The sequence below is a fragment of the Thermobia domestica genome, chromosome 11 (assembly GCF_964235325.1).
Source record: "Thermobia domestica chromosome 11, izTheDome1.hap1.1, whole genome shotgun sequence".
In the NCBI taxonomy this organism is placed as follows: domain Eukaryota; kingdom Metazoa; phylum Arthropoda; class Insecta; order Zygentoma; family Lepismatidae; genus Thermobia; species Thermobia domestica.
The window spans coordinates 229,559,699-229,620,292 of record NC_137464.1 but is presented as its reverse complement, the minus strand read 5'-3'; the positions used below and the strand labels follow the sequence as shown (position 1 = coordinate 229,620,292).

At 35.7% G+C, this 60,594-nt stretch overlaps 1 protein-coding gene across 1 annotated transcript; it reads right to left on the bottom strand.

Annotated features, from left to right (window-relative positions):
* Nucleotides 1-8,899: 8,899 nt before the first annotated feature.
* Nucleotides 8,900-37,142, bottom strand: RpL38 (ribosomal protein L38). The gene is made up of 5 exons (XM_081731750.1): nucleotides 37,044-37,142; nucleotides 36,853-36,902; nucleotides 16,927-16,987; nucleotides 13,870-13,992; nucleotides 8,900-8,966 (listed from the first exon to the last, which is right to left on the bottom strand). The coding sequence occupies exons 2-5, from the start codon at nucleotides 36,853-36,855 to the stop codon at nucleotides 8,941-8,943; spliced, it is 213 nt and encodes a 70-aa protein (XP_081587876.1). The 5' UTR covers nucleotides 36,856-36,902; nucleotides 37,044-37,142; the 3' UTR covers nucleotides 8,900-8,940.
* Between the last annotated feature and the right edge of the window lie 23,452 nt (nucleotides 37,143-60,594).

Here is a 60,594-nt window from a genome sequence, read left to right as displayed (position 1 = left end):
TGTGACTCGAGTCGGCCGTAGTCAATAACACCAAAGCTAAGGAAGCATATATCTTAATATAGGCCCTAATCATCATACTGTTCACAAGGAGCGGTTTTTTTTTAAGTTATTAAATTAGTTATGAAAAATTGTCATAATAAAATGTTGTATGTTGTTTAATAAAATATAGTGTAATAATAACCTTCTATTGTTTATAACTGATTTATTCTTTGATTATTTCATTCAAATTTTACTTTTTTTTTTAAGACATTTCCTTATCGCGGGATCTGTAGTATTTAATTTTAAACGATAGGTTACTTATTTTTCTCAAATGTGCCGCCACCGTATTTCACAACTCCCCCTGCGAATTTTCTTCATGATAATAAAGTTATTATTTTACCTTTCAGTTATTTCTGCCCCTCCCCACTCTTACAATTTTTTCATTCCTCATTCCTGGAAGTGTCACTATACAAATATTAAAGGAAGGAAAATGAACTTTATTAAAATTTGTCGGCAGCCAAAAGGAAAAATATGATTATTCATGTGTTAGGCATTAGCGCCCCCCTGCTGAAACAAAAACCTAAATACGCCACTGCCCACATCGCTAACGAGCATGTTCGCTACGGATGCACCCTGGCTAAAGCCCTCCAGCTTACCTTGGCATAAACCGTAAAGGATTCAAATTTGTAGAGCACCTTCCAAAATTGGTGCATGGTTTTGAGACACAGCTTTCATTGTACAGGGTAACCCAAAAATAGGTATACAGTCCCGTACTGATCAACTCATTGCGCTTTATATAATTTCTTATTGTTATCCATCAGATAGACTTACTTTATTATTTGTTGTTAATGTCTTTTTACTTATATTTTAAGCTCGGAACAGCGAAGCAAATAAACATATAAGCTAGAATGTTATACTTGATCAATGCAGCGGTGTGCACCTACTTTTGGGCCACCCTATATATTGCTAAGTATACATATACAGGGTGATTCAGGAGGAATGTCACAATTTGTGAGGTGATTCTACATATGAAAAAAAACGAAAAAGTCCTATAAACATGTGTCCGATTTTCGATCGTTACGGAACTGGAGCGGGTTGAAGGCTACACACATCCATGAATGATTATGAAGACAAGTGTAAATATTACTTACCGAAATGCTGTATAGGCGCTGGGGTGGACAGATGACCGATCCATCCTACAAGACGTGTGGGGGTTCAACAGATGGCAGCACTGTGACGTTGCACCGAGGCAACAGCTGCAAACGTACCCAGTGTGCAACCGTGGGTTGGATCAGTGAGCAAGTCCATTGTGTTCGTGAATACCAACATGTCACATACGTTCACCCATGCACACTAGGCTGACATCTTGTTTGTGTACGGGTACTGTAATGGCAGTGCCTGTGCGGGTGTGACAAACCAGAGACGTTTCCCTGATCGACGATGTGCCAGGATATTTCCCAGGGTTTTTCAAACACTACATGAATCCGGAACACTACACAGTGCACACGTAACATCAGAACGTGAGGCCGTCCAGTCAGTTGAAGAAAGAGACATTATTGCAATGGTACTACGAGGCACACGGCGCATTAACCATCACCCGTCAGCTCGATACTTCACAAACGCGAGTGTGGCTTACGTTACATTCCGAGGACTTGTACCCATTCCATGTGCAGCCCGTGCAACATTTACATCCAGGTGTTACAGTAAGCAGACAACAATTTTGTGAATGGTTGGCTGTACACAGGCATCGTGCCATACACTTTATTTACAGATGAGGCTACATTTCCACGCAATGGTATGAGAACACCTGCAATTCTCATACATGAACAATGAAGTACCCACATGACACTAGGGAAACAAGATTCAAAGCTAGGTTCACAGTGAACGTCTGGTGTGGGATGATTGATGATCTTGTGATAGGGCCTGTGTTCCTACCAACTCGCATGGCAACCGCAGCATACGCACATTTCCTGATAGAAGACCTACCTGCACTTTTGGAAGACGTGACATTAGAGCAACGACGGCAAATGTACTTGCAACATGATGGAGCCCCGATTCACTGTATCAGACAAGTATCCGAGTATGTGAATAACACATTTCCTCAACGGTGTGGCTGTGACGGATCCATTAACTGGCCTCCCAGATCACCCGACCTAACCCCAGTGGACTTCTATTTACGGGGCTGGTTAAAGGAGGTGTATGCTACGAAGATGGATACACATGAATAACTTCTCGCTCGCATCACCGACGCTGTTGCCCGCCGAGATAATGTTAGATGTGCAACGCAACACACCCTCCAACTCGTTGACAAGTGCATTGAGATGGGTGGGGGACTTTTTGAGCACATCTTGTAGGATGGATCAGCCATCTGTACCATTATTCTGTCCACCACAGCGCCTACACAGTATTTCAGTAAGCAATATTCACATTTGTCTTCATAATCATTCATGGATATGTGTACTTTTCAATCCACTCCAGTTCCGTAACGATCGAAAAAGCGGACACATGCTCATAGGACTTTTTCGGTTAATTTTCACATGTAGAATACCTCACAAATTGTGACATTCCTCCTGAATCACATTGTATATTATAAACTTGTACACAATTAGCTAACAGCACTCTAAAAATAGGCGGATAACAGTTTTCACCACAGGTTTGCTAACGACATAACTTCACTATTTCTTTTTGCGAGATTTTACCTGAAAGTGAATTCTAAAAAACTGTATTCCTCCTCTTTAACGTTTATTTTTCCGCTACATTTTTGTATTTCAACAACGTCGTAACAATTTATTTCGTTTTACATCTTATTTTCGTAGTTGCTGCGTGTATGTTAATGCTTTATTCGAGTAGAACTGAGCTTCGAAGAGTTGCCTTGAACTTTTAACATTTTAGCCCCGCGCGAGGTATAGTTGGGCCAACCAGCACTTAAGGTTAACTGTACCTTAGGGATCACTTTGGAAATTACGTGCAACGTACAGTGAAATAGAAGGTTATGATATTCCAAAAGTACGGTTCGCCTAGGAGTCCATTTCGGGATCAGCTATGCATATAGCTCTTAATTTCCGAATCGTATATAAATCTTGGTTTTATTATAAGGATAACAAAACCTATGACTGACATTTCTGCAATCAAAATACTATATTACACATTTTTACGTAGTAAATTAGAATATGCTTGTAAAATCTGGAGTCCTTATTTTCAAATTCACATTGACGACATAGAACGTATAGGTCACATAGATACCTTAGTACACTATTTTTATAGACAGATCAAATACAGTTCAACATCAACATTCTTCAGCAATTTATGTTATCTTCACAATCAGTTAACTGCTAAAGGGATAAAGATTGATTTTTCATTGCCATATATTTTTGTATTTTATTTCTTTGTATTGCAATTTACCTGTTAATTGGCACTTGTTAAATGGAGCATATAGCTCTGTCCAAGATACTGATATAAATAAATTTGCATAAAGTTAAAATTAACAATTAGTTACATAATTTGTTGCTGTAAACAGAACAAGGCAAGACACTGAAACATTAAAAGTGTCTCTTATTTATTTGCATTAAAACGTAAAGGGTGCATCCGTTGTTCACTGACAATGGAGAAAAGACAAGTGGCCTCTCAAACAAATATGTGTAAGTCATTAATCAAGAGTTAAAAGAGGAGCAAAAATATGGCCATGTCTTTGGAAACACATTAACTTAAAGTGTCATCAGCAAGAGACGACGACTGTTCGGTCACTTCCGAGGATCACATATTGTGGCAATCATGATGTCGCCACTATACTAGAATCTTCCATAGTTTAACAATGCCTTGAACTCCCTGTTCAAGGTTAGTTTCGGTGAAATACAACCGAACGTCTACTATATATTTTGTAATTACTTCATTCATGAATAAAAGCAGTATTCTAACCCAGTTTTATTCCACCTAACTCGTTCACTCTGCCCTGTTTACGAAACATCAACTGCTGCGTCATACATCAGCCAGATGTTTACGAATTTTCCTAATTTCGAAGCTTATGTGGTCAGCTCTTTCTCTGGCACCTTTACTTCCCTAGATTGTCGGAAGTATTAATTTTAAAGCATCTGGGTGAGCCTCAGAGTCGCATTGGAACGAAGATAGTTCAAAAACATTCCAATACTAGGATTGACTCGGATCCCCTAGTTGTTAGGCAGATGCATTACTGACTTCGCTATTACAGTATACCTCTTTTCAGAAAGCAAAACGTGTTTTATCTTAGTAGTTTTAAGAATTATACTACTGTTCGCTGGAATGGCAACTGTAAGGCAAGGTGAACGCCGAATTTTAATAAAATACCCTATTAATAACATCACATTATTGATGTGGTGCTTCATTCTCGATTTCCACTCCAGTGACATTGAGCGCACATTGTAAATATATCTTCATTTTAAAGACGAAGTGGCATTGGACATCGATGAACAATCTATAAATACAGTGTCTTGTTCTGTATTCACGATTGCAATGGGCTTTTCGTAATCAGAACAGAGCGAACCATTTACACAAAGAGGAGAAAATGAATTAGGTGGAATTGAATAAATCTGGTGTGCCTGAAAAACGTGATAACCTACAAGAAACAAATTATTAGATATGGGCGTTTGTAAAGTGCAAAATCGCATTTTCTGACCACTTATTCGAGTTTATGGGCGTTTGTAAAGTGCAAAATCGCATTTTCTGACCACTTATTCGAGTTTCCCTTAATTTAATTCAGAGATTTTCTGTTTCTAATAATTATGACGATGATTGATTTTGTCTGAGAAAAATAAATCAGTAAATAAAGTACAACAAAGTTATGAAATTTTCCAAGCATATGCCTCAATTTGTCTTCAATTAGCCACATAGACCCTAATATTATAATGTGAGGGATCTTTCGCACATCTGTGACTCCACAAATTGAATTCATGTATTCTAAGATCTCATGTAACTATAGTTACAAGAAATTGTGATAATTTCGAAATGGCATGTTTTACAGGAGCAGGTAAGGTTACCTTCTTGCCCAGGTAGTAAAGAAAGAAAAAAACTGGCCATTTTGCAGCATTAATGGTGTTCAACAGCCGAATAAAATCTGTTTTGTAAAAAAGATCAGAACCAATTCTGAATTTGCTTAAGACTTAACAGGATGTGTATCAAAAAAAAAAAAAAAAAAAAAAAAAATGTACACTCAGGTAGGCATATAATTAACACAAATTTCAACGAGCAATTCTCATTGAGTGATTAACGTCGGAGCGCGATCTTCAAGAAAACACGTTTCCTTATAACATATTTTGATAGTTTTTCCACTGTAGAATGAATGTTGATGGTTCTTAAATCACTGCTCTTAATTCGATTATTCTTACCGGTTCTTCATTACAATATGGAATTGTGAAGAAAATCTTGTACAAATATGTAATTTACACCATTAATTAAACTACAAAATTAGAAATACGCGAAATGAGAGCACTACGGGTTAACGAGGATATTTAACAGGAGTAATTCAAGAACTATTCTTTCGACGATGGGAAGAAACTTATCAAAACATATAGTTTTACAAGCAACGTCATTTCTCAAGGAACGCACACTAAGGATGATACGAGGGTCACTACGAAAGTTTTGAGATACGTATTGTTGTGGCATAGTATTTGAATTCCTACAATTGCGTTCGGTAGTGATATCCAGAGCGAAGAAAGTTTCAACTCGCCTCGCTTATCGGCGCGGCCGTATCGCCTTCACTTGTTTGTTGATGTGAGGAGTATTCGGCTGTCTAGAATGGAGCTCGAAAGGGAACATTTTCGGGCAATGATCCTTTACGATTTCAAAAGTGGCTTGAACGAGATACAAAGCCTTGACCGTTTGCAGGGGGCATTTGGGACCTTGCTCCTTCCCGTGCTACAATTTTTCGGTGGTTTGGTGAATTCAGAAGAGGCCGGACATAGCTTAAAGATGAAGAGAGAGCTGGACGTCCGGCAACAACTGTGTCAAATGAAAACATTGCCGCTGTGGAACAAATGATTCGAGAAAATCCTCGAACAACTTTCAAGGACATTGAATCTACAGTAAACATTGGATCACCAGCAGTAACAAAAATTCTTCATGATCATCTTCGACTCAGGAAGGTTTCATCTCGTTCGGTGCCTCACACTTTGAACAGCAAAAGCACATGCGTGTGGAATGGTGTGAAGAAATGCTTGCAAGATTTGATGGAGGCAATTCTCGACGCGTCTCTGACACTGTTACTGGTGACGAGACTTGGATCTATCAATTTGACTCTTCTTAAACAAACGCCAGTCTACAGTTTGGATATTTCCAGACGAAAATCCACCCACGAAAGTGAAGCGACCGCGAAGTGTGGGGAAGATGGTCGTAACTTTCTTCTCCAAATCTGGCCATGTTGCAACTGTTCCACTTGAAGAACAACGGATTGTTACTGCTGAGTGGTACACCACTGTTTGCCTAACAAAAGTGTTCCAGAAGCTTCGGAAACGGCGTCCAAGAGTTGGATTGCGTGATATCCTGCTTCATCATGACAATGCGTCCGCACACACGGCCAACATCACAATTCAGTTTTTAGAATCTACGGAGATCAAACTTATGACTCATCCACCGCATAGCCCTGACCTGACCCTGGGTAATTTTTTTCCTGTTCCCCAGGATGAAAGATCGCATGCGTGGGAAGAGATTTTGTAGCTCTGAGGAAGCTGTAGAGGTTTACGAGAATGAACTTTCAACACTTGAAGAAAAAGACTGGCAACACTGCTTCCAAAAGTGGTTTTCGAGAATGCAAAAGTATGTACAGTGTAATGGTGAATATTTTGAGAAAATGTAAGTGTTAAATTGTTATTCCACATCTCAAAACTTTCGTAGTGACCCTCGTAAATGGTCGGTAAAGGGTTTGCGTTGAGAATGTCGGTGCTTAGGTTTAGTACTTTTCTGAACAACTGATTTTTAACCCTCAGACTACCAACGGGGAGGGATCTTCGTGCCACCCACAGTACTCAAAATTTTTGTAACTCTTCTTCTAATCTTTAAAATTGAAAAAAAAAAAAAGTTATTGCTCAACATGTTTAGCTAACGGCCGCGTGCACCAACGAAGTTCAGCTGTTCAACGAGGGTCATAACCAAGCTCGGTGAAAATGTCTGTTGCACCAACAACGTTCAAGTCTCGGTCAAATGGTGGATAAACTTAGGTTTTAATTTGAACGGCCGAATTTGGGGGTTTAAACTTCGTTGGTCCAAGTCAGTCTGTTTACATTCAACAATGTCTTTGTATTTTTCCACTAATGAAATTGCAATACATTTCTCGTGTTAGGAAATTTTGCTCGTAGTTTCATTATTTTTTCCATCACAAATACGATAACTGAAATTAGACTTGTCATAACTCTATGCACACAATCTCGAAAGTCGAAAAGCCCGGCACAATATATGCTTTCTTACTTTGTTACTTTGTTAAACGAAGATTAGAGACAAAACACGACAACCAATCAGAGTCGATTTTACAAATTGCCCGAAGTTTACTAAAAATGAGATGAACTGAACTTCGACTTTCAATGGTGCAACAAAAGTCCTCAAGGTGTCTACTGAGTTTCATTTTTAAAATTCCAGTATATTCAGTATAATATCAGCAAAATTCCAGTGCCTAATATAATACCTTGATTATTTCAAGTTTGTAGTTGTTTTACTACCAAAAGAATAGTTCTTTAATAAATTTAATTAGCCTTGATTTTTTTAAAATACAATGATCTTTTAACATTTTTAAAAGGACCTCCCAACTCCCCTCACAGCCCTCCACTCCACCCATTGCTTTAATGTCTAATTACAAAATGTATACAATTCGCTTTGAAAAAATTTACAATCTCAAAACAATTAAAAAAAAAAAAAAAAAAGAGAGAGAGAGAAAATTGTTGACAAATTACCAGTTTCATGATTTTTCTAGTATGTGGATCAATTCCAGTATAATTTAAGTATTTCCAGTATCAGTAGACACCCTGGTCCTGGAACCACGTTTAAACTGGAAAGTTTAATGTTGTTGAATGTGTTTGAGTGACCGCTCGTTTAAACTTCGTTGATGCACAGGGCTATTAAGCGAATATCTTAACGGTGGTTCAAATAGAACGTTAGTATCTCTCATAAAATTTGCTATTTTGAGTTGCAAAATAGCAAATTTTGGGTGCCTACAAAGTACCCACCGGTGGTAGGAGATGTGACTGACATTTAGAAGTATCACTCCTCGATGGCAGCATAATAAATAACTTAGTCTTATCATGTGTACTGTTCACTTCAGTCTCTGTAGATTTTTGTAAAAGTTTCTAATTTGTTTCTTTTCCGATATATACGGTGGCCCAAAAGTAAATATATAGTCCCGTACCTAGCAGCTCACTGTATTTTATTATCAAACAGGTACAACTAGTTTTTTTTTTTTTATTATTATTATTGTTTTTAACATCTTTTTACTTACAACTTAAGCCCGAAACAGTCAAAACAAATAAATCCATAAACTAGAATGTTATACTTGATCAATGCAGGGGTGTATACCCACGTTTGGGCCACCCTGAACATTTAATCTTAACAGGTGGGCACAAAATGACCCCCCCCCCTCCTTGGCAGTCCGCGTTACAAAAAATACCTAGGTAGTGCGAGGGTTAAATACTGATAGAAAATTGTTCAATCACAATTTGAAACACAAAAAGTAGGAATTTTTACGCAATTAGGAAATGTATTATATACATATTTCTAAGACTGAAATTTGACAACTTCCCTAATAGACACGCGCAAAGGTAGGAAGGATTGACCAAGATTCTTTGAACAAGATACCAGTCATACACAAGTAACTTCAAGTGCAAATCTACCAGCTGTTTCTCACATTAATCTAAACCCTATTTGAGATTTAGTAAACTGTATATATTAACCAATAAAACAAATTACATATATACATAAATTTTATTCACATTCACGAAGTACAGAATTTCATTTCACTTCTTTAACTTGTAAACCTGTAACAAAAAGAAAACTTTTTTAATTCACTAATAGCAACTTCCAGTCAAGTTTTGTAAACAAAGTTATAACTATGTAAACTAATTTTCTAAAATAAATTCAATTGATTACAGTACAATATCGAAAGTAGATCAAACAAGTAACGTATAACTTTTCTTTTCCCCACATGATCCGGGAAATGAAAATTAAAAGAATGCAAGTTTGCACTGTAGTTGCAGTTGTTCCATCAGATGTACCTTTAGCGACAGAAACAGGTAAAAAGATGGATAAAGTGTGTGTGTGTGTGTGTTACTTGTGAGGAGCAGAGGTGTAGCTCGTTTCTGTGGGCAAAAGGACAACATTCGAGTGAAATCTACAGAAGAAATGGTGTGCGCGTTATATGGAAGACTGTAAGGATCCTGCCACATGCTGGACAACTAATAATGGCATGAATTGACATTGTTATTTAGGGGCAAATCATACTGCCAGTCGAATCTATCTTCGAACATCGAATCACGGTCAACAATTCTTACAATACACTCACTGTATGATGTGGTGCATGACAAATTGAGAGTTCCTGAAGTGAGCTTTCGGTGGGTGCCGAAGAACCTCCGAGTCCATAAGAAGACTATATGCCTGGACCACCTGACAGTACGATGAAGAACATGTTTTGGAAGACAGCGTTACAGATGACTAGTCCTGAGCGTACCCCTACGAACCTGAAACAAAGTGGGCATCCATGGAACTGAAAGCGGACTCTGCACCAATGAAGACATTCAAGGAAACTCAATCTGCGGACAGAATAGTGACTATTCCAGGATATGTTTGAGGTTCTACTGATGGATTTTTTTTTTTTTTTTTTAACACGTGGGCTCATTGTGAATGTTACATAATATGAAACAACACTGGGAAAGTTATGTAATGCGATTCGTGATAAAATGCCCTGACATTACTGCTGAAAATGTCAAAATTCTTCACGATATTGCATGCCTCCATGTTGCTGTTTCTGAGTGAAAAACTACAGAACTTTGGGTGGGGGGTGCTCGAGCATGCGCAGTATATCCTGATCTAACATGTTCACAGTATTTTAGCCTCTCGATGAAAAACTTGGCGGTGTTGAGAAACCTAGCGGCTATGTTGAAAAGTAGCTTTAACATAAGTGGTTACTGTCTATATACTCTTGATGTGTTGCCTATTACACTTTCTTCTACATAAATTGTGCGTTATTTGATTCGCTCTCGTAGGTCAACCTTCAACTTACATGTAAGTGGACCATTTATCTCTATTTGGCCTGGAAATTACTGAACAAAAAAGGCTCAAATTTTCTATTATGCGAAAATCGACAAGGAGACATTGTTTGGTATATTATATCACAAGATTAACAGTTGCCAACCCAACATGAGAAGTTACGTATTCTTTTCAAATGGCACTACGTCAGGTTATTACCGATTTCAAATCTCTGCAGTGTTGCACTCTAAAGACGCTACAATATCACAAACATCGAAAAAAAAAAAAAAAAAAAACATATTTTGAAGCATTCTACAACAATAGTAACGCGCGTAAGATAGATGGAATAATGTACATTCGAAGAACCTTTATGTCGAATTAATCATCATATGACGTATTTCGAACGAATAGAAACGAGGAATTGAAAATTTGACTTTTTTCAAAGGACAATTTCAAAAGTGTTGAGAAGTAAATACCACATCCAATTACGTATATGGTTTCCAATAAACAAAGATCATAACGCCGTTTACAGTAATTGTTATATCAAGCCATACGGAAGATATTTAAAAAATGGTAAAATTTGATATACTGCTTAAAATTGAGCATTTGTGAGAACTTTCGAAAACAATTTTTAATTGGCTTTGCTTGTATACGTAACATTGCAATATAGTGGAGTACCGGTAATCCGAAAAGGTTCGGGAGGATTTGCATGTGTGTGACGCAGTTTTAGGAAATTAATAACCAAAAGGATGAAAATGGGTTCAGTTTTCGTAGAAAACAAAGTAAACTTTCGTTAAATACAGTTTTTTTTTCTTTCTTTTTTAATACCTGTATTTAGATCTTAAGCCACATTACAACAATTACACAAAGTTTGAAATAGAATACAGTACGTACTGTACAATATTAAAACTTATAGGTTTAGTACGAGTGAAATACAGTAACGTAGTAGAATAAGTAGACCCTACTGCACTAACATAAAACTGAACGTACAATACTGGCAGTGTACAGTACTAGTATCTACCGTAGTACCATAGCACCGTACTATTATCACTTGTGAGAAATGAACTCAGTTATTGTTTCTTGTCGCAGTGAACAGAGTCTATTGGACGACGCATAGTTTCGCCATCGTCTCATAAATATTTCTCACGGGACGATTTGTAATTACTGTATGTACTGTACGTGGGAAAATAAAAGGCATCAAGTTTTACCAACATTTCTCTAGTACAGTACATACATTGTAGTCAGAAAACATGTTTTGAAATACTATACGCTATGTATTACAACGTAATAAACCCGTTCACCCGCTTCAACACGCGATTTTACTGTTATTCCGGCTAATCCGAACAGGGTTCGGTCCCAATTACTTTGGATTAGCGGAACTCCACTGTACTTTTTGATAGGTGTAATTTCAATAAGTTCTCGGAATTACATAATTTTAAGTAGTGTTAAACACCAAGTCTTTTCACCATATCTTCAGAACGATCTGAGATACCACATTACTGTAAGTGGCATTGTAATCTTCACATTTATTGAAAACCACCTATGCGACTGGATGAGGTACCTACCCATCTAAACAGTTTATGGAAATGCAGGCTTCTGAAAAAAGTAAAATTTGCAATCCCTTGTAACTTAGTTTGAGTTCATTCAAAATTCGTCGTATCATAATTATAGTATTACACACTACAATTACTTTGGATGTGCAATGTCCCACATGTCTCACTTGCGTTGTTACTGGTGTAAGGAAAAAATGGAATACTGCAGCGTCCTTAGTTTGCAACATTGAATAATAAATGTAACATTGTAAGTTTTCGTTTAACATGTAGATCTCAAGTATGTAATAATCTGACGTAGTGCCATTTGGAAAAATACAACTATGCTGGAACTTGTGGCATCACGAAACATTCCAAACAATGTATTGCCAATACTTGCATAGTACAAATTTCAGCTTTTTTTTTTTTTTTCATTAGTTTAAAAGATACAAGAGGTTTTTAAGCAACTGGCTAGAATCTATACCACAATCTACTTTATCATCAATCACCCCCACCCCCCTCACATCAGTTAAATAATTAAACTGTCGGACTCAATTGTCGGTTGTTTAAAATTATTCTTAATTTGACCTTCGAGTAAAAATTTAATTCTGTAAGTGAGATGAGTTCTATGCCAAAATATATCTTTCTCTCTCTCTCTCTCTCTCTCTGTTACACACACAAGTTCAGCAATGGACGGAGAAGAATAAGCAAGTGTACACGGAGCTAATTTGATTTGAGTTTAGCGTTCTTTTAGCAGCAAAGCTACATGATACATAGACCTACCGCTGAAAGTGGAATCAAAGCACATCAGCTCCTGCCGGGAATCGGACTAGGGTCTCCCACGCCACAGACGCGTACGCTAACCGCTTAGTCACTAGAGCGCCAGTGTACACGTAGTCATGTATTCACAAATAATCAACAACTGCATGACAACTACGCTATCGATGTTCTTCCTTGCACATCAACAGTTTTCTCTTAACGCTAAGCTCCTTTTCCTTTCCGTATGATTTTCTAGGAAAATAAGTTTACTATGACAGTTCGAAGTGCATACACATTTTCTACTAAACGGAGACGTTCCTGTAACGACTAATTAGGGTTCAGTGTTCTCTCGCCTTCGGTAATTCAAAAGCCAAGTAACGCAAACAGCTCCAATTGAGAGAACTACATAAGAATATTAATCTCTAGCTACAAAACCATTAAATAAGCTAATAACCATTTTTATCCAAACCTCTTGTTATGGAGCAGAAATTTGAGTGCGTAGCTTATGGCGTCACATTTGTTGGGCACCCAAATTTATATACGATATGAGAGGTTTTAAAAACTATTAATTCATATAATCGGATTTTGTAGATACTATCTAGATTTCCTACATTTTTGATATTCATTATTTTTAATTCAATAAATAATAATAATAATAAAAGTGAGGATGGAGCTTAGCAAAGAGACCTTTAAGCTCTCAAAATAGACATAATGTAAGTGAAGTCATTATTTGAAACTTTTCTTGGAGGATTATGCTACTTACAATAAAAACCTCATTGAGAAGATGGACAATTCACGTATAAATACAAAAAAGTCGAGGCAATCGTGTGTTCAGGAAGAAAGAAAATTGTTGACTAGAAAAGGCAAATTTTAGCAAACATTTCGCAAATTGCATGCCACTACCTACCACAATATCGATAATACAAAGAAACAACGAATTAAATGGAATTTTCTTTTCCTCTATCGTTAGAGGGAGGGAGGGAGAGAGAGAGAGAGAGAGAATAAGACTATCCGGCAATACAGGGAAATTTTCCTCAAAAGAAAAACTACTAAAACTAGGAAATGGAATCATATTCAGAAGAAGATAATCAACGGAATGTAGTTTATACTGAATTTATACTGAGGAACCCAGTAAGTTCTCCGAAATGTATTTGTTGGATAATTTTGAGTGCTTCTGAGGTAAGTAATTTCTATGAATAGACATCTTGCTATCATATTTTTTCCCCTTCTCAAAATATCGTAAGAACTTTTATGACTGCACTAAAAAGGTTAAAGCGGTTAAAAGACAATTCCAAAATTCACGATTTTAGGCTTTTAAATAATTCTTTATCCCTTTAAATAACGATCATCAGAATACCTGACTAGAAAGCGCTTGCTTAGACCATGTAAAACTTTTGATATACATTACCTGGTGGAAGCGACTGCTTCAACTTTTCTGCCTTCTCTTTGTCCTTAATAACTAGTGTGTATAAAAATCTACTGCATCGAACCTTGAACTTTACATTGTCTGGGTTCTTCTTTATCTTCACGGCTGAAACAGAGTAATTTAGCTTTAAAAAATACGCAATTCTTGTCTTTACCTTATTTATAATAATAAAATGACAAGAATTCTTAATACTCCAAGTATATACTAATGATGAGTAGAAAATACGGAAATAAGACATGAATATCATCGTCCACCTCAAAAAGAAGAATTCTATCAATGGTAGAGTAACTTCTTATTTATTTATTCTGCCTTAAATGAAATGAAATAACTCAGTTTTAAGTCCCACAGCTATGTGGTGTAGGCTAAGGGGGCCAGTAAGAAACGTGGCTTTACTTTCTACCTTTGTTTTGTTCCATTATTTGGAATGAAATTTTTAATAATGAAAGAGTTTAAAATTTAGTTTTGTTCAATTCGAAACTTTTGATACCGAAATTCATTCCTTCTAGTGAGAAAGCGGTTAACTGTACTGATGATACAGAAAAAATCCTAAGCAATAGTCAATTTGTCCAGGTTTTAAATCTCACAAAATAACACGAAACTGCAGACCAAACCTAAACAAGCTTTTCACCGAGTTCAAAAATTAGCTTCACGGCAGCTTTTAAGAGATTATAGTAATAGTTGCGAAGTGTATAGTAATACAAATGGTAATTACAAGTGTATATATTGGTAAGTGTGCACAAGACAAGAAAGTCAATTTAAGTGGAAACTATTTCATCAATAATAAAGTAACAGATAAAAGTGAAATTCCACAAAATTCGTAACCCAATCGACTGGTTTTATTTATAAAGTGAATGGATAGGCAAAATTGGTGTCAGTAAATAGGTGATAAGCATAAACCGGAACAAGGTTTACGGAATACTTTGCATAAAACTATATAATTTTAAAGTAAGGTCAAAACCACATTACAAGAAAAAAAAAAAGATCGGTGGCGCAGCGTAAACCGATGTCGAAGATGATTCCAACTAGGTCGAAATATCCAGTCAATGAAAAAACAGAGGTACAAGGTAAAATCACGTTTCTTATGACTATGTACCTCATAGCATCAATAAGCAGATAAAGGAGACTATGATGATGAGGATAAACGAAATGACGAAAATGGGAGGAAACGGGAGACCGTCGACGAAACCCATGCATATGATTGTCTACCACAAAGTCCATTTGGAATGATACTGTTGCCTTAAATGCTTGGGTTTGGCGTCGCATTATGTCTGCGAGTTATAATACATCCGATACGCAATGACAATTTTGTGCCGCCCACTCCTGATTCAGGCACATTAAATTTATGCAACTGAATAATTCGTACTATCATCTGAAGTAAAAGGTAACCATATGCTTAATCTTCCACAAGAAACCCCGCAATATTAAAAATTATACAAGTTGTAGAAATGAATCACGTGTTTGTATTCGTATTGTTAAAGTACAGAACCTAACGTAGTGCTAACGTGTCTACGTGTAAACCAAGCAGCAATAAACACACACTTTCACTATAAACTAAGCTTGTTGCTACAGTATATAATAACATACACTTGTTAAAAGGAAAAAAAAGAAAGAAAAAATAAAAGAAAACTTAAAATGCTTTATTCACGGATCGACTACCCGTAGACGAAGCTGTCAATACTATATTGCAATATTACTCACTGCATGACTAGTAATCTTCGGCAGACAAGTAGACCAATCCGTGACATTGTTTGGGAATGAGTTGATTTTGAGTAAGTCCCTTTCAGCAGCGAGGCTATATCCTCCTCAGACCTGATGGCGAATTTTGATAGCTGTAGCTACCGTTGTCTATAAATTCATTGCTCAACACTGATGCTAAGAAACCTCCCCAAACCGAATGCCATCTCACCTAACCTTAAACGAATCGTAGGCAACGCGAAAAATTTCAACAAAATATTTGTAGGTGGCAGCACGTTATCGAGAATGCAGAACGCGAAGTCGAGGTAAGTTGTCATTTATAGATGTGTTTGTTAACTTCTTTTGAAATACAAAGTATTACTAACATTTATTAGATGGTAGCTAGAAGTAAGTGACATTCAGGTTAGATGTCATTCGGACGTGGGGAGGTTTCTTAGCATCAGTGTTGAGCAATGAATTCACAGTCAACGGTAGCTCCAGCTACCAAAATTCGCCTTCAGGTCTGAGGAGCATATGAGATAGGACCTACTGATTAACGTGGAATCCGAACCACATGAGCTCCCGCCGGGAATCGATTTTTTTTTTTTTTTTTTTTTTTGGAATGAATTATCCTTCATTTGCATTATTATGGTAACACAATTGCACGCATTTCTATTATTATAGACACATTCGCGTCAGTTTATTGTTAATAAAGCATTATTTAGTCAAACATTAAGAATCACTGAAATATATTTTTCCTTGCTCTTAACTGTTAGATGCAAACAGAATACGATTAATATGAAAGAAATATGAATTTCATGTTTACGAAAGTTGTATGAGAAAAATTTAAATCAAACTTACGTTCTGTTTTCATTATTACCATTATTCCCAATATTTAGCTTATTTTTCTCTTCTGTGACTTCCTTTGTAGAAATACATTTCCAAAGGTTACATCTTGAATTTCTCTACATGTTACTTTTATACTCCAAATACATAATTATGTCAGATATTTCTTCATCTTGTTTGCAAGATAATGGCAATTTATATTTGGAGAATCAAAACCAGATGTACGAAGCTGCAGATTTTATTTCCCCGAAGAAGCTTACAGAAGCAAGAAAGATTGAAATATTACGAATAAAACGAAATAAATAAAAAGGATTTAAGGTAAAACATTTTTATTTGTAAGAAGAAAATTTTATTAATTGCTCCCAAAATTCAGTCCCACTCATAGAAACCAAAAACAAATATGCTGCAACCTCCACAAAACTACTACCTTATTGCTGTGTGTTTTGTTTACATTTAAAGTATTACATATTTTATATCTATTATGGGAATTATACTAATAACAAACGAAAACAAACTTACATTTGGCGTCTTTTCTTCGCGCCTTCAACAGGAAGTCTTTGATTTCCTTGATTTCTCTAGGCTGAAAAGAAGGAAAAAAAATATGACAAATATGAACTAATAAACCTTCTTAAACAACATGATGATGAACAAAGCAGAAGACAGATTAAAAATATATTCCCATTTGAACAAGAAGTAATTGAAAGACCGAAAGCAACACGTATACCAATTAAGATAGAATTAGAAGAAACAGCACTCATCAGTGCATCATATTTTATCATATAATTCTAATGATATAATTTTAGGCATTAAGCTCCTGCATTTCTCAATAAAAGTCCAGCCCAGGACGCAAAATTCGTGGTCGCCAGGTCGCCATTGGCGACTAGAAACTTAAGAGCTGGCGTCCAGTGTTCAGTAGGAATGGTTTTTGTCTAAACTCACAGGGTTTCGCAGTTACAGTGAAAAAGTAGACCTTGTCGTAGCAGAGTGGGCAGAATATAAACTTTTGTTTTCTTCATTAACGTTAAATCAGATACTGAAAATGATTTACAGTGAAAACTTTCTTACGAGGTTCCCAAATTTACTTCCAATTGTCACATTTTGTGCAGTTTTAACTGTGAGCACTGCTTCGTGTGAGAGAGGCTTTAGCAGTCTCAACAGAGTTAAGACTGCCTACAGGAATTCACTGGACTGACACACTGGATGATTTGTTGACAATTTCCATCAATGGCCCTTCACTTAAGGACTTTGATCCGTAAACTGCAATCGACAACTGGTACTTCAGCCCAGGGAAAAAGCGTTACACAACAGTGAAGGCCTAAACTAAGATATTTCTTAAGTATATGAATCGTCCAATTCAAAATTGATTATCCTGAGTTTAATTGTCTGGATTTGAAATTTTATCCCCTGAGGTAATCTCTTTCTTTGTCAACCAATGGCTGTGTGTGAGGGAAGGGGGGAAGGACCTCTCATAATTTGTACGTGAAAGATACTAGCGACCATCATTTTTGGATTGGTGAGTGCGTCTGACTTGGAAATTTTGCACCCTGGTCTAGCTGTAATCTAAAGTTCTGTATTCGGCAGATTTCTACAATGTATATATAAAAGAATGGTGTGGTTTTGAAAGTGAATTAAGTTATTTCACCTTATGCGGGCACAATTCACATTTTCAACAGCGACAACTGTCAAAAATTATTATGGTAACTACAATCTATTTGATACAATTTGTCCTTTCTGACAGTTGCTTTCCTCTGTTTTCTCCTCCCTGCACGTGGTCATAACAATTAGGCACGAATAACTGTTTCTATGGCAACGTTCAGCCCATTATAGTGGCTCATCTTTCTCGCTCTACAATGGTAAACATTTCACCCTTTCCGTACGTTGCTAATCTGAATATAAGCAAATGCACATTGTTTTAGTCGAATGTCAGTAGCTGCTTTGCTGGTTATTGAGAGCATTCTTTTTAGTTCTCTTTTGTGTCAATTTTATAAAACAGATTTACTTGCAGTGAATAATTTCGTGTTTCAACACCTGACGCAAAAGCTGGCAACATAGCACTGAGCGCCACGTGAGCGCAGCAAGCCGTCAGAAAGGATAGGTGTGTGTGCTCCGTTTTGAGGTGTCCGTATCCACGAGAAAATGCGCGGCTCGCTTTTCTTGACTGACGCAGAAGTATCTGACAATTTGTCTTTGGACACGTCGGAAAACTGTTATCCCAACTGACCACCAATTACGATTATTATAATCTACAACTTGATTATCTTTCCCTGTTCCCTCCATTTCACAGAATATAAGTACGCTTCTCAATCGTGTTTTTCCACATCATTGGATCGAATATGATGCACATGGAGACAATCTTCACCTTTGATCACCACCATTCACTGGATCTCTCTCAATGTGATTTCTCTTTTTGGAAGTTCTTTAAAAACGGCTCAGAACCACCATTAACCACGTACATCCAGCAACTTCACAATCTGAAGTGTATGCTCTGAAGATCATTCCATCAGACTTGCTACACCGACTCTTGGATGAATTTGATTATCGTGCGACCCAGAGTGGAATAGTTACCGCTTTTGACCAGGGGTGTTGCCCAAAATTCTAGCTTTTTTTGGGGAAAGTAAACCCAAATTTTAACAAAATTTAAACTAAACCCACCTCCAAAAATATACTTCAAAACTTAGATTGAAAAAATTACCTTAATGTGATTATAATTACTTTCTTTCAATCGTGATTCTTAGTACATGCCTAATTTCACAACTGGCTTTAAATATGTAAAATATTGGCTTAAGAGGTCATCAGAGCAAAATATCATTGAGAAAAAAGGGGAATCATGCTTAACGAATTTTGTTTGAGTTAGATCAAATTCATTGTAACAGTGTTTAACTGCAATCTATTATATAAAAGTGAAAAGGATTTACTTTGTGATCGCATCACGAGTAAACAGCTAAACTGTTTGGAATGAATTTTTGGATGTAGTTACCACGTACCTCGAACCGGGTTTATAATCACGCTACGCTGATTAAAATGTGAATTCTAAAGGGGAGGGGGACAGCGGAGGATCAAAATCTATGCGAAAAATTGAGTATTTCACGATCCTGAAAAGTTAGGAAGATGACACTTGGTATATAAACTCATTCAAAGTAACTGGGACTAATGTCCTAGCATTTTTGAGAATTCCTGTTTTAAGGGGATATTTTCTATTTCTTTGCATTGAAAGCGATATTGCTTGTGGTTTCTGATCGCATCACAGGGAAATGGTTGAACATAATATTGAGATGAATTTTGGAACATAGTATATATTTGAGTTGTTTTCTTTTATTACGTTACTTTGATTAAAGGGCGCATCCTAATCGAAGTAGATGGGATTCAAAAATTTCAACCAAAATTACAGTATATCACGAGTCCGTCAAGTTAGGAAGATAAAATTCAGTATATAAACTCCTAAACTCAAAATCAATTCAATTCAATTACAAATAAAGGGATATATAACTCCTAGTTTTTGAAAATTCCCGTTTTAAGGATAGGAAGAGTGCATTTTCTATAATTTCTTTCTTCACGTTTAAATCGACGTTGCCTATATTTTCGTGACTGCGTAATGGAGAAATGGCTAAATGGCTAAAATGAGTTGTTGGCTTAAATCAGGGTTGGCTGGTTTAAACCAAAAAAGAAAAAAATGTTCGTAAAAGTGTAAGTGTTTGTAAAATCTTGATGAACACACATTTGTGGGTTATCACGTTTCACTCCCGTATATTATTCGAATTATATTCACACCCAAATTCCCCATTCATTACTCAAAAAGATTATACTACAAAAACAACTTTTTTTTTTTTTACAAGTTTATAAATGTTTATTTTGTTATTTTTTTGTAGTTGTTATTATTGTTATGTAATTGCAATCGAAGAAAAATTCTAAATATTGTTTCAATGTTTACTATTGATAAAATACATCGAAAATGCCGTACTTTGTGTGTGTGTGTGGGGGGGGGGGGGAGTTCATACAGACCCCACGAGAGGCATTTAGTGAAATGAGAAGTATCTTTGGTATCTATTTATGTATAAATGAGTTCGAGCCAAAGTGGACTCAAATAATTTGTATCTTTATTCACTTTTCTTATTGATATGCAGATTAAGTCGGTGTATTTCTTTAATTTGGACCAATAAAAGTCGTTGTTAACTAACTTGAACTAAATTAGTTCTTCTGTACTCCGTAGTACTTTGTAATTGTTCATATGTAATTCTGTGTAATGGTTTCACTTGTGCAACTGTTTATCTTTTTGTCCTTCTGAAATGACTCTTGACAGTTATATTAAAAAGCATGTAAAGATCAGTACAACGTATTTTTTTTTTTTTTTTTTAATCAGGATTCCTTCGTGAGTAAGTCGGCAGACGTATCGCGTGTGTGGCCAATTAGTCCTGGTTCTGAGTTCAAATGGTGGACAATTTCTTTCGGATGTAACTCGAGAAGCGGTTTTTATTCCGCTTTAAGCTTATGTGACCCCTTCCAGCATAACCCGATTGTTGCATAATAACATCAAGGCGAAACAAACTTATTTCTGTCCATATATGATAGGAATATATAGAGCAAATCATTTAAACCATAAAAACCTGGTTTAAACCCAAAAAACTGGTTTAAACAAAAACAAAAAAGTTTTTTTTTGTTTTTTTAATTAAAACCATGGTTTTTGCCAACCCTGGCTTAAATGATATCAAGTACGAATATAGATTTAAATATACTTACAAAATTTAATAAAAACTCAATATTGCCCAATAAAACCCACTGCGCTAATTAAAAAACACGAGTTTTTCACAACTCAGCTCTTGATAGCGTAAAACAAGATTGCCTACCCAATTACTCTTTCCTCCAATAGCAGGAGGTTCGGACTTTTGCTAAGTTAAATACATTTTATGTAAACCTGAAAAATATATATGCAGGGTGAAGGGAAAAACACGCTAAGTCAAAATAACACGATTTTGAGATATTTCTCCCTTCAGACAAAGACTGCATCTTACCAGTACTATACCAACAATGTGAAAGTAACAGCTTGCTCACGTTTTCTAAACGATTAAAGAAATCCCATATAAGGAAGAACCCGCTTTGGGCATGCTTTAAAACCGCTCTCCTGAAAAACTTTACAAAATGTGACTTAGCGTGTTTTCCCCCTGTGCCCTTCATATAATTGTGTGAAGGAGTAAAATCTTCAGAAGTGATAAATAAATACTTTATCTAGCCATCCCCCCTTTTTTAGCATACTTTTTAAAGAACTTTCTCTCAAGCGTACCGTCACCAGCAAAGATAAGCAACTCGATTCAGAAGTTACTGACATAAAACCCAGTTGTTGGTGTCGGCACATGGCTCTCTTATTCCCTTATAAACAAAGGGTGAGTTTTGGTTCATTGAAAAACCTGTCTTAGCTTTGCTGAAATCTTTTTTAAAAAATAAATCTTTTAAAAAATGAAATAGAAGTTTGCTCCATCTTTCCTAATACCAACCACAGCTATACTCCTTTAGCCAAAGAGACCGGTGATCAATGAAAACTGAATGATCATGAAATAACTGGTGAATGATAATATGGAGGAAATGCGATAACCCCAAGAAAACTCACCAACACAATGTCCACTACACTCACATGGTGTGGAAGAGAACCAGGTATCCCTGGCAACAGAGGTGAGTATTTTACAACTGAGTAAGCTTAGTAATCTCATTTGCTGAGATAATGTAACCAAAGATTTTTAGTTTCACGTCCTACAAAAAGGCCGAGTAACAGTGGTGGTAGTGACAAAGAAATGGTGGAACGAAGAAGTGAGGAAACTGAAGAACATCGAAAAAGGACCTACGCACATGGAATTTGTCTACCATGAATTCCACCTCGTCCAAGCTGGGATCGAACCAGGAACCTTACATACCAGAGGTGAGCGCCTTACCACTGAACCCTCGTTGGTTTTATAAATAAATGCACATTTATTTTCTTTCTTGAGACATTCCTTTTAAATACCTAGCAGATTGTTTATGACGTCTTCAAGTTTTATTTCCATTTGGATTAAAAAAAAAGTAGATGTTTTAGAAAAAAAGAATTAACTAAATGGACTGAAATAGCGTGACGTTCACATCCTTTTCATTGTGATGCTGACTGCCATTTTATCTTCTAAACAAAACAAAACAAACCAGAACAAAAAAGCTAAGAACTTCAATATAACGCGAAAATAGTGGTGTGTTAATTTCCGGATTGCAAGGATTACAGTGACTCGTGCTTTATTAAATATAAGCACGAATAAAACTCAAAAAAGCAAAACTAATTACATAAATATGTTTAATACTATAACGGCACGATTCGATACGGACTTTAAGCAAAAGCAGCCAGTGATTCAAATTATATGGAATGTCCCCTCTGATGTATTGTTCTTTATTTTGAGGTTACACTAAGATAAATGCGCTAAAAAAAAAAAAAAAAAAAAAAAAAAAAAAAAAAAAAAAAAAAAAACCAAATATTTAAACCACCTTGGAAAATATGGATTCAATAATATCTGTATCATCTGTAATATTACAAACGTGAACAGAGTTGCTGTTTTAAAATATATTTAAAATCTATGTTAAACCACTCACAACTGGAAGTTTACTTGTACGATCAGTATATATATTTTTGTAAGCTAATAGGGTAAGTCAGTCCAGTACATGTCCAATGATCAGAACTTTGTCTAGACTGAACATTCCTAGCACAAACGACCACAAGCCTTTTTATTTTTATGTAGCCATAGTGTGAGCATTAAAATATAAATGCGACATTATGCCAACAATAGGTAACAACTTTTCTTTTACTTTTAAAAATCGTACATTTGTACTATTTTCTTTGTGCCGACAGATTAGTCTGTATGTTAAGAGACTTTACATAATTGCTTTCCCTTACGGTGGATTAAATAGTAATGGCGCTTCGCCTTAAATATGAAATTTCAACCTTATCACTTTACTTAGAGATGTAGTAACTGTAGAAACAAGCTCCTTAAATGTTACTCTTTCTTTATGAATTACTAGACTTCACTCACATTTTCTCCAAATAGTGATCCCCTATTTTTAACCTGCACATTTTCTCACCAACATGATTTCATCTTCAAAATATTCTATAATTTTGACAATATTCTTATTTGCACTAACTAGACTTCATAGTACACATTCTGCTTCACGCGTTTGTACAGAAAATACATGATCACCATGCTAATGTAGAGGAAGTGACGTCACTATATCAGTTTAAGGGTCGAACGAGCTACTAAACGTTATCGTTGAATAAAAAAAGGTTATGAAAGGAAGAATAAACTAATACTGATTATCTACAACTGGATTACTGTTTCGACGCTGCTCTACAAAGAAAAATAATGTGATGTTCGTGTAACGCAATTGAATATCGGTAAACTGAGTTGATAGAAAAATTAATACCCATGTCGAAAATCAACTGATGTAAACTTACCCATAGAATTCTTATACCCCTGCTCCTCCTACGCAAGAGTTTGCTACAGTGGAAACTATGTTGCTGGGCCCATGGCCGTCAGATCAAACACAATCAGTGGTGGAGCAAGGTATTTTTGTACTTACTATTTCTAAGTTTAACGTGCCACGATTATGCACAGAAGTTAAGGAAGACGGTAATGATTAAATGGATGGTGGAATCACGAAAGTGGGAGGAAACGGGAGATGGACAATCCCGAGAAAACCAACGCAGACTTATCCACCACAAAGAAATTATATTCCGTCTACAGCAATCAAATAATAAATATTTTTATAATAAATTAAGGTAAATAAGTTATTGTGTTTGCTTATGTTTATTCCACACTTATTTAGTTTGCTTTTTCTACGGTCCACTTCAGTACATGGATGCATAAAATTACACTAGCCATAGTTCACATTCTGTCGATTACTGATTTGTTCACCTGGAAATTCACGTATTCATATCACTTGTAATCAGAGCTCAACAATAAATTTCTTAAAATTCTTTCGTTTTGATACATTTTCTTTGACTCTTTTCCGTAATCACAAGATCTTTGGAAGTAAAATCAGTTTAGAAGGAGCCAACAAATCCGACCCCTCATGTGGTATAGAGCAACTTCTCCCAATTTGAAGTATATGTTTTTCGATAATTTGTTAAAACTGTTCGATTTCAGTGTAGTATGTCGTACATTTTCGTTAAGGATTCACAGTCATTCACTCTGCATGGAGCTAAAGGTAATAAAGAATACGACAGTAGTAATACTTCCTCTCCCCTTCCCAATTTTTTCTTTCTTTTCAACAGTTCCACGATAACTTACATAAAATAAAACTCATTCGATTTTGATACAATACAATGTACGTATTCTTTGACTTCCTCAGTGCTTGGGATTAAAATCAGTCCAGAATGAACGGTGAATTTAGCTCCCTGATATGGTAGGGATTACTCACCGTCCCTTTATATATATATATATATAAACGTTCACGCTATAGATTTTCATGAAATATGGGGAATACTTTTTGAGAATTCACAATCATTATCACTACTTGGATTTAAAATCAAGCGAGAACTAGAGACTGAACTTTTCCCCTCCCTAGTTTATAAAATATTTTATAATAATTTTCGTAAATACTATTTGATTTTATTATAATATGATGATGCTTTTAATCTCCAATTGAAGTCAATCAAACATCAGAACTCACTTTATCCTATCTTAAAGATTCAAATAAAAATTCTATAATAATTTTGTCGAATATGGTCTCTAAGAATTTTCAATTGTATGAATTGAAATGGGCCGAAAACGAGAAAACGCGTTTCTTCTAATTCTATGTAACATATTTTCCTGAATATTTACTAATTACTTACATTTTATAGAACATTCTATTTTGTCGGAAATTAGATTCTTACTCCTATAGTTTGAAGTTGAAATTAGAGAGGAATAAGATCGCTTGCTTCAACAATGCACAGCATCACTATAGTAACCGCGACGACTCCTGAAGCCTGGGTTCTACACCAGTCATTGAACTGCTCTGTCTCACGTGCGATGCATCGGAAGAATTCGGTACGATTTGTGGAGCTGCTTTCCGTTGAGTTGAGTTGATTTTAGTTTAGCGTCCCTTTCAGCAGCGAGGCTATATGAGACGTGGACCTACTGATTAACGTGGAATCCGAACCACATGAGCTCCTGCCGGGAATCGAACCCGGGTCTCCGAGCTGCTTTCCGAACGCACAATTGAGAAAATATGTCAAACAGCATAAGTGGACCAATTATGTTATCAAACTTACAAGACATGGCGAAAGAGCGATAAAAAACAGCAACACGAACACTAATAAATAATAATAGCAAAATATAAAACAACAACAACAAAATGAACGTTAGCGGCAATCCGAGAACACTGCACCCTCACAAGATTTTTTCCGTTAAGTGCGAGAGATGACTCTGCCCTAATTTCATGGATGAGACTTGAAGAAAACACACCCTCGCGTTTAATTGGATACTGAAATTGGTAGATATACGTCAAGCTTCACAACTCATTGCGATCATTATAGTTATCTTCAAATGTTTATTTCAAATGGTGCACCATTTATTGTTTGGGAAAAATTTCCCACCTCCCTTCTGCCCTTAAGAAATGCGTTCCAATCAAAGTATAGGATTATCTAAAACAACCAAGTCAACTCACGTGCTGTTCAAAGATTCATATTAAATAGTTCAACTGTTTATGGCGCGCACTTTTTTTTCTTTTAAGTAAGGAGTTTATATACGAAATGAAATTAAATCCAAGTTTTACGTCCCATGGTTATGCCGGTTAGGATAAAGGAGACAACGATGAGTGAAATGGTGGAATGAAGAAAGAGGGAGGAAACAGGAGAACCCCGATAAAACCCACGAACACGGTGTTTGTCCACTACAAAGTCAACACGGCGCGAGCTGGGATCGAACCAGGGACCCCAAGCACCGGAGGTGAACGCTCTACCACTGAGCCACCGCGCACCCGAGTTTTATATTATATAAGAGTTCCATCTCCCCAACATGAGAGAATCTGAGATACTCAGTTTTCAGCGGACCTGTTTCACTCTCCATCCCCCTTAGGATACGGATTGTAATGAAAATGACACCATAAATCCCGGCTCGAGTCAGATCAGGGTTCCTACTTGTCTGGAGAAATCTATTTCCCTGACCTCTCCCTGACCACTGACAGGAAATTCCCTGACTTTCATGACAGATGTCGGACCGACGTTGACATACATAAGGGAGGGGTGAAAAGTTCTCGGCCTGACCAAGAGATGGAACTCCAATCAGCAAAGTTTTATTGTTCTTGCTTGGGGGCGCTTTTCAGTTGTTGGTATAACAAGTGTCAACTTATTCTCTCAAATAGTTTGTGTGCAGGCATTGTTGTAGTTGTGAAAATGGATAAACTTGATTATCATGCAGTAATCAAATTTTTCGTTTTGGATGGATTAACCCTACGGAAATTCATCGGAAGTTGACAAAAGTATACGGGGGGGCTGCTCCTTTCATGTCAACCGTTAAAAAGTGGGCAGCTGAATTTAAACGTGGTCACACATCCCTCGAAAATGACCCAAGTGAAGGAAGGCAGAAAACCGCAACCACACCAGAAATGGGTTTTTTCAATTTTTTTTTTAATATTTCAATGTGTTTTGGGTAAAAATATTAAATGTGATTCATATTTCAAGATTGTCATTGTCACAACTTGGAACAGTTTTCTATTTACTGCTGTTTAGAAAAAATGCCCGCCATTTTGAAATTTTACATAGGCTCGCCGAGAAAATGTATACAGCAGATTTAGAATGTCTCGTGCTTCTAGTCTCAAAATTTTAACTTAAATATCCGAAAATTGCATGCTGTAACGTGGATACCCGCTATTTCCAAAAATGGCCGCCATTTTGAAATTTTACGTTCCACCGCCGACAAAATATATACAGCTAATTTAAGAATATCTCGTGCCTCTACTCTGAGAATTAAAACTTATAAGACCGAAAATTGCCCTTTGTAGCGTGGATACTCGCTATTAAAAAGACTGCCATTTTGAAATTCTACGTTGGCATGCTGCCAATATCTATACAGAAAATTTAGTGAGTCTCATGCTTGTACGCGCTGAAAATTTAAACTTAAAAAAACGAAAGTTGTACCCTATAGTGTGTGTGGTACAAGCAGACAAACGAACAAATGTAGATCGTGTCATCCCAGGAGCCTGAGTGCCGTTCGCCAAATATGAATACCAAATATATTAATTTAAAAGGAAGATTTAATTCATATTTTATAAAATAAATGTTTCAATATATCTTATATGAAATATATATTTTTCAGCGTAAAATAAATCGCTTTATTGTTGAAGCTCACTTCCGATACTTTGTGCGTTCAATTACGGTAGTTTCCCGAGCACTTGTTGCAAGACGGTTCTTTCCCGAAAATAAATTTGAAACAATTAATAAAGATATATTTTATAAAGTAAATGTTTCAAAATGTCTTAAATGAAATTAAATATCTTTCTGCGTAAAATAAATACGAGTAGTTTTATTTTGAAATATTCACCTCATATGCTTTGTGCGTTCAATTGCGGGAATTTCCCGAGCACTTTTTTCATGACAGTTTTTTCCTGAAAATGCACATTACTGTACATCGAAACTTTCACTAGTACGGACGTTTGAATTCAGCACTTGAAAAAGTAAGCCTTATGTTGTCTTCGAAACCCCGAATATTAAGCTTCTTAAATTTGACAATAATTTTTACGTTATTGCTGGTGTTGATTCCACTGAACGCTTATTGAAGAGCAGCAACAAATAACTAAACTATAACTGAACTAATAACTATTTTGTTGGAAAGCCAAATTTCACTGAAGAATACTTGTATTACCATCAAAAGTAGGAAATAATCCGATAGTTTTACTAATGTATTTACATATTTACTGGTTGTGCCGGCTCCTATGGCCTTAAATCCGTCAAACGTATGAAGTATATAACGTTCCTCGGCGTCGTTGAGTTGGCGAGCACACTATTCATGGAAAGTATTCTCCAAAATACAAAATTGCATATTTTACTTCAAATACGCTATAAGCATAATCGGTACATTATTTTTTCCTACAATTATCTCAAGCTAAGGTTATATATATATATATATATAAAATATTCATTCAGTATATTCAGAACTTCATAAAGATCTTAGCTTGAATGTTGTTGTATACCTTAAAGTGAAAGCATCTAATTTGTCCAAAATCCGATAAAAATAATTTTTAATGTGATCACCTTATTTGTACAAATAATATACTAACAAAAAGCTCAAAAACCCAGGTGGGTCCAACCCGATCGGGCTGGGCCCACTTGGGCAAACCCTGACGACTGGCGAGTGAAGGTGAGTGAGATAGCTGAGTGTGAGGATATCGGAGGAACGGGTGTGAAACATCTTGCCCAAAGAACTAGAAATGCGAAAGCTCTGCGCAAGATGGGTGCCGCATTTGCTGATTGCCGAGCAAAAGCAAATGCAAAAACTATTTTCGCAGAAATCTCTGGACCGATTTAAAAGGGATCCGACCGATTTTGTGCGGCGATTTGTAACAATGGATGAGACATGGGCTGACCACTACACGCCAGAAATGAAACAGCAGTCCAAGCAATGGGTGGAAGCCGGTGGTGCAACGCAGAAGAAAGCGAAGACGATTGTATCGGCCGGAAAGGTCATGGCCAGTGTGTTTTGGTATGCGAAAGGGATCCTGTTAATTGATTACCTTGCAAAAGGGAGAACAATTACAGGGGAATATTACTCCAACCTTCTTGACGCCAAAATTCGCGAGAAGAGGCCTGGCTTGAAGTAGAAAATCATCGTATTTCCCAGGACAACGCATCTATGCACAAGGGTGCGCTGGCGATGGGAAAACTGCGGGATTTGGAGTACGATTTGCTCGGTCATCCCCCATATTCTCCTCATTTAGCACTATCAGGACTTCTATCTATTCCCAAACTTGAAGAAATTACTTTCTGGGAAGCACTTCACAACGAATGAAGAAGTTGAGAGGGTCGTGGATAATTATTTTCACAACCTTCCAGACTCTCACTTCCGGGAAGGAATACTGATGTTGGAGAAATGCTGGACTAAGTGTATTGAAATTACGGAAGATTATGTTGAAAAATAAAATCGTTTTTGAATTGAAATTCGCAGCCTTTCATTGTCAGGACGAAAACTATTCACCCCACCCTCGCCAATAAACAATAAATAACGGTGAATATTTATATATGAGAACACTTATTTCATAGAGACAAGTAATAATCAATTGCTCATACGTACATTCCACTTACCACCATAAAAAATCTGAACGTTCCATACTGTGATCATTAATGGTTTGCTAAGGTGAAATTGATGTACAATTTATGTTAGAAATAAAATTTCCCTGATTTCCAGTCTTTTTTCCTGACTTCCCTGACCAGTAGGAACCCTGCAGATGCTGTGTTCAAAAGTTCATTTTAAACAGTTTTGTTTTTCTCATGATGAACGAGAATGGCAAAAGAAACACATTATAAATTACCTCGCCCCTTATCTAAGAAAAGCGCAATTCTCTAAACCAGTGGAGCAAGTATCCACTTATTACTCATATAAAGAGTTTATAGCCGAAGCTTCATCTTCTGAACGTGAGAGATTTATTTAACACACATTGTAAACACCCCTTCCTCTTAGGATAACACATTTATGGAAGTCGCATGATAAAAATCGCAGCTCATTTCAAACGGTTCAGTCGCTTTCTAGTAGAGAAAGAACCCCGGTTTGAATGTGGAGGGGACAAAATAGAAACTTTTCTTAGAAATGGAACTTTGGAAAGTGATGGGACATGTGCAAAATCACATTTAATGTTGACCTTACATGCCGAATTTCCTCTTCCTATCTTGAGGCGTTCCTGACAGACATATTTTTACCAATTTTAAACCTCCCTCTGTCTTTAGGATATGCGTTTTAATCAAAGTAATATGATAAATACCAGCTTGAGGTAGATACTCCAACTATCAGCTTGAGATGTGTTCAAAAATTCATTTAAAACTATTTAGCCCTTTTATATACGTGTATGTAAATGGACGTTTCGCTTACAGTAAAAAATCAATGCTACGTATTACCACGTTAAGTAAAACTGAACTAAAATTGTGGTGAACATTCAATGTCAAACGGATTCACTTTTCCTCAAGCTTCTTGATTAAACACTGTCAAAAATTCACAAATTACTACATTATATAGTCTGTAATAAAATAACTGCACCACTCAAGAAATTTACAGAACATGGAAATATGTTTCAATATCAAAATAATTTTGTATCCTACAATGATGAAACGAGTCTCAAATTGTTGCTTGGTGCTACCTGATGCTTTTTTGTACTTTTTTCACCCCTATCTGTAATTCTGCTTTTCCCCAACAGGTGGCTCTGATATCTCTGGGAAATGGTTGATGCGTATTAATTAGATATAATCTATTTTACAGGTGGAAATTGTGTGGAAAATAGTTGTTCCAGACTTATTCAGTTATTAAATAGTTGTCCAAGAGTTTTCTGAGTTATACTGCGCATTATTGTAGCAAGTTTGTGCAGTAACTGTGACTTCATGGGTAAAACAATAAGCGATACGTCAGCATGCAAACAAGGAATGATACTTGCTCTGAAATTAGCGGGCTTTTCGCAGCAGCAGATAGATGCAAAAGTTCGTGTGTATCACACAACAGTAAGAAGAGCCCTTAGGAAGCAAAGTAACCTTGCCACGTCATCCCTGACTAGAAATTGTGGGAAAAACAAAAAAAAAAAATTCCACGTCTTATGAGGAAAAAAAGCAGTAGCATTAAACGATCGATTCTCTATCTCAAGAAAAATTGCTCGAACTCTTTGTGATGGTGTTGGTGTCATTGTGTCCCACATGACCAGTGTCATGGCACTGAAGAAAGAAGGAATTTCCAAGAAAAGGCCCTTGAAAAACCCTTATCTTGCAAAACAGCACACCAAAGCGAGGAAACAGTTTTATGACATGTACGGTACATGAGGTATATTGACCAATAGAAACACGTAATATTCCTTGACAAAAAGAAATTTATGCTACTTGGGCGTGATAGCGGGCTCAGACTGGATGAGGAACTGAAGAATGACTGCGCTTTGGCAACACAAAAGTTCAGTGCAAATGATATGGTGTCGGTTTGTTTCACCTCCAGAGATGTAGGCAGACTGGAAATTTGAATTGGAACTGCTTCCGCCGAACAATACACCACAATACTTTCTAAAAGTTTATTGCCTACTGCTAGAGATTACTTTTAATGTGAAAATTTAGACTACTTCATCTTCCAAGACCATAAAGCTCCCTGTCACAGAGCACGAGTAGTTAATACGTGGTGTTCTAAGATGAGCATTAACCGGTTGTGTCGGCAACCGAGATCCCCTGATATGAACCTCACTGAGAATTTGTGGAACCTCATGTCACATCGGCTTCAAGGAAAAAATCTTTAAGACCAGGACAGAGATCATTTAAGTCATAGTTACAGTATGGTACCAAGAAATAGAGGTTGATGTGTGTCAAGCATTGGTGTACGGCATGTCACAGAGGTTGGCAGCACTGAAGGTGGCTAGGGGATGGGACATGATGTTCCGACAGACATTTACAGGATAATGAACTTTTTTTGTTTATCTTAACATCCATTAAGTCTTTCCTTCGTACAGACGCGTTAAGTTTTGCTCATAATAATCATTATTGTCATATTTTGCAATATGTTAATATTATTGCTTTATTCAAAAGCAACATACCGAGACTATTTGTATCACATAGACATAAATCATGGTATTATGTGAACAATTAGTTTGAAAGTTATTAACATACATACAACCACGGGCTCGGATAGATGTAATGTTTAATATGAACAGTATTATTTACTGTGAATCATTATATATATATATGGGTGATTCCACGAAAAAGGGAAATTTTCTGTCACGGGCATTTCTTCAAACTACTACTAGAAAGAATCACCTCATTTTTATTTTGTTTGGTAGTAACTGTCACAAAGTAGGTATGCCATGTATAACAGTTTGCAAATATAACACAAAACATACGTAAAAAATTAATTATTACCCAATTTCTCAACACCGTGGGCTGTCACAGACTACAGTTCACTGATTTTAATCAATAAATTAAACTGAAGTCGCAAATCAAACATCATTTAATGGTAATTAAATGGAAGAGAACACTTCAATGTTTCGGTTTTGTGGAAAGTAAATCTTTATAACGATTATTTTGGAAAGCTTGACTATGCTTCGTTTCTGTCACCTCTATTTCGTCTCAACTCCATGGCAATAGAAAAAATTATCGTTGCTCTCAACAGATAGCATGGTCGTCCACATTGGCAACACCCACAAGAAGACAAGGCAGACATGTTTGACTGAAGAACAGAAAAAGTTGTGTGCATGTGTTAAAAGCTATAGGAAAAATATTTTTGTGTGTGGAAAGCAGGTGCGTATATTAATTGATTCTCAACACCATGGTATTTATTACTGAATGTATTTGTATGGTATATACCTTCTTTCCCTTGAGGAACCTACGCCTTAACGTAGAAAATTCGTACACAATTACTCACATGTACTGGTTAAAAAGTGGGCCGGTAAAAATAAATTATATTCGATTTTCTCAACTCCATGTCCACCTGAAAACTAAGGAATCCACGGTGTTGAGACAAGTCACGGAGTTGATAATCCTGTAGTGTTTGTTATGCTCATGCTCTTCCAAATATTTGTTCTTTCAATATATTGATAGAAATAAAGCTCGTTTATGGTCTAGTGACTGGTATGCTCGCCTTTCGTGCGTGGTTCTGGGTTTGTTTCCCGGTGGAAGCTCAAAAATTAATGGTGTTTACTTCGCACAGTAAGGCAATTAAAAAACTCATTTGAGTAGAGACGTACTGAAACCTGATCGCGCAGACCATCGCAACGGTCGTAGGAGCCGACACGCTGACCACGTGCCATTCACACTCAAAGACCGGCTGGAGGGTCCTAGCCCATTTAAGGAGTGTTTCGCGGAAGTTCAGATTTGGGGCTGTCAGGTAGCCGGAGGTAAAACTTCAGTCAAGTCAAGATGGATGGTATCTGTTTTTAACCTATTGACGTCTGAATCTTATGATCAACTAATTGTTTTCTTTTCAGAGATTGTCGAAGAGTCTGAGGGCAATATGCGGACAGTCAATTTTATGACGCGGATCGGGAGGAATTTCTCCTGGCCTACTAAACCTGACGTTTAAAAAGCGTTGGCAGTTGTCATTCTGTGTAGACTAGAAGAGCCCTTCCCTGTTTCCTCAAGACATTTCCTTCATTGGAGTGGAAAATGAGGGCTACTTAACAAAGAACATCGAATTATCCAAAGAAAACAGAAATGATGAGTGCCTTACACTGTCATTTAGTGTGCATTATACAGGGCGTTTCAAACAATACCGACAACGTTTGGGAGGTGATTCCTAACACCAAGATAAGATAAAAAGTATAGACCAATCTGGGTGCACAAATGCTTCCTTTCGCAGTTATAGGCTGCCGAAAACATGAAAAAAAATTAACTTTGAAGGTGAAGGTCCATAGCATAAAACTATGGGACCTACCGTAGTCGGGTCAGACTTCACTGAGGAATTAGTATGTGCGATATCCAAATATCCATGTTTCAGAATCTGGCGGTACTTCCACAACAACTTTTATAGAAGTAGTTGGTGAGTACTTCAGATTATACGCCCTTAACCAAACTCCCTCTATAAAAATTGCTTCGTGAGTACCTCAGGATTCTGAAACATTTTTGGATAGTGCACATATTAGTTCCTAAGTGAAGTCGTGACCCGACTACGGCAGATCTCATAGTTTTGGAGCTATGGACCTTTAAAGTTCATTTTTTTTCATGTTTTCGGCAGCCTATAACTCCGAAAGGAAGCATTTGTGCACCCAGTTGTCTATACTTTTCGTCTTATCTTGGTGTCAGAAATCAGCTCCCAAACGATGTGTGTATTGTTTTGAAACACCTTGTATATATACCAAATATACGGTACAAATACACTTACCAAATGTTGAAAAAGTATTGCACTTTCGACGTGTGGACTTGATCACACAGAGAAGACAAACGGTTTACATAAGTTCAGAAAACAAATGAAGTAGACAATAGACAGGTTTAGTGACTACTTCGTCTGTTTCGTAAGCTTATGTAAAAAGTTTGTCCTCTCCATATGATAGTCAACATATTGAAAGCGCAATAATTTTTCAATATTCGGTAAGTGTATGTGTATTTCTTTTTTTCTTATTTACGTCACATTCATAGATATATATATATACTCAATTTTGGAACCTTCATTAGATATATGTTCATATGCTTGCAGTATTTTCTGGAGTATTTTTGTATAACAAATTACGTGTCATCTAGTTTGTTAGAATTTTATTCAACATAAGGAGAATAATTCTAACTTACAAAGGAGAATAATTCTAACTTACAAAAACTATTGGAAAATTATTTCAATTTTTATGTAAATTATAAGCTTAATCACTTATAAACCAAAACTTATCACCCAGATGTATCACGTTTCTCAACTCCACAGCAATTTTCAACTCCGTGTTAACTAATCTCAACTCCGTGGGTGCTGAAAAGTTTATTATTTTTTATTTACTACACCAATAACGATTCAGCTCTGCTGAACACCTAATTAACATGTACTTAGTAGTAGTAAGTGCATGTGATATTTTTATTGAAATAGGCGACCATCAACGGAACAAAAATTTTCCAAGTGAAAATTTCCCTTTTTCGTGGAATCACCCATATATATATATATATATATATATATAAATCGAGTGTTCAAAAAAATGGTGCCCACAGACCACAGGGCTACTCGTCAAAATAAAGCAAAAAAATATACAATTTGTATTCCTTTCGGGTCTTCGTATGGAGACCCGAACAGCATTACGCGGCAACGTCACAGACAAAGAACCACAGAGAAAATCTACCAATCCATCAAAAAGCAAATCTATCAAAAGGTTAATGCATCATGAATTATCTGCCCTGACTTCACTTCGTAATAGCTTCTTTATACAGATATGCGAATATAACACTGCGCTTTGTTGATACGTTAGATAGATAAGAGGTGAGATTCAGTCTTTAATTCCTTATACAATGTTCTATTAAAATAACATTACATTCCTCCTAAAATTTTTAAAAACATACGTAGCCATAAAATGTATTGACACAAAAAGGTGCTGTCCTAGCTTTAAAAATAATTCATAAAATTTACGGAAGAATCGTGTAAGTTATATTACTTTGGAATACCAATGTATGGAAGCACTTGAAATATAGGCCTATCGGCTTATTAATCCTAACTCGTACAATACGGCAGAAATACGAAATACAAAATGTGCCCCTTACCATGTCATCCTTTATGAGGAAGTCATGACAAAGTACTAAGTGAGAGCAGTATAGAAAGTAATCATAGAAGGGGTTAAATTCCAAAGTTGGGCGTCTGTTTCCAGCAAAATTTTTAAAATTTACAGAAAGATATGAATAATTTGATCGTTTGTGTGCTTGATAATATATAAGAGTCTCGAAAAATCTGTTTGTTATATATAAGCGGTTATAAACATGGGACTATACGGCGAGCGGAGGGAACTACTTGGCGCAAGGTAACCGAACAGTTGTATTGTGGGAAAGAAACTGTTTTACAATTATCAACATGGCGAATGTACAAGGGCAATGAACTAACAGTTTTAACATTTGTGAAGCAATACGTTCATAACAAGCAAAATCTTTTAAAAGTTTGTGATGAGCACGTATTAATGAACCTAATAACAAATTGCAGAAAGTATGGAAAAGAGATAACAACGAAAAACGTGGCGAAAGCGGACGCCCAACTTCGGAATAAATGCCCATACAAGTGTCAGAGAGCAATGCCACATCCCAGGCGTGTGTTTTTATGCTATACGTAACTTTTTCCAACTAACCTAGTTTACGCACAAACGCACCATCGCTGGCGCGCCTACCCCATATAAAACCATCTCCGCGTAGACCCCATTGCTGGACTCCTGCTGTGACTTGGTTGTAATTCTAGCTTCACAGTGGCCACCTAGCACAAATTAGTTAATGCTTTTTGCGAAGTTTCGGCCTTTCAGTCGTAAAATAGGTCCAGCATGTTAAGGTTTAACCTTAGTTTATGGTAAGATATGTAACATTTTCTTTTGGATTAGGTTGCTTTCGATTCCATTCAACAACCCTGAACCTATTCTCCCGCGCATAAACCACAGTTTTTATGGCTAAGTCATCAGCCTGTATCTACACCCATTAGTCCTTTTAAAGTAAATTAGCAAACAACTCAAGAAAACAATGTCTCATGAATATAAGTATACCCCAACTGGGACAGCACATGCTAAAAATTGCTTTTTTTTTATACCTAATATACATCTCAGGACCAAATTTTTGACTAAAATATTCAGAAAACGTTGACTTACCATGTTAAAAATGTGTCAAGTTCTGTCCTTTCGTAATAAATATTCAAATCCTGAAAGAAAAATAAATGAAAATTAGTTATATATAAAAATAAGTGATCCTAAATTATTTATTTACAAAAAGGAAAATAACTCTCTTACAATAAAATGCAGATGACATTAGATTATCACAAATACATAAGAAAAATTCATACCTCATACACGACTTCGCCTCCTAAGAAACAAAAGAAAATCGTAGAACGTTTATTCCACTGTTGCAGGGCATATTACAACTTTACAATGTAGCCAGTTTATTTTAAAAATATTTTTCAAATCTGTGAGTACATTCTAGTAACGGTCTGCAACACCGAAACACATAATTCACGATTTCGTTTGTGATAAGCGGTTTTACAATTATAACGACTTTTTGCATTTTTAATATTGCGCTGCTGCACGCAGAATTTAGTCATAACTGGACGATACGTTCCCTTAATGGGGTTCCAACCCAATTTGCATCATCGCACCCTAAATTCTGCCTTTCACTTTGCGATAGAAGGAATAGAGTTGTTTTACTTATTTATTTCTTTGTGAATGACTGATTTTCCAATTACTGTTACGGCATGAGACCTTATTGATATATATCAGAAAATGTTCATATAAAATATGAGAAAATGTTCATATAAACCTATGGCGAAAAGAGCATAGTTTCAGAGCTAGGGTTATCCAAAATCGCGAAAGCAAAATTTCAATTGGCACAATTTTGAATTCCACAAACTGTGGATGATGGTACTTATCAGCGTAAAGGAAGCCAGGCACACACAATCCAAATGTGCATATTTCATCAATTGTCATTAGGTGTAGAGTGTACTCCCTACAGTGTGTAATTCTCAGATATGCTCTCAATAGAGTTTTCAGATATGCCCTGATTTCAAGTAAGCCTTGACAACAAGTGACATCCAATGCTTCGGAGGGAAGTCGAAAGTGTTAGAAACCGGCAGCTCCATGTCTTTTTGTGTTTGGAATATCGTGTCATGCAATGTATTTCGACAAGGTGAAAGAAAAGCGTCAAAGAAAACATTGCAGCATGCGTTTTCCCGAGTGCGAGAGACCGTGCTTCTGCCGATCATTAACACTTTCAACATCGTGCCATAGGATTCCGTATTTACTGCTGTTTGCCTACCTTGGACCAATCATAAAGTCAGAACATATCTGAAAATTCGGTCGATGGCATGTCTGAGAATTTCACCCTGCAGGAATACTCTATACACACATTGAAATTAATTAAATATGCATTTTTGGATAATCCTTCCTTTACGCCGATACCAACCACCATCCACATTCTCTCGAATTCGAATTAGGGCCTCTTGATATTTCGCTTTTTTTGCGATTTTGGACAGTCCCTAGCTCTGAAACTATGCACTTTTCACCATAGGTCCATATGAACTTTTTCTCTTATTTTGATGTAAGGAATCATTTCTTACAGTTTGTCGGTATAGTTCACTAACACTATATATATATATATATATATATATATACCCTTAATAATTAATAATGATAGTGGTAACTGGTTTTTGTGTTACAAAACGTACATAGATAAATTTGTTTCCTACCCCAATAGTGATGAGTGACAGTGTACGTGGTGTGAAAGTAAAATGGTGCATTTCTCCTATACACTTTATATATAGTGTAAACTGATATATGTTTGTAGTAATTGTGGTATTAATGATTCATCATTACAGTTTGATTCTGAAATAATTAAATATTGCGCACGGTGAGGACGTTTAATAATAATAATAATAATAATAATAATAATAATAATAATAATAATAATAATAATAATAATAATAATAATAATAATAATAATAAGTATTCTGCCTTTTGGCTAGTTAGAGAACTAATGAAGTGTTTCTCCCACGTTTCTCGATTTTCAGCTTGCTCCTTTAGTTCCCAATATTTTCTTCTATTTTTCAAACCATCCATCAGTTGTGTTCCTTTCTTCCTACTCCTTGCTTTCCATCCATCTTTTTTCTATGGCGATATGAATATGTGTTCAATTCAATTGCCTTTCCTACAAAAAATACTGGCTATAAGCATCTTCTTTTCCATCTGATTTAAAACATCTGTGTTTGTTATTCTTTCTGTGTATTTTTATCTCCGCCATCTTCCTTTAACAGCATATTTCGAAGCTCTCTATACATTTTATCTCTGACTTCCGTATTGTTCAAGTCTTTGAACGAGTATAGGAGAAAAGCTAGCATAGGAAAAATATCCCTCTCATCTTAATCGTAAAGCGCCCTCGTGGCTAAGCGGTTAGCTTACGCTCCTTTGGCGTGGGAGACGCGGGTTCGATTCCCGGTGGGAGCTCATGTGGTTCGGATTCCACTTTAATCAATAGGTCCACGTCTCATATAGCCTCGTTGCTGAATGGGACGCTAAACTAAAATCAATTTAACTAAACTCATAGGGCCTTATGCAGGGTCGTTTTGATGTCTGATTAAAACCATACTACGAGGTTGAAGTAGTAATGGGGACACTCTGCCTAACTTTGGACTTTGACCCCGACCTTTATGACGTCATAGGTCAAAGGTCAATGACCTTGGCCCGGGGTCAATGACCTAGGGGTACATAGGACCACCCCCTCTAAATTTTGGCAGGGGTACCATGGCCCACCCCCTAAATTTTGGCAGGGGTACATAGGATCACCCCCCTTAAATTTTGGAAATTGCCAAATCTAAAAATTTGGTGTGGTAGCCTAGGACCATAGTATGTACCTCTATCAGTATTGGGTGTCTATGTCGTTCCCTTTCATGGGTAAAAAATTGCCAAAAAGTCAAATTTCGGGAGTTTTTGACCTAATTTATCCCCTTGGATGAGGTGTTATTACCCTATATAGTTATATGGGCGTATACAGGGGTCCATTACCTTTCATAAGACATGGGTATATTAATGCACCCCTTGAAATATTTGGGAGGGGTACCTTGGCCCACCCCTTAAATTTTGGAAATTGCCCAATTTAAACATTGGGTATTATAGTATAGGACCCTAATATGTATTATGATAAATTTGGATGGTCCACCTCGTTCCCTTTTAGGGGTACAAAATTGCCAAAATATAAACGTAAGCAATACGTAGTACCACGTGTGTGGTTTTTGGTCGATTTTATCCCCTTTGATGAGGTGTTATTATCCTATATAGTTATATGGTCATGTATAGGGGTCCATTACCTTTCATAAGATATGGGTATATTGGTGCACCCCTTTAAAAATTTGGGAGGGGTACCTTGGCCCACCCCTTAAATTTTAGAAATTGTCCAATTTAAACATTGGGTATTATAGTATAGGACCCTAATATGTATTATGATAAATTTGGATGGTCCACCTTGTTCCCTTTTAGGGGTACAAAATTGCCAAAATATAAACGTAAGCAATACGTAGTACCACGTGTTTGGTTTTTGGTCGATTTTATCCCCTTTGATGAGGTGTTATTATCCTATATAGTTATATGGTCATGTATAGGGGTCCATTACCTTTCATAAGATATGGGTATATTGGTGCACTCCTTTAAAAATTTGGGAGGGGTACTTTGGCCCACCCCTTAAATTTTGGAAATTGCTCATTTTATATATTTGGTATTATAGTATTGGACCCTAACATGTATTATAATAAATTTGGGTGGTCCACCTCGTTCCCTTCTAGGGCTACAAAATTGTCAAATTTTAGTACAACCACGTGTTTGTTCTTTTGACCCAATTTATCCTCTTGGATGAGGTCCTATTACCTTATATGGTTATGTATAGGGGTCTATTCCCTATCATAAGACATAGGTACATTTGTGCACCCCAGGAGGGGTACCTTGGCCCACCCCTTACATTTTGGAAATTGCTCATTTTATATATGTGGTATTATAGTACTGGACCCTAACATGTATTATGATAAATTTGGGTGGTCCACCTCGTTCTCTTTTAGGGGTACAAAATTGCCAAAAATATAAACGTAAGCAATACGTTGTACCACGTGTTTGGTTTTTGACCTAAGTTATTCCATTGGATGAGGTCCTATTACCTTATATGGTTATATGGTTATGTATAGGGGTCTATTCCCTATCATAAGACATAGGTACATTTGTGCACTCCTTTAAATTTTTGGTAGGGGTACATTGGCCCACCCCTTCAATTTGGAAATTGCTCAATTTAAACATTTGGTATTATAGTATAGGACCCTAATATGTATCATGATAAATTTGGGTGGTCCACCTCGTTCCCTTTAAGGGGTACAAATTTGCCAAATTTTAGTACAACCACGTGTTTGTTTTGGCTCAATTTATCCCCTTGGATGAGGTCCTATTACCTTATATGATTATATGGTTATGTATATTGGTCCATTCCCTATTATAAGACATGGGTATATTGATGCACCCTTTAAAAATTTGGGAGGGGTACCTTGGACCACCTCTTTATTTTGGAAATTGTCCAATTTAAACATTTGGTATAATAGTATAAGACCCTAATATATATTACTATAAATTTGGGTGGTCCATCTCGTTCCCTTTCATGGGTACGAAATTGCCAAATTTTAGTACAACCACGTGTTTCGTTTTTCACCTAATTTATTCACTTGGATGAGGTCCTATTACCTAATATGATTATATGGTCATGTATAGGGGTCCATTTTGTATCATAAGACATAGGTACATTGATGCACCCCGGGAGGGGTACCATAGCCAATCCCTTAAATTTTGGAAATTTTTCAATTTAAGCATTCGCTATCATAGTACATGACCTCATTATGTATCATGATAAATTTGGGTGGTCCACCTTGTTCCCTTTCATGAGTAAAAAAAATGCCTAAATATAAACATAAGCAATATGTTGTATCACGTGTTTGGTTTTAGGCCCAATTTATCCCGTTTGATGCGGTCTTATTCCCGTATATGGTCATATGGTCATGTATATAGGTTCATTCCCTATCATAAGACATGAGTACATTGATGCGCCCTTTAAAAATTTGGGAGGGGTATCTTGACTTATCCACTCAGTTTTAGAAATTGTTTAATATAAGCATTTGGTATCTTCGTACAGGTCTTCAATATGTACCACTATAAATTTGGATGGTCCACATCGTTCCCTTTCATGGATAAAGAACTACCAAAAATCAAATTTCGGAGGTTATTGACCCCTATTTAGCACGTTATATGGTTTATTACCTTTATATGTTTTTGTTCTCTTTTAAATTTGGGAATTATAAAATAACATAATTTGGTAAACGTTTTCTAGGAACCATTGTAGATGTTGGTGTTCCTCTTATGGCCAAATATTCAAAATTTAAAGGTTATTGACCGGCTTTATTATTGAATAACTACAGGATTTATTACTTTTTCATAAGACACAGGTGTATTTGTGTACCAATCTTAAATTTTGGGAGGGGTACATTTCTTATTGTCATATCAATAATTGGTAATTGTTCTTAAAATTGGATAGTATTTCATTCATTGGGTAAATCATTATGATCACGTGATCAGTTATTGACCTATGATGGGATTAGGAGTCCAGGACATTGGTACATTTAAACTTTGTAGGATAATTTGAGAATGCGTCATTGGTATTGATTATTACAGCCAAATATAAACGTAAGCAATACGATGTACCACGTGATTGACCTTGATGAGGTAGTGTACAGGGATACATAGCTAACCTTATTGAATCTTATGACTCATAGTCTTAAGGGAATACATGCTACAACACTGGCAAAGTTATTGTTGATGTAATTTGATTGGTTGATCACTATCTTTCGTGCAATCTGATTGGCTGATCACTATCTTTCGTGCAATCTGATTGGTTGCTGATTTTCAAATCTTTGCTGCATTCAGTTTTAAGTTTTGTTTAACACTTATTTGAAAATTTTTTGTTTGAAAGTTTTTGTTTGAAAACTCTTGTTTCAAATTTGTTTTTGAATTTTTTTGTTTCAGAATTTTGTTTGAAATTTGTTTCAAAATTTTGTTTGAAATTTTTTTGTTTGAAATTTTTTGTTGCAAAATTTTGTTTGAAAATTTTTTGTTTAAAATTTTTTTGTTCGAAATTTTTGTTTTGAAATTTTTTCGTTTCCAAATTTTTTCGTTTCAAAAATTTTGTTTCAGAGTTTGGTTTGACATTTTTAAAAGTTTGTGCACTCATTAGTAAAGAACCGGAACTGTTTAGAACTAAAACCTCTGGCAACATTGTGGTGCAATAGTACACGTCAGAACATGGGGTTGTACTTGAAATGAAAAAACACAATTCATTGAAATGGATCATTTTATTACACTCCACATACATCCATACCAGATAGTGGTTCTGGATATTGTCGATACAATGTATTTTGAACTTCTTGCACTAGTTTGTCTTTAGCATATAATTTTAATTCCAATTGAAGTCTTTTAAGGTCTAATGCAATATCAATTGGTGGAAACTCAATGTCCATTTGATCACAAATAAACTGTTTATCAATACAGGTATGCACCCACGAACGATGTTGACAACCATCACAATATCTAGATACATGTTGTACAATATGCATAACACATTTTTCAAAATAGTACTTTTTCAGGAATATACTAGTTTTGTTGCACACTTCCACTGCATGTTGAACACACTGGAATACGTTGATAAATTTGTTCCATTCTGTTTCCGTTAGATACACCATGTTGCGAGGGGCATGGAATGTACTCTTTTTACGTAACAGCACCATCTTCTCTTCGAGGACTGTACGCATCACCACTTCATGATTTGAGCCTAATGATTTGACTATGGTCACATTTAGCTCATCATGAAAATAATCGTTCATTTGGTCGATTCGTGAACATAATATTTGCCATTCTTCACAAGTCAGTTTTACACCAAATTGTTCTGCTTTGCCCAATCGAATCACTGGTTCAAATGTTCTAGCACTGATACCAATCATCACATGTTTTGTTTGAAATATATTTATTGGATAATAGCTTGCGAAGATGAACTCTTTATCGTTAGAAGTACACATCTTTCCTCCTGAAAAGCACTTGCTCAAATGATTTCGTGTGATGACACTGTATTGGTTAATTTATAGAACTACGGCTGACGTCATAGGAAAGGAATGTGCTGACGTTTGAATTCATTGTTTCATCACAGTTGCTGACGTCATGCTGACCAACCAAATTCATACAACTATGTCTAATGTGCTGACGTTTGAATTCATGATTTCATCACAATTGCTGACGAATCTGGCTATGTACTAAATTCAAATTGATGACTTCGACCCAAGAATCCTTTGTAACATAAAGATACAGATCCAGAATTTAAGAAACGCAGCAGTTCTTCTTGTTTTGATGCCTCCATGGGAAAATATCTTGCTGGTAAAATTATATTCTTATCATTTTCAAGCTTCACTACGATTCTTAATCCAAACTTTGTAGGTATCATTTGGCTAGCTAAGATTCTATGAGGTACATTCTGTTGTAAATCAGTAATCTTGGTAAATGATTTCATCACATCACGTGTGTTTAGAAACTGCAGACAAGTAGCCATGATGACGTTATCATGAATACTAACTCGAACGATACTTATATATGATGCAAAACTGATGACGTTGCATCATGTTCTGACGTGTACTATTGCACCACAATGTTGCCAGAGGTTTTTATTCTAAACAGTTCCGGTTCTTTACTAATGAGTGCACAAACTTAAAATTTTGGAAACGAAAAATCCAAACAAAATTTTGAAACAAAACAAATTTTCAAACAAAATTTTGAAAAAAATCGAAAAAAATTTGGAAACGAAAAAATTTCAAAACAAAAATTTCGAACAAAAAAATTTTAAACAAAAAATTTTCAAACAAAATTTTGCAACAAAAAATTTCAAACAAAAAAAATTCAAAAAATTTTGAAACAAATTTCAAACAAAATTCTGAAACAAAAAAATTCAAAAACAAATTTGAAACAAGAGTTTTCAAACAAAAACTTTCAAACAAAAAATTTTCAAATAAGTGTTAAACAAAACTTAAAACTGAATGCAGCAAAGATTTGAAAATCAGCAACCAATCAGATTGCACGAAAGAGTGATCAGCCAATCAGATTGCACGAAAGATAGTGATCAACCAATCAAATTACATCAACAATAACTTTGCCAGTGTTGTAGCATGTATTCCCTTAAGACTATGAGTCATAAGATTCAATAAGGTTAGCTATGTATCCCTGTACACTACCTCATCAAGGTCAATCACGTGGTACATCGTATTGCTTACGTTTATATTTGGCTGTAATAATCAATACCAATGACGCATTCTCAAATTATCCTACAAAGTTTAAATGTACCAATGTCCTGGACTCCTAATCCCATCATAGGTCAATAACTGATCACGTGATCATAATGATTTACCCAATGAATGAAATACTATCCAATTTTAAGAACAATTACCAATTATTGATATGACAATAAGAAATGTACCCCTCCCAAAATTTAAGATTGGTACACAAATACACCTGTGTCTTATGAAAAAGTAATAAATCCTGTAGTTATTCAATAATAAAGCCGGTCAATAACCTTTAAATTTTGAATATTTGGCCATAAGAGGAACACCAACATCTACAATGGTTCCTAGAAAACGTTTACCAAATTATGTTATTTTATAATTCCCAAATTTAAAAGAGAACAAAAACATATAAAGGTAATAAACCATATAACGTGCTAAATAGGGGTCAATAACCTCCGAAATTTGATTTTTGGTAGTTCTTTATCCATGAAAGGGAACGATGTGGACCATCCAAATTTATAGTGGTACATATTGAAGACCTGTACGAAGATACCAAATGCTTATATTAAACAATTTCTAAAACTGAGTGGATAAGTCAAGATACCCCTCCCAAATTTTTAAAGGGTGCATCAATGTACTCATGTCTTATGATAGGGAATGAACCTATATACATGACCATATGACCATATACGGGAATAAGACCGCATCAAACGGGATAAATTGGGCCTAAAACCAAACACGTGATACAACATATTGCTTATGTTTATATTTTGGCATTTTTTTTTTTTTACTCATGAAAGGGAACAAGGTGGACCACCCAAATTTATCATGATACATAATGAGGTCATGTACTATGATAGCGAATGCTTAAATTGAAAAATTTCCAAAATTTAAGGGATTGGCTATGGTACCCCTCCCGGGGTGCATCAATGTACCTATGTCTTATGATACAAAATGGACCCCTATACATGACCATATAATCATATTAGGTAATAGGACCTCATCCAAGTGAATAAATTAGGTGAAAAACGAAACACGTGGTTGTACTAAAATTTGGCAATTTCGTACCCATGAAAGGGAACGAGATGGACCACCCAAATTTATAGTAATATATATTAGGGTCTTATACTATTATACCAAATGTTTAAATTGGACAATTTCCAAAATAAAGAGGTGGTCCAAGGTACCCCTCCCAAATTTTTAAAGGGTGCATCAATATACCCATGTCTTATAATAGGGAATGGACCAATATACATAACCATATAATCATATAAGGTAATAGGACCTCATCCAAGGGGATAAATTGAGCCAAAACAAACACGTGGTTGTACTAAAATTTGGCAAATTTGTACCCCTTAAAGGGAACGAGGTGGACCACCCAAATTTATCATGATACATATTAGGGTCCTATACTATAATACCAAATGTTTAAATTGAGCAATTTCCAAATTGAAGGGGTGGGCCAATGTACCCCTACCAAAAATTTAAAGGAGTGCACAAATGTACCTATGTCTTATGATAGGGAATAGACCCCTATACATAACCATATAACCATATAAGGTAATAGGACCTCATCCAATGGAATAACTTAGGTCAAAAACCAAACACGTGGTACAACGTATTGCTTACGTTTATATTTTTGGCAATTTTGTACCCCTAAAAGAGAACGAGGTGGACCACCCAAATTTATCATAATACATGTTAGGGTCTAGTACTATAATACCACATATATAAAATGAGCAATTTCCAAAATGTAAGGGGTGGGCCAAGGTACCCCTCCTGGGGTGCACAAATGTACCTATGTCTTATGATAGGGAATAGACCCCTATACATAACCATATAAGGTAATAGGACCTCATCCAAGAGGATAAATTGGGTCAAAAGAACAAACACGTGGTTGTACTAAAATTTGACAATTTTGTAGCCCTAGAAGGGAACGAGGTGGACCACCCAAATTTATTATAATACATGTTAGGGTCCAATACTATAATACCAAATATATAAAATGAGCAATTTCCAAAATTTAAGGGGTGGGCCAAAGTGTAGTGCTCAATTTATATCGCGGCTGTGGTTAGCCGTTTTGCCGTAAACGAAAAATAAATTGCAAATCGAAAATGCTAGTATTTAATTGATTAGAACTCTATAAATAACCTTGTATTGTCGTAGCAGGTTTGTTGTGCGTCGACGCATAAAGATGTTATTAGGTACCCATCAATCCTCTGCAATACAACAACAAATAACAGTTCAAAGTAATTATAGCTAAGTAAAATTTTGTCGTAGGCTCAGCTATACCATGAAAACGCACTTACCACGTATTTCCAGGAACTAAGCCAAGACTTTGGCCCGGCACATCGGATTCGCCACCCAAACATGTAATGGTTCGGGAAAATCAACCAGAATGAAAACCAAGGTTCAAGAGGTAATGTGAGGGGCAACATCAGAACAAGTTTTATGCGATCAGAATTTCTACGTAACCAAATAAAACATTGACATAACATTATACCGTATATCTGGACATTAGTTTCTAAGAATAATCTTAATAACCTCAAAATTTAAATAATTTCATTTAGAGACTTTATTTCATTATGATTATATGTATAAATTATGTAATGAAGGCTTTATGTTTTAACCATAATAATTTAGAAGCAGTATATCATATTACAAATCCACACCTTGCATTGTATCTAGTCTTGACTGTAAGTACATACCATATGCAGCTAAGTGGCGAATACCATCGTTAATACATATATTTAACATGATTCTCTATTATTTTTAAAAATAATTCTTCATAATTAACTCTCTTTTAAACATATATATATATATATTATTGCATCAACTTTAAATACTTATTCTTCTCATTTCTTTATATGTTACTAATTCTTTCTTCCTTAGTTTAAATAAACTTCTGCCACATTGCTTTATATTTCTGACAAGGACGGCGTATGTACTATAATGTATTTGTGCATTATTCTCAATAAAATTATACCTTCTAAGCAACAATAATAAAACAGCATCATTAAAATCCAAATTGAAGTTTATAAATTTAGGCCATTTAGCAGTACGGTATTATATGTCTGAATTTTCGTTGAGGTTGTTTAGAATACCAAAATATAACATGTTGACTAAATTTGATTAAAACGTAAGATTTTGAAAGATGTATGTTACATTTTATTATTCCATGATTTTGAATTTGGCAGACAGATATGGGAAGAGAAAAGTCTCCCCCAAACAAATTCCTTTTTAGCACTTCATGTTTGTTTTATTTCCTTTACTTAACAAAATTCACTTCTACGAAACAAACAAAATTCCTTTACTTAACAATATATTTATTACCTGATATCGCTTTTAATGGTTCAGAATCACATTTAACGATGAGGGATTTCCTTTATTTTATATATTCACTTTAGTAATCTTCTAAACTTTTAATCTCACTTTCACACTTTGTTTATATCTTATCGATTCGAAAATATTATTCTTTTTTATATGTATATTTAAGGTGCAGAACAGAATACATGTCACTGCTTTTTTCTCAAGATGTAATGCGCTAGGTACAGATCAATAAAAGCGGCGCATTACAGACTCCCCCCTCTCTAGAAAAAATTTTATCACTTGATAAAATTTTCTTCAAAATTTAGTATATACAAAATTTTCCTTAAGTATCATTTCAGGAATAATTAACCTTCTGTTTCAGGGTTATACTTCGTTAACAGTTTTTGTTTTTCTTCCTCTGTGCAATTGAACAGTTTTAAATTGCTTAAGTTTTGCGTTCCTGCATTACGATGATCTAAAGTCTTTAATACCGCACAATTCCGTAATAGTTTTGTAACTTGGTAAGGTTCTACGTAACATTTAAAATACTTAGCAGCTTCATTTTTAACCGCTGAAGATAAAGGATGGGTTCTTTTCATGACCAAGTCTCCTTCTTTAAGAACAATAGCTCTATGATTCTCAGACTTTAATGTTACTTCAGTTTTTGGTAATACTGGGTTGTGAACTTCTAGTATTCTATCAACCAAATCTAATGGATACAATTCTGTTCTAATTTTCTTTTTAAATTTTGACAGTACAAATCATTATCTTGACCCTTCTTCAATTCCTTATAATCAAACAACTTAGGATCTTCCTTGAAAATGAAGTATCCATATACTTGAAAAATGTCTTTTGATAAACTACTATTAAAGTCTTTTTGATTAGTTGGGGAATTTTCTCTCCCGCAGTCTTTGACCCCCATATCAATAGACCGCGACGTTAGTTTCCCGGGGTTGACATCACTGAAGTCTCTGCCATTACGCCACTTGTGGTAGTTGCAACATTATTTGAATTTACATTCTCTGACTGTTCAGATCCTCCAGGTGGCTGGAAATTATAATTACTCCAGTAATAGGGATTTTGGTACCATGGCGGTGGTGGACCATACCTGGGAAAATTCCATGGTCGTCTCCTGAATGCATTTTTAAAATTCCATCCTCTTCTACAATTTCCGTTTGTTATTAGTGACGCAGTATTATTTCCCAAATTTGGTAACGACTGCACACTCGTTGTTTCGGTTTGGACTCCAGAGTCAATTTTCACCCTTCTAGCAAAGTTTACCTGTGGTCTCTGGAATTGCCTACGGGAAAAGTTCCTAGAATCCATAATATTAGTAATATTTGTATCATTGTATTCTTGAATTTCCATTATTCTCAACATCAGATCATCTAAATTTTTATTCGGAGTGCTTCTTAATATTTTTGCTTCGTGACTGGGGAGGCTATTCAGCAACAAATCTATCAATTCTTTTTCATCTGTGTTGCTACAAATTCTTTGATAAGTTTCGACAAGATTCCATGCAAAATCCGATAATGTTGAATACTTATTTCGATCGTACCGCATTAATTGCAATTGTCGCTTTTGGGCTCTCTCCAAACGTTCTGACAGATATTGCTTGTGAAAATATCTAACGAAATCTTCAAAAGTTTTCACCTTATGCTGGATGCTTCGGAACCAGGCTCCAGCTGTTTTAATTAAACACCTTGAGACTAACACTAGTTTTTCGGCATCATTAAGTTTGAATAAGGTTAACGTTTGCGTAAATTCATGTAGAAAGGCTTTGGCAGCTCCATTATATTGTCCATCAAACTTTGGAAAATCCCGTAAATCAGTATATCTAAGTAGATTTCCAGACTCCGTCACTAGATTCGTTACTTTTGTGACATCTAAATTTCCTTTTGCAGATTCTCCTTCTCTACTATTAGTTATTACTTCTCCCGATACATCACAGTTCTTTAAAATTCCTTCATTGTTGACATTCTCTTTTAACATTGACTCGCTAGGCCAAGGTATCCGTGTTTCTGTCGTAGAAGACGTAAGAGCTGGCTGCAATGCAGGTTGAATGTTCGTGTTATTTCCAGTCGACATCCCAAATGTGGCGTTCACCACAGATTCTCTATCTCGTTTTCCTTCTCCATTTCCACACAAATTCAATTCTTGAAAGCCTTTCTCTAGGGTCTTCACTCGTCGATCAACTTCTCCTTCCCATTTTAATAGCTTCAAACTGGTACGATCCAATTGGTCACGTTGTTGTTTTTGTTCGGATTCCATTATGGAAAGTCTGTGATCGAAGTCTTTCTGGTTTTGGACTGTCATTTCTACTTTAGTTTCAACCTCTTGAAATTTTGATTCTCTTTCCTGTTCTCTTTTCTTCATATCTTGCATTTCGTTCTCCATTTGTGTGAATTTATTATCTATACTTTCCTGTAGATCTTTTCTAAGATCAATCATGTCTTTTCTAACTTCCTGCAACTTCGCATCTAAATAGTAAGAAAATTTAGTAAAAGTGATGTCAATACTAGCTTCCACCGTAGCTCTAAATTCTTCTCGCAAACTCGAACAGTGGTTGCACACGTTTCCCATTGATTCTTTTGAAGATAGACTTGCAGTTTCGTCTGTCTTCTTCTTAGAACTTCCGTCAAGTATTTCTCGTTCCTCTCTCTCTAATCTATTTCTTTCGTGGCTTTCTCCTTTCTTCTTCTTTCTAACTGAGTTCATTTCTTCATCACTTTTAGTAACTTGTTTTCTATCTTTATCTGAATGACGACTATGTCGTGAACTAATTCTTCTTTTATGTACTTCTTCTCTCATGTGACTTCTATGTCTTTTCTTTCTTGTTCTTGTAGCTTCTTCCATAGGAATGGCTCCATTCTCTTCCACGTTCTTTCTCTTCTTTTCACGATCACTCTTATTGGAGTTATTAGATTTTCTTTTTCCTTCATCATGGTTATGTTTATTCTTATTTCTGGGTTTTGTGCTCATCTCTTCCTTCCCAATTTCGGCACTCTCATTGTTCTTACTAGACGGACCTGAATCTTCTTTTAACACTTCTTCTCTCTCAGTTACACTTAATAAATTCACTTTGTCAACTTCTTTCTCCTTTTGACTGCACTCATCGCAAATCCACACAACTGAAGGATTACTCATTTCTTCATACTTTTGTTCATTGATTCCAACACATATAAAATGATACCACTCTTCACAGTGGTCACATTGAATTATTTTGTTTTTGTCTGCGACTTCCTTATTGTCTCTTTCATTACAGCAGACGCACACTATAGTATCACTACTAGAGCTAACAATTGACATCTTCTTCTAATAGTAGTTCAGAAGAGCCTCATCTTCTTCCCTTCTCAAATCTGCCATATCTTATATATATGTATTTCCAGCATTTTCACAGTTTTCTTCATGTTACCCTCACATTTCCTTTTCCTTTTCATATGATAATCACCATCAAATCCTGATGACTGGGATCGCCATTTTCTACACTTGTAGTGCTCAATTTATATCGCGGCTGTAGTTAGCCGTTTTGCCGTAAACGAAAAATAAATTGCAAATCGAAAATGCTAGTATTTAATTGATTAGAACTCTATAAATAACCTTGTATTGTCGTAGCAGGTTTGTTGTGCGTCGACGCTTAAAGATGTTATTAGGTACCCATCAATCCTCTGCAATACAACAACAAATAACAGTTCAAAGTAATTATAGCTAAGTAAAATTTTGTCGTAGGCTCAGCTATACCATGAAAACGCACTTACCACGTATTTCCAGGAACTAAGCCAAGACTTTGGCCCGGCACATCGGATTCGCCACCCAAACATGTAATGGTTCGGGAAAATCAACCAGAATGAAAACCAAGGTTCAAGAGGTAATGTGAGGGGCAACATCAGAACAAGTTTTATGCGATCAGAATTTCTACGTAACCAAATAAAACATTGACATAACATTATACCGTATATCTGGACATTAGTTTCTAAGAATAATCTTAATAACCTCAAAATTTAAATAATTTCATTTAGAGACTTTATTTCATTATGATTATATGTATAAATTATGTAATGAAGGCTTTATGTTTTAACCATAATAATTTAGAAGCAGTATATCATATTACAAATCCACACCTTGCATTGTATCTAGTCTTGACTGTAAGTACATACCATATGCAGCTAAGTGGCGAATACCATCGTTAATACATATATTTAACATGATTCTCTATTATTTTTAAAAATAATTCTTCATAATTAACTCTCTTTTAAACATATATATATATATATATATATATATATATATATATATATATATATATATATATATATATATATATATATATATATATATATATATTATTGCATCAACTTTAAATACTTATTCTTCTCATTTCTTTATATGTTACTAATTCTTTCTTCCTTAGTTTAAATAAACTTCTGCCACATTGCTTTATATTTCTGACAAGGACGGCGTATGTACTATAATGTATTTGTGCATTATTCTCAATAAAATTATACCTTCTAAGCAACAATAATAAAACAGCATCATTAAAATCCAAATTGAAGTTTATAAATTTAGGCCATTTAGCAGTACGGTATTATATGTCTGAATTTTCGTTGAGGTTGTTTAGAATACCAAAATATAACATGTTGACTAAATTTGATTAAAACGTAAGATTTTGAAAGATGTATGTTTTATTATTATATTTTATTATTCCATGATTTTGAATTTGGCAGACAGATATGGGAAGAGAAAAGTCTCCCCCAAACAAATTCCTTTTTAGCACTTCATGTTTGTTTTATTTCCTTTACTTAACAAAATTCACTTCTAAGGCCGTGTCCAAAAGATACAAGTGCACATTTGAAGTACGCTTATTTCCGGAAGTGACGTCACCTAGTGTGCGTCAAAAGGTCCAAGTTCACAAGTGTGCAAGTGCATAGTGCGTAGTGTGCGAGGATGTACACTACGTTAGTATACTTGTGTGCTTAATATGGCGATTTCTCGTAGAATGACCTAATAAAATGTTAATAGGCATATTCTTAATATTTTTGTTTAAGTAAATATATTTGTGGACTGATTTTATAATAATTTACTTGATAAACATACAAGTTAGTGATTTTACAAGTCGAATATAAAAATATTACGCAAATAACAAATGTATTTACGTTATGTTCTTTGAGTATGCAATAGAATTTAAAATAGTATAGGGGAAACAAACAAATAATTTCTTTATTAATGCTATAAAGACATTTGTGCTTAAATATTACATGGTTTATGTAGCTTAATTGAAATAGTTGCACTATCGGTAATGCGGCTATTTGCACGTAAATGACAAATTTTAATGGTGTATGAATATATTAAGTTCTAGCATAGTATACATAGATTATTCATTTCTCTATAGCTACAGCTACAGCCGCAGCCGCAAAGGTTAATTCATAGACACATAAGCCTAATTTTATAGTTTTGATTCTAAACGAATTCCTTTCAACGATACCATATTTCCTTGCACTTGAGAGAGACTGTAATATACCAATTACCATACATTGTGTATTTTTGACAGGTACCGAAAAGTGAAATACAGATCAAAAATTCCTTTCTCCACATTTATCAAAGATTTCACAAATTACTCCTGGTAAGTCTTTACTATGGCCATTTCATTTTTTTTATTCTTCGATTTAGCGATTTGATCTTCACCCATATACTGTATATAAGGTAGTAGGTAGGTTGGTTCCTTTTTGTACCAAAGTATAATATTTAATTCACATAATATTGACGAGCGAGTGTTAGCGAGTGAAGGCTGGTTGGAACCCCGCAGAGCACTTTCTTTTCCGTCTTCGTTACGAATCGGTTCATTGAACGATTCATTGAAAGAAATGTCCAAAGTAAAGACTCGCCTTCCTCTTAATTCATATAATCCCATTACTGTACCCAGTATTAAAAGATTATGAACAATAATTTCTTCCGTATAGTTGAACAATGAGAGCCATTACATTACATACTGTATTTTTTTCATAAAACCGTCTCTTAATTTTCATAAAATTCTTATTATATTTTTAGTAGTTTATTTTACGTTTATATTTGGACGAGAGGATTTGTTTCGTTACTGAATAACCATTTTCGCAGTGGGAAGCATGTAGGAGAGTATATTTCAAGAGAGATGTAGGGCGCCGAAAGCGTAGTAAAATGCACGTAAATGTTGAAGTGTATACAATATACAGAACTCCATTCAAGCAGGCTTATAAGATAGTAATCTCACTTTTTTTGTTGTTGTTGTTATTTTTACCATACTACTTTCATTAGGGTTATTCGCCTTGAGTATGCATTATCCTTATAAATTGGTATTTCATAGCGACATAATAGCTTTTTTCTGTAATTTTGGTCCTCATGTTGTTCAACTTTACCATTTCTTTCCTTGTCATCCTTCTATGCGTTAACTTTTGCTGTAGATTAAGAATACGGAGACACAATTTCGATGATTTCCAGGTAAAATCAATAAATTCACAGTGAAAGAATAACATCTAAGGAACTTCAATATTAGCGCAATATGGTAGAAAGAGTTCAATCAGTATGCCTGAACTGAAAGAATACAGTAGAACTACAAGAATTATACTGTCATTGTTGTGAAATCTACCGTACAGGAAGCAATTATAATCAGTATCAACCCTCTCCCAAAGTAGTTTTGTGCCACATTATTGTAAATACCGCTCCCCTCGGTGTCCTAAAGCTCTTGCACGTTGCCTACTTTCAGTTGCAATAAAATTCCTAAACTAATTCGCAAAAGTGTCTTCATCGCCCTAATCACCAGTGCTACTCTTCTTTCGGGAGATTATTAAATATTCCCTCCGCAAGCATGCCTAATAAAGTAGAATATCGCCAATAGTTTAGTGTTTTTTATGCTGTTACGAGTTTATTGTGCACATAAGACAACGCACACATATATTATATATGTATTGCATTTATGCTCCGCTCTTGTTAATCTGCGCGTGAAATACCCAAAATGACAAATATTTGCAGGCACGGCAAAGCTGAAGCTGTTGGCATACATGAAAAAAACTCTTAAATCATTTTATGGTTACCCCATATAGTCAATCTGTACGGTTTATTTATATTTAATAGGAAGTGGCTGGATCCACACCCAAAGAGAAGAAAGAGACAAGAAACTATCAAGGTGTGGATAGTATTTCGTATATGACGTCATTATAACTTAAGCCAATGAAATTTGTTGTATGATAGAGATAAGTTTCGGCATGGTTTCAGCGGAAAATTTATAATTGAACGCCATTGTTTATTGTCTGTATTGGGTGTGAATTTAATTTTCAGTTCTTTTTTCGAAAAATTATTTGTCGAGACAGAGTGAAGCATGTTGCAAACCACGCTGTATAGTTTATGTTCAGGTGTAGTTCTAATTTTGATAGTTATAATTTTTTCTAAACATTTTTTGAAATTATTTATGTAACTGGATCTACCAAGAAATGTGACCAGGGCTCTTAGAAATTTACTGTTGTGTAGTGTGTAAAAGTTAATATGCATGTCTTAGAAAAGTAGTTACTTATTAACATGAATTGCCTGTTATTGTTTTAAGGATAAAATCGTTTAAGAATTAAACATTCGGTATGTTTTTGGAACCGGGGGATCTTTTCTGTATTATTTTATGGTTTGGGTAGGTTAGTTTAGGTCAGGTTAGAATAGGATATTTGGGGCATTACTCGAGCAGACAGTTGTAGCAAATTTTCACATGTTTATTGGAGCCACGAACCAACTAAAAAGCACGAATGCTATCTAACCGAGTCTAACCTCAAACCCCGAGCAAAGAGAGGGTGTTTCTCCGTAGGGAGCAGGCGCGTCAGCGACGGGTAGGGTTCATACTCTTAAATGAGGATAGTGGAGAAATACATAAATTATCCGCAATAATTTTTACGTGGTGATTTTATCAGAATTCCTACTTTCTTCCTATATTTTCTGTTTTTGATGGTTTAGGCTAGGCTAGGTTCGGTTAGGTTATGTTATGTTAGTAATTACACTTACGTAACATAAACTCATTTCTCCTGTAAACATGGTGATTTTACCCGATTTTGGCCCCCTAGTTCCAAAATTATCCCAAATATTCGTGTCTAGGACACTCGCACAAGTTTATAGAGAGCATTAGAAAGAATTGTTGAAAATCTAACAAAAAATATTTGAACAATTCCCTACTCTTACAAAACATTGTGCATGGTAACATGATATGCAATCGGCATTACTTGAGCAGACTGTTCTGTCAATTTACATTTTAAGGTTAGCTTAGATTAGGACGAAAAATGTTTCGGCATTTGTGCTGTATCGCGAGACCATATAACATTCGAAAATGTTACAATTTTGGTAATTTCTGTTCGCATTAGGTTAGGTTAGTTTATGTTATGTTAGTGTAGGGGTCCAGCACAATTTTCCAGAAAATGATAGAATTTTGCTGATTTCCACTAATATTAGGTTAATTTACGTTATGTTACATCTAAGTACTTGTATCATCCATTTCTCCTGTGTTTTGTGCGTGCTTCTGGACCCCTTCTGCAAAACATACTCGAAAATAAATACCAAAATGTACTACATTTGGTTCCGTTGGTTAGATTATATTACATTACGTTACATTAGCCTAGGTTAGGTTCAATTACCTTCTAAAATAGATGCGTGGAAACGTTTATGATTTGTAATAGAAAGTTACTATTTGCAAATAAATACGGGGCCTTGTTTAGCGATGGAAGGGCCAGCTTTTCACCTACTTTTTTTGCGATACTCTACTCAGATTCGGTCGTTTTATGGTTCCATACGATAAATTAGGTAAAGTTACCAATATTTAATTCACATAGTATTGCCGAGCGAGCGTTAGTGAGTCAAGGCGTGTTAGAGCCCCGCAGGCACGTTGTTTTCTGTCTTCGTTACGAAGAGTTCACTTTCTTTTCCCACATAAGTCACTATAAAGTTCAAGTTCGGTAAACTAGGAGTAATTAGTTAAAATTTTCATAACACTTTACTCAAACATCGATTGCCAGTTTTTGCCCCCATCTCTAAACTGTTAACAAATATGGCGTTCGGATGTATGACAAAAACTAAGGTGCAAAACACAAACCATCTTGTGCTAGATAACTACTAAAAGCACGAATGCTATCTAACCGAGCAGTCAGTCCAGGGCGAAGCTGGTGGTCCCACACGGGGGTGCGTCCAAATAGAGTAGGCGCATTAACAATGGTGGTTATGCGAATGAGCGAGGGTAGTGAAAACAGATGGTTCTTGCAATAATATTTGTTATGGTTTATACAATATGAGTTTTTAATTATTGGAACAGATTAAGGATAGTCCGTCATGAAAATTACGTTAGTTGTATGGATAAAATGAATGAGTACATATGACAGGATTGTATAGGATACTAAATTCCACTATCGGAGGAAGTTTTCAGAATGTAGGAAACCAGTATTTCGTGTTTACAAGTGTGAAACAATTACAACTGGGATTAAAATGATTGCGTGCATATCAAAGACGACTGGGTAACAAACTAATACCATCTGCGAAGTATTTCTGTACGATGTAGGAAACTTAGAGCTCCCTCGTGACTAAGCGGTTAGCGTACGCGCTTTTGGTGTGGGAGACCCGAGTTCGATTTCCGCGCGAGCTCATGTGGTTCGGAGTACACGTTAAATTGCAGGTCCACGTCTCATATAGCCTCGCTGCTCAAAGGGACGCTCAACTAAAATCGATTCTAATCGATGTAGGAAACTTGTAGTTTTACTTTACAACATTGGAGCTACTAGTGTGAAACCAGTACAGGTACTCTAGCCTATGAGATTCTAGGCGATATCAAGTGTTTTTTGCACTGTCTTTGATTATGTGCATTTCCCGTCGTTGGCGCGCCTACTTCCTGCAGATGCAGTTTTTCGTTACCCCCAGGGTGGATTGATTTAAATCAGTCTGATTTAAATCACGATTTTAATCAAGATTTAAATCACTTGATTTTTTAAATAAAAATCGTTGATTTAAATCAAATTCCGAAATTAATTAATTTAAAGTGAAAGTAAGTAAAATCCCGTTTCTCTTCTGTTATTCCGATTATGGAAGATAATAATCATAATACAGTGAGACTCAAATGTATGCAAGCCCAGCATGAAACGAGTATCATGTGGGAACTATCAGGGAAAATCCCGTTTGAACGGGTTACGGGTGAACCCTGCTTTCTTCTCTTTGTAACACAGGGTTTTAAAATTTCTGTTCCAACGGGGAAATCACCATGGACATTTAAGATGAAAGCTCTTTTGTGTTCATGTCTATTTGTTTCCAGATAATAGGGGCGTATTTAGAGGGTTCGATCCCCTCTCCGAAACAAAACAAAAAAAAAAAAAAATAGATTTTAAAATTTTGGGCGAAATGTATGCACTAAATACGACAAATTTTGGATGCGTTAAAATATCGAATAATACTTTTGATAAAGTGGATGCTTGACCCCATTGCAGAACATGCCGCGATCTGCGATGTGATCGCAGAAAATTTTCCGCGCCTGTGCAGGAAAAATTGTAAGAGGAAATAAAATAGCCAACAGAAAAGTATAAAAACGTGCCTGCTATGTATAAATGTCTTAAATGCACGGACAACTCGCATTTGAACTGTTTTTCACGTCACATAAAGCATATTTTTAACAATCACAAGTGTTTCTTCTTCTGGAACTGAGCATCTTGATTTTTTATTTTGGAATTCCTGCAGGGAATTCGTGTTATTATTCAGTTCAAAATCTCTTATCATCGCGAATTGTGTCGAGGAATTTGAAGCTTTAAAATATATAAAACGATAATTATGCCTGTTGTGCTGTATGGTTGTGAAACATGGTCGCTTACGCTGAGGGAAGAACGCAGACTGAAAGTATTTGAGAATAAAATCCTGAAACGAATATTCGGAACCAAAAGGAACGGAGATGAGAAATGACGAAAACTTCATGATGAGAAACTGCATAATTTATACCATTCACCAAACATTGTTAGGGTCATCAAATCTTGGAGGTTCAGGTGGGCAGGACTGTAGCGAGAATGGAAGAAAGTAGGAACGCTTTCAAAGTTTTAACTGGAAGTCCAATCGGAAAACGACCATTAGGAAGACCTAGTCGCACATAGGAGGGCAATATTAAGATGGATCTCGCAGAAATAAGAATACAAAATAGAAACTGGATTCAGTTGACTAAGGATAGAAGTCAGGAGAGCTTTTGTGAACATGGCATTGAACCTCCGGGTTCCATAGGTCATAGTGAGTTAGTTAATTTTAGGCGAAATTTATGTAGTTTATATGTATTTCGTGCCGCTAGCTAGTTCCAATTGTTTAAAAATATGCCCCTGCCAAATATCAGTAACTTTCGTGAAAAGAAAAGTGCCATGTTGATATACATTGCTGTACTTTTTTCCTTAATGCTTAAGAAACATTGTTTGGGATTGAAATAGGTTAACGATTGGGATTTAATTCAAAATTAAAACCCAATACTTTCACTTAAATGACATAATTAACATTTAATACTAATTCCTAATGTTTTCTCTTCAGTTCGCGACTTGTATCATACGAAGAAAAAGATTTGATTTAAATCAAAAAAATCGATTTAAATCAAAAAAATCAACAAAAATGATTTTTTTGAAAAAAATCATGATTTTTTTCCACCCTGGTTACCCCACAAGCCACCTAGCACAAGTTAGCGTGTGCTGTTTCCGCGATCGCTTTTGTCGCATACTTTCGAACGCGTGTTTATGCCTATAAGGAAAAATTGTCGTAAAGTGAATCTTCACCCATGAATGCAAATCCTACCTAAGAAACAGTTTTTAAGATACTATAGTGAAATAATTGAATGTAGTAAGATATTAGGTACTAGGATAGCGCATAGTCATTTCTAGGGCACATTTGTTTGTACGCATATTGTGTTTAGTGTTTATACACGGAAATGAACGTTTTAATTTTACGTCGCATGTTTATGCCCTTTGGGCTAAAGATGGCGTATAATTAGAAAACATTGTATGGAATGGCAATATGGGAGTAACCGAAATAACCCGGAGAAAACCCACGGACACGGTGCTGTCCACCACATCGAAACAGATTTGGCGCACCAGAGCTATACCGCCAATCCACCATGCCTTCCTCGTTATGTACTAAGTATTGAATATTACCTATGAGTTTTACAAATTCTGCTATTCTTAAACTTAGTGCCCGCCGATAT

What these genes read in the sequence shown, in the direction of transcription:
- RpL38 (XM_081731750.1), bottom strand. An exon ending in GCGAAGAAAAGACGCCAAAT is followed by an intron (nt 13,993 to 16,926) that starts GTAAGTTTGTTT and finishes ACTCTGTTTCAG; the next exon opens with CCGTGAAGATAAAGAAGAAC. An exon ending in GAAGCAGTCGCTTCCACCAG is followed by an intron (nt 8,967 to 13,869) that starts GTAATGTATATC and finishes TTTTTGTTACAG; the next exon opens with GTTTACAAGTTAAAGAAGTG.